The 72089-nt window shown below is 43.4% G+C and overlaps 5 protein-coding genes across 5 annotated transcripts; 1 reads left to right on the top strand and 4 right to left on the bottom strand.

Annotated features, from left to right (window-relative positions):
* Positions 1-23024: 23024 nt before the first annotated feature.
* Positions 23025-24776, bottom strand: LOC127781200 (STOREKEEPER protein-like). Its single transcript, XM_052308121.1, has one exon. The coding sequence runs from the start codon at positions 24643-24645 to the stop codon at positions 23281-23283; it is 1365 nt and encodes a 454-aa protein (XP_052164081.1). The 5' UTR covers positions 24646-24776; the 3' UTR covers positions 23025-23280.
* Positions 24777-28211: 3435 nt separating this feature from the next.
* Positions 28212-29552, bottom strand: LOC127782629 (protein HVA22-like). The gene is made up of 5 exons (XM_052309898.1): positions 29381-29552; positions 29215-29241; positions 28989-29111; positions 28712-28892; positions 28212-28558 (listed from the first exon to the last, which is right to left on the bottom strand). The coding sequence occupies exons 1-5, from the start codon at positions 29425-29427 to the stop codon at positions 28535-28537; spliced, it is 402 nt and encodes a 133-aa protein (XP_052165858.1). The 5' UTR covers positions 29428-29552; the 3' UTR covers positions 28212-28534.
* Positions 29553-30699: 1147 nt separating this feature from the next.
* On the top strand, positions 30700-39078 carry LOC127782347 (IAA-alanine resistance protein 1). Its single transcript, XM_052309517.1, has 11 exons — positions 30700-31643; positions 31755-31838; positions 31934-31983; positions 32615-32666; positions 33420-33524; positions 33820-34079; positions 35448-35600; positions 35729-35836; positions 36704-36805; positions 36883-36927; positions 37586-39078. Exons 1-11 carry the CDS (start codon positions 31268-31270, stop codon positions 37736-37738), a joined length of 1488 nt encoding a protein of 495 aa, XP_052165477.1. The 5' UTR covers positions 30700-31267; the 3' UTR covers positions 37739-39078.
* A 2527-nt stretch (positions 39079-41605) lies between these two features.
* LOC127781587 (putative clathrin assembly protein At1g25240) lies at positions 41606-43304 on the bottom strand. The gene has a single exon (XM_052308566.1). The coding sequence runs from the start codon at positions 42944-42946 to the stop codon at positions 41756-41758; it is 1191 nt and encodes a 396-aa protein (XP_052164526.1). The 5' UTR covers positions 42947-43304; the 3' UTR covers positions 41606-41755.
* Positions 43305-51657: 8353 nt separating this feature from the next.
* LOC127781267 (zinc finger protein SHOOT GRAVITROPISM 5-like) lies at positions 51658-55201 on the bottom strand. Its single transcript, XM_052308202.1, has 3 exons — positions 54608-55201; positions 54067-54469; positions 51658-53217 (listed from the first exon to the last, which is right to left on the bottom strand). Exons 1-3 carry the CDS (start codon positions 54741-54743, stop codon positions 52143-52145), a joined length of 1614 nt encoding a protein of 537 aa, XP_052164162.1. The 5' UTR covers positions 54744-55201; the 3' UTR covers positions 51658-52142.
* Positions 55202-72089: the final 16888 nt, after the last annotated feature.

Here is a 72089-nt window from a genome sequence, read left to right as displayed (position 1 = left end):
TTGCTCTAAACAGTTGCTAAAATTTAATTTTTAAAATTGATTTTTAATATTTTTAATGTTTTTCAACCGTGCTGGTTTTTAAGTCGATAAGAACACGTATATAAAGTTTCCCAAATAAATTATATTTTTATGAATGACTTGTAATTTGTCATGGGCAATAAATGTCATCTCCTAGATCAGCTCCAGTTGATAAAAGAAAAGTATTGGTACCACTATCCTGCCGTCGCGGATGAGCTCTGCATATGAATCGAAGCCTCCAGATTCGTACCAATCGATCTCCTGATGTTGATTCACAGGCCGGTGCGTGTTGATTCACAGGCCGCGCGCACTCCTGGATGACGGATCGAGCGACAAGTCTTGACCGGCACATGCAGTCATGCACCGGCATCGGCAGCCAGCCAGGGGACGAGCGGAATCACGATGCACACTCACACCGTCACACGGCATGCGTGGCATAGGCCATAGCGTCACCTCGCCCCGCACCGCACGGCGTCGGACGCCCGTCCACACGGCGAAGGAAAAAGCGCCCAAAAGCGTCCAAAGTCACGGCGAAAACACCACCCCCAACCCAAAGTCAGAAAATCCGGGCGGCGCGCCAGCGCCACTGCTCGCCCACCCACTGAACCCCCGACCAATTCTTTAACCCACCAAACCATCGTCGCTGCTGCTACTATAAGAGCATGCTATATAAGCCAGCTATAAACATATTTTAAAGAGTTAAAGAGTCTTAGTAGGTACAATAACATGCTATAAGTCAGCTATAAACATATTTTAAAGAGTTAAAAAAGAGAGTCTTAGTAGGTACAAAGCATGCTATAAGCCAGCTATCAACATATTTTAAAGAGTTAAAAGAAAGAGAGAGAAGAGCAGCGGGTTATATATCTGTAGCCAGCTACAGCACGGACTTAAAGACATAATGTGTGTATGACAGGTGTGTCCAGGTATTAATAGTATAGTAAACAACTATTGTATGAATTAGCTATTACATTAGCTATAGATAATTTAGAGTTAGTAGTGGAATATACTATTAAACTTGCTCTAATCCACTAGTAATACTGCTACTACTGAACCCGGTCAGGATTAGTACGCGGATCCAGCGGCTGGTGCCTGGTTGGGGAGGGAGGCACGCGACGCAGCGGCACACTGGCACCCTCGCCCACTGCCCGCCACCATGTGTGCATGCGTGCGCGCGCGCGCGCGGTCGCGGGGGGTTGGCCTTGGCGCGCGCTCAAGGGGCCACGCGCTGTCCTAGTCCGCGGTCCGTGCCGTGCGATGCGAAGACATTGCGATTCCGGTGGAGTCCGCGCCGTGCGAAGACGTTGCGACCGGGCGGTCGGTTGATCGGAGGAACGTGGATGGCTGGAAACGACGGGTAAACCGACTGGCGTTTTCACCTGCGCCGCACGTGCGCCGGGACCACTCGTCGCCTCCCGTCGTCGCGCGTGAAAGGGAGACGGGAGGTGGGCCAGACCGCGTATTCGTCGATCAGTCAGCAGCACCTCAAGTAGGAATGTAGTGTGTCGGGACGAGCGAGAATATACGGCGACGATATATACTCCTTTCATTTCATAAAAAATCAACTAGAATAAGCGGTAGCACTATTCCGAGCGCTAGAGCGCGGAATATTGTTCCGAGCACCGCACATCGCGCCCAGAGTCCGCGAAAACTATTGTTCGGTTACCCACATTCGATCTATGTAGATTAGTTCTATTTGAATTCGGGGTAAATCAATTACAGATCCGTAAAATCGGTGGACAGTTGAAAATAATCGTTGTGATTAGTTTATCTCTGTTTCCAATCGAGGTAGTTACGATATGGTGTGCAACAAACTTAGACCAAATCTTATAGTAATCGAATTACTGTCGATGTAAATGAAAATTGATGGTGCATGTTCCTGTAGTAATTGAATTAACGGCAACCATGCTTGGTGAAATCTTGTAGTAATCGAGGCACTGTTGATATAAATGAAAATTGATGGTGCATATGCTTGTAGTAGTTGGATTATGAACAACATTGGTTAATCAAATCTTGTAGTATTCGTATTACTGTCGATGGAAATGAAAATTGATGGTGCATTAACATGTAGTAATTGTATTATTGCCAGCCTTGGTTGATGATTTCTTATAGTGAGTGCATCAAGCAAAAAAGGAAAAATAAATAAGGAGGGAGTTACTGGGGCCTAATTAGTTTACCCCAAATAATACGTGAATAAATTTTTTACTTATACATTGAATCACTCCATCCTAAATGACGGAACAAAACATAAAGATTTTACATGCACATCATAGTAAAAGCACAAGAAAAAAAACTTTACACACAAACACAGCAATACACGCCATCGTCAGTTCCTCGTGACGGCTGAATGGAGTTTCTGTCCTGCTAGAGAGTGCAAGAAGACAAAGCGGCGGAGATGCAGGCTGGAGCTGAGGCAGCACCAAATCTGGCCGCTGTGACCTCGGTAGGAGCCGGATTCGGCGACGAAGCCAAAAATGGAGGTCGCCGTTGTTGTTGTCACCGCCTCACTATTATAAATTGGGCAACGACAGAGGTGATGAAACAAATCACAGTTTCTTGCTGATATTACCAAATCGATTGACCATCACAAACAGGATCTCCGCCATATAAGGGAAAATAGAGAAGCACGCCAAGATGAGTGCTCAATCCTATGGAAGCCAGACTGCATAGAATCAAGAAGGATAAAGAATTTAATTAATCATAGATTGTATAAAATTCTTGCAAGAAATCAAGAATCTCATTAGGAATTGCTGAGAGAACTCATCGTCCCCACGACGTCCACCTCGTTCGCCATGGGCCAGACGTTTCTTCAGCATCAATCTGAAGCAGATGCTACGGCAGCGAGGCCTGAAGCAGTGCCTTTGCCTCAAGCGCCGCCGGCCACCGCTCGCCGGACACCGCCATCAACCGCCACGGTGTCGTCGTACTCCTCTATGGTGCGTCGCCGATATGTGGGCTGGCATGGTGGATCGATTCAGATCCGGAAAAAATGGAAAAAATGAAGTGGGGGCGAGAGTGGCAGGTTGGGTACGGGAAAAATAGAATATATACCAAAAATAGAGAAGTTGTTTTTATCAGAGTAAATCATTTACTCCGATAATGGTGGGAGCATGATACAGGACGTGGGGTGGAATCGAAAGGGAAGTTGTTTTTATTATCGAAGTAAATTGTTTACTTCGATAACGGTAGGAGTGAGATGATGGGACGTGGGGTGGGATCGTAACCAGATATATTGTTTTTATCGAAATAAATCGTTTACTCCGATAACGGTGGGAGCGGGATGATGGAACATGGGGTGAGGTGGGCCTGGCTAGTACAATAAATTTAAGATACCTCTGTCCTATCCTAGATTGGTTTTTCTTGACGAAGGTGTGTGCACGTGTTTATTCATGGGTAAGTGTTCGCACATGAATATTAGCCTGTGAAAGAAATAAAATCCTTAGATTATTTACAAATATTTTATTAGCGTCTGCACATGTATATTAGCGTCTACACTTAATATGACTACTCCCTCCGTGCACAAATATTTTACTTTTAGCAACTCTCATACAAGTTAGTAATTGAGATAAATTACTAATATATTGTACTCTTGATTAATATTATTGGTTATATTTCTTAGACTTTTGAAAATATGAGTAGCCAAATTGGCTATAATCTATAGAAACAAAATCTTTGTAGGATGGAGGGAGTATAACTTTCAAAAATAATTATTTTATTTTTCTTGCTAAAATATGGCTATGTATTTTTTACTTGATTTCAATCATTTGAGATTAATATACTATTTAAAAAACTCATTGAGATCGGCAATATAGGTGTCAGGAGTGTTAAATCCGGTACCTATAGATTTTTTCCCACCTCCATGAGCTGAAAACGCAAAAAAACCAACACTTTTAAGTAACTATAGGTGCCGGTTATTGAGAAAAACTGGCACCTATACTATAAGTTCCTTTTTTTTTTCAAAAATACACCTCTAATGATATATTATAGGTGTCTTTTTTTTAAAATAATGGGCACCAGTAAAATCGAGTCGAGCCACACGTGTTTCGAGCCGCCCTTATCTCATCCACCACACCCACCCATCCTCCATCTCTCTCAGTCCCTCACTCTCTCTCTATCTCTCTCTCTCACCTCTCTCTCTCGACCCCTCTCTCTCCACCATGTCCACGGCGACGGCGGCGGCGCCCTCCCCTCTTTTAGGTCCAGTGGGCTACAAGGCGATGGCGGCACCCTCCCCTTTGCCAGATCCGGCAGGAGGGGAGGCGGCAGGTTACAAAGTGACGGCGGCCTGGCGGTGGTGGTGGCTTCCTCCCTTACGTTAGATCCGGCGGGAGGGGAGGCGGCGGGCTACAAGGCGACGGTGGCGCCCTCCCCTCCACCAGATCCAGCGGGAGGGAAGGTGGCTGGGTACAAGGCGACAACAGGAGGGGAGAAGGAGGCTCATCCCTCCTCTCCGTATGGTGACGACGATAGGGTTGGAGAAGGACGTTGGCTGCCATCGTGTTCTTGATGTTTTTTATGTTAATCTTCTTGATGTTTATGTGTTCATGGATGTTCTTGGTGTTCATGCGTTCATGTGTTATTTGATCTTGTCGAGATGAAGTGCGGCTGCTCGATGGATCGGCTCGACGCTTGAATCGAGCCGATGCATAGCCTTTTTTTTTTTCTAGAACCCCTAAACCGGTACCTTTGAGAACACCTCAAAGGTGCCGACTAATAGGTGCCAGTTGGAAAAATCAGCACCTATAGCTGTTTCTGTAGTAGTGATAATTTCAATATTGGATTTAGAATTAATAATGAATAACTGAGAAAAATCTATTTGTTTGAAATGTGTAGCATGCAACGACTGTACTGTACTTGTTCACCCTATAAAGTGATGCAACGTGGGTCCTTCATATTTTCGAGGCCACTTAAAGTTTTTTTTTCGCTTATAAGCTTCACGACACTATTTTTAGACTAGCCCTGTTTGATTCAGCTTAGGATTATTATAATCTGGATTTATTAGAAATAAACTGAAACAAACAAATAGCTTATTAATCTAGTAATCCACTCTAAAAGTGCTTTTTTAGATTATTGGATGGCTAACACCTAACAAACAGCTTATAATCTAGGAAAACAAACAGCTTACAGCTTATTTTATACCGGCTTATTACAATTCAGTTTATAGTAATCTGACACAATAATATAGATTACAATAATCTTAAGCTGAAACAAACAGGTCTTAGCGTTTCATGTTTCTCTTGGTCTCTGTCATATGCACACACCGCTCTCTATCTGTCTTATTAACAGCGATCTAGACGGTGTGGCACCAACATCAGGCATTCTGGATGGAACTGTTGATAATAAAGAAAACATACTATGTGAAAATGTTTAGTCTTTGTGGAAGAAAAATATGGAACTCAGTCATAAAACATGATTTATTGGACTCAGGCACCCATTTTTTCTACTTATGCTAGTGTTGTACTCATCATGCTAGTGTTTTATTCTAAGGTGTCATAGACCAGAATTTACAATTTAGGAGAACAATGAAGACTTTGCTAATCTAGAAGGTCTAACATGGCAGGTGAGAAGCTCGCTCTAGCTAATAATTCTTCTCAGGCCTGTTTAATTGCATGTTCTATGTGCTTTGTGCTCCATTTGATAATTCAGTCGATCTATGAATGCAGTAGTAAAAGTATGCATGGTATCATGTGTTACCTGTAATATTTGCATAGTGAAAGCTAGATTTTTGATATTTTAGCCCTTTTGAGAAACATATCTTATAAATAGATCCCCTGTAAAACTTTTTTTGAACGGAAAACAGCACAAGAGTGCCTTTTCATTGAATAGAGCAGGAGAAAATACAACCCCTAGAGGTAAAAAGAAAAATTGATCCACGTATTCTATACACTATACAGAGTGTGGAACGAACTCACGTAAACGCTTGGTCCCTACCAGAGCCCAAAGCCTAACCTCCTATTATATATATGGATTTCTATCTGTACACCAGGGACGTTAGCGCCAAGTACGTTGGCACCAAGGGTGAGGTTTCGGCGCTAATCAGTTTGGCGCCAACCTCTCCCATATAGGTTCGCTCGAAGTTCTATTGATTTGCTGTTAAATTTTTTTTTAAAAAAACAACTAACAAATCAATATATCATAAGTCATTACTCCCTCTATCCCATAAAAATCAACCTAGTATCGGATGTGACACATTCTATTACAATGAATCTGAACATACCTTACTAGAATACATCACATCCAGTCCTAGATTCGTTTTTATGGGACGGAGGGAGTACATCTGATCTATTTTTTTTTTATACAGGAAACATTGGCAGCATCAAAATCATGGTAATTGTTGGCACTACCAATCATGTGTTAGTAGAGTAAACATTGAAAATAAATGTGTTTGGATTGATACCTATTAGGAGCAAAATAATATATTAATTATGGTGAAGAAAGTTATAGAATTGTGCCAAATTGAGCATGGACATTATCAACCATGTGGCTTCAAACCATACCACCACATTTACCATTTAAACTACCAAAAAAAAATAGATACGACACATTTTGGTATTGATCCAGACATACCCACAATCTTAATTTGGGAGGAGGATGTGGATCCCTTCCTTCTCCTCTCACCTAAATCCAATTGATTTCTTGTCAAATTTTTTTGGAAGGTGGTTCATAAATCATGTGTCACAATTCAATTTCCATGTTTTATTAAAAATTCATCAGCAAATCAGTAAGATTTATAAATAGGGGGAGAGAGGACCCACATCCTCCCTCTGAATTAAGTTCTTATAAATAGAAACAAACCAATGGAAGTGAATTAAGAGACAAATTGATTTGTCAATTTTTCCAAACTTTGGTAGCAGATCAATAGAATTTGTAGAAAGTTGCTTTAGGTGGGAGAGGTTGGCCCCCAAAAAGACTGGGGCTGATGTTCGGTGGTGGCGCCGAGACATCCCACCTTAGCGCTAATGTCCCTAGTGCTAAGCTAGGAGTCCATATCTGTAACAAGTTTTTAACGGTATATTTACATGTTCTCTAAAAAGATTACAATATTAAAAATCTTAAAAAGTGAGTAAAAACAACTTTAATTTTCATAACTGTAGAGATATATAAGTTATATTTCAATTTAGTGCGATTTTTTTTAAATTCTGAAATTTAAAAATTAATGCTATGAAGACGTAAGTGGCTCGGACTCTCTTTTAATTATTTCTGCATCTTCGAATAATTGACACGTACACTAACACTAGGTATTAGTGCTATTCAACTTTGCTCGTTTTTTTTTTCTCGACAAATTTATAAACACCTGGCAATATGTTAAATTATCAAAATGTGTGTAGCACCATAAATAGAACTATACAACTTTCATTCATCATGATAAAATTATTCAAAATCAATTTATGGTTAAAGTGTGAATGTTGTAGTCAACAACATCAGTTATTCGAGGCGTATCCATCGTCCCACCATGATAGATAGCCGTGGATCATATTATTCGATGAACTTAACTCTCGTAAAGGTGAACCTAGCAAAGTATACAATATACCCGTTCGTTACTCCTACTTAATTAGATACGAGTAACATGTCTCGATCAACCCAAATCCTCCACGGAGAGCATACCTCCCACCAAAATTCGGATCAGGTGCAGTCACGGACTTAAGCAGTACTAGTTCTCATCCACAGATGCAGATCGGACGGTTCAGACTAGTGAGTCGCACTGCTCACTGTACTGTAGCGGAGTACTGTAGCGCAGAGCACTGTTCATACGTCTGCTGTAGCACTCGATTTGAACCGTCGATCACAGAAATGAACGGATGAAATTGCCTATAGTTCTTAACACCGGTGGAGAAATGCTTGGACTACAAATCTCCCGGTTCAAATAACCGGGACTAAATATCAATTTTTAGTCCCGGTTGGTAACACTAATCAAGATTAAAAATGGAGCCATCTTTAGTCCCAGTTGATATTACCAACCGGGACTAAAAATCTTTTTCTCTCTTTTTCATTGTTTTTAATATTGAATATTGATTTCACCCCATCCCTAAATCATACCAAGAAATTCCAAATCCAAATCATCACATATCACAGAACATCTCCAAATCCTTAAATAGATCATCTCCAAATACATCACAAACTCTTAAAGAAAATTACATCACAAGTTCTAAAAAATACATCACAGATTCACATCGCACATAAATCAAATACATCACAGGATAAATCATAAATTGTAAAAAAAGAAAAGCTGGTCGGCCACTGTCTCCTCCCCTCCGCGCCGGCCGGCCGCCCCCGCGCCGGCCGCCGCCCAACCGGCCCGCCCTCCTCCTCATGCTGCTCCGCCTTCTTCGCTGTGAAGGAAAAAAAGGAAAGAGAAGGCTTGGAGTTAGAGGTAAGAAAAGAGATAAGGAGTTAGAGAGGAAAAAAGAGATAGAGGAAGGAGTTTGTTGTATGGACGGGAAAAGAGGATAAGTACTAGGGATTATATAGTACGCTTTAATTTTTATTCCTAGTTAGTAACACCAACCGGGACTAAAAACCTTTTTTTAGTCCCGGTTGGTGTTACTAACCGGGACTAAAGATCCTAGGGCCATGACACGCACTAGTACAGATCCTTCTATCTGTGACGAGCTCTAATATGCTTAGAAATAGCGGGCCGTCACAAGGAAGTCATCTCAATCGGGCCAAAAAGTGTCCGATTGAGATATAGTCGCACAGACATATTTGATGGGCATAAAACTTAAACCCGTCACGAATGACACCTATCAGTGACTGGCAGTAGTTTAGGCCCGATTAAGATAACATTCCATATCTCAAACGGGCTTAAAGATGTGGCCCGTCACACATGACCATCATCTGTGACGGGCGCCAACTTTAGGCCCGATTGAGATAACATTCCATATCTTAAACGGGCCTCAAATTGTGGCCCGTCACAGATGACCATCATCCGTGACGTGCACCAACTTGAGGCCCGTTTGAGATAGCAACTAGGCCCGTCACAGATGACTCATCAGTGACGGGCTATATACTTAATCTCTATCGGGCATTAACTAAAGCCCGTCACCGATGACTATTTTTTCATTTTTCATATGAAATGTTTATATTTGTAAGTTGAACTATAGCAAAATAATTAAATGCAGTATAATAATTCATTTTACGAGTCAAAATAATTTTACGGGTAGTAAATGATTTCAAATGGAAAAAATGTCAACAATAAAGTTGTATAACTTATCAAGATTTACAACTTTTAGTTTAGTCATTTTTCTATATAAAATTTTTTTAATAGTTTGAATTTGAATTTGAAAATATAACAACTTCAAACAACATTTTCAAATACTAAATGATTTCAATTGAAAAAGTCATCAACAACAAAGTTGAATAACTCATCAAGATCTAAAACTTTTACTTTTGTTATTTCTTCATCCCATGAAATGTTAGTAATATTATTCACAAATTTTACATATATGTGTTATAGTTTATAAAACCAGATAAGAGATATGTCAATTTTGTGAACAATGTTACTATCACTTTGTCGTATGAAGAAATGACCAAAATAAAAGTTTTAGATCTTGATGAGTTATTCAACTTTGTTGTTGATGACTTTTTCAGTTGATATCATTTAGTGTTTGAAAATGTTGTTTGAAGTTGTCATATTTTCAAATTCAAATTCAAACGGTTCAAAAAATGTTATATAGAAAAATGACCAAAATAAAAGTTATAGATCTTGATAAGTTATACAACTTTGTTGTTTATGACTTTTTCAGTTGAAGCCGTTCACTGATCTAAAATTCTATTTGAACTTTTCAAACTTTGAATTTCAAATTTCAAATTGTTTAAATAGAGCCATATGGAGAAATGTCCAAAATAAAAATTTTGCACCTCGATGAGTTCTACAACTTTGGTTTTGGTGACTTTTCCATTTGAAATCATTTAATAACCCCAATTTGACATCCTGGCCTAGGGCTTAATAAGATTAATAGAATATTCGTACCAACAAGTTACAACTACTTTTTCGGAAGCCAATCTCTAAAGAACTTTGATGTTAAACGTGTTTGGCTTGGAGTAATTTTGGGATAGGTGACCGATCGGGAAGTTTGAATTTCAAGTGAGGACAAAAAAAAAAGACTGGCCTAGGAGGCCTAAGACTAGCCAAAAAATAAAATTTAGTTTTTTTGGATTATACTCATATGTGACGGGCATTAACTTAAGCCCGATTGAGATGAGGGTCATCTGTGACGTCACAGATAAGGGTCATTTGTGACGGGCGCTAGTTGTGGCCCGATTGAGATAGGTCATCCGTGACGGGCTATAGTTTGACTGGTCGTTTGGGTCAAAGCTATCGGTGACGGGCTTTAATTAGGGCCCGATTGAGATAGATTCATCTGTGACGGCCGTTTGCCCGATTGAGATAACTCTTCACATCTGTGACTTCTAGCCTGTGACGGACGCCGTGCCCAATTGAGATGGGGTTTACCGTCCGATTGACATGATGATATCCCTTCTAGTGACGGCTTGACATGGAATCAACATGGACTAAAGTTACTTTAGTCCCGGTTAGTGTTACCAACCGGGACTGAAGATGATTTTTAGTCCCGGTTGATAATAATAATCGGCACTAAAGATCAACTAGTCTTGTTCCTCTTATAAACCGGGACATCCCGGTTTTTAATGGAACCGGAACTATTGTGGATTTGGGTCGACCGACCAAAGATGATTTCTCTAGTAGTGTAAGTTACAGTCACAGCTATAACTGCACCTTATCTGAATCCCTCCAACCATATCGCCGTCACCGGAAAGCCATCCTTGTCTGCCCTCCGCCGCGGTCGCTCTCTCCCGTACGTACACACTCTCGATAGAGCAAGCCTAATTAATCATCATCTCTCAAACTCGATCACACTGTGATCAATCTGTGATGATGAGTACTCTACCCTCTTCGTCCTGATCGATCCGGCCAGCCATGATGCCCAAAGAAAACACACGGCAGGAAATCTCCCCCGCGCGCCCCCATCCACCGGAGCTTGTGACGCACGTTCCCCTGCGCTTCCCGGCCACGCGCGCGCTGCTCGCTCCCCGTCGGCGGTCGGCCTGTCGCCGTCGCGCCTCCTCGGATGCCGGAAAGGCCAGAGTGCGTCAGCTGGGTCGTCGTAGCTGATCGAGCTAGGACGCGGGCACGTGAAGAGGCAGATTGTCTAACGGCTGTGCTAGCTACTACCTACGTACGTACGTACTCCTACTCTCTTGGCGCCGCCCCGGCCGTCGTCTGAGGCTCTCAGCCCATGCAGGACTGGAGTCCACGTAGCTCCCTCCATATATCTGGCGACAGAGCCGTTGGGGGTAGATAGATAGTTTACGCGACTTGAAGGCACCAAGAGGCAAGAGGCGCCATGGATGGATATGGACCGCCAAATCTATGTAGGGCTAGCTGACGATCGACAATGCCGGCCGTTGCGTTTTCTTGGATCTCTTTCGCAGATATTCGACAGATCTCTGCAAGATTTTTTTTCGTTTGCAGATGCATTCTACAATCGAGAGCACTTAGCTAGCTAGCTATGCAAGTCGGACATAAAGATCTACACGCGTACGGATCGGTCGACTGGATGATGTCGAATTGTCGATCGGCAATTTTAGAACCAAAGCAGTCGATCGTTTACTTTGCTGTATTGAGTTTCTAATCAATCCCAACTTGTTCGTGACTTTCGTTCTAGTGTAATGCATTGTATACATGATAAGGTCAACGCATGGACGTGACACGTGTGTGCATATAGTTAGTATGCACGTACACTTGCAAATTAAAGTACGATATACTAACAGTTCCTGTCTTGGTGTCGTCGTCCGATCGATTGAACATGCTCCCGGCCGGCCTAGTCGCGGCGGCTGGATATTTGTTTCGAAATTATTAGAAAGCTTTCGCAAGTTTTTTTTTTCTCTAAATTTTTTCAGATTTGTGACAATCGGATCGCCTTGAGATTTATGTACGAAAGAAAAAAATTACTAGAAAGAAATTTTTCATACATGTCATATAGTTTAATATAAGTTTTATCGTAGTTACAATACAATTATAATGCGAGATGTGCTTCTATGCTCTTCAAAGAAAAAATTGCACAATTTTTAAAGAAGATGAGAGGTTCAGATTAGAAGTACTTCAATAGCCTAAACCGTTTTAACAAGGGCATTTTTGTCTTTGGAGAAAATTACCCTGTATCACCGCCCCTCTCTCCCGCCGTTCTTCTCCACCTCCGGCGCCATCACTCAACCATTTTGTCAAAATCGCCATGGCGGCGCTACCCCCGAACAAAATTGTCGTAGACGCCAGTATCTACTCTGGTCCTCTCGATGAAGCTGCTTGCCCGTGATTATGTCATCGTGGTTAGGACTGCACTGCAGCCTGATCCCAACAATGAGCAGATCCATTATCATCTCTGATTTGGTTGCTTTAATCAATAGCATCACGATTAAGTAATTCAGCCAGTTCTCTCAGGTTTGATGCAGAGGCTACAGATAAAAAAAACAGATCGGCTTATAACTTTTGATGCTATTTCAAGTGATGAACGATTTGTGTTTGTGTTGCGATGCAAATGCAATGGTGATCGCGGTTGTTGTTTAGTGGCTTTCAGTCTGTGACGGCGGCGAGCAGAACAAGTTGCCGGTGAGCTTTGGTGTGGCTTCCGGACTTTTAGGATCGGAGATTAACTCCCTCTCAAGGACGAAATTGCCCTTTCTGAATGATATTTATGCTATCCTTTCATCTTCTTTAAAAATTGTGCAATTTTTTCTTTGAAGAGCATAGAAGCACATCTCTTATAATGCAATTACAGTGTAGTTATAATGCAGTTATAGTGTAGTTACAATGTACTTATACTTCAACTAGTGACATCTGAAAGTTTTTTACTCAAAAAACTTACAATAATTTTTAGATACTCCCCTTCAATTATACTATAGTTACATATGTAAGTACACTCGGATGGAAGTGATTTTTTTGTTGTCTAAGTGAACATACACCATTTCATACATGCCAATTAAAAAGTCATAAAAAATTGAAACAAATAGTAAGATAGATTTTGATGTTTCACTCTATAAATACAAATTAAAATTCGATTTATACAAATTAAAACAAAAATAACAAATCTCAATTGTGAATATTACACATTTTTAATGTTGTTTTTGTTTTTATATGAATTTGAACTTGAATGTTTGTGAAGTGATATATCACATATTGACCTATATATTGCTATTACTTTTTAATTTTTGATGACTTTTTTGTTGACATGTTAAAGGATTTCCCCCACTGGGTTGCTTCAAGAACTGAATGCATTGCTGTTCTTCCTTCGCAGAATTACTCTCTCTCTCTCTCTCTCTCTCTCTCTCTCTCCTTCATGAAACAGAGGTTCCATCCAGCTAATGAGGTTTGATTTCATTATTGACATGGGGCCTCAGTAGTTTAAATAAGATAAAAAAGAATCTCATAATTCTCATTGGGAGTGCAGACCGATGCAAGGCTAAAGTTACTCTAATTTCGATTCGTATTCTATATGAGCATTACTGAATCTTATCTGCACATCTGAATATCTTACAAATCACCGCCACATCTGGTCTCCAACTTAGCAGCCAATCAACCTCCCCCAGTCCAGTAAACCCAGCCACTGAGAAAAGTCACCTAGAGGGATCCAAGAAGCTTACCACCAGCTTAATTCCAAACAACAAAACAATATACTAGTCGCAGTAGCAGTATCAAGCCATAAAAGGTGATCCTTGGAACACCACGGCCACTTAATTAAGTGATTAATTATCACCAAAGTAATCACTAAACTTTGCTACTCCGGCCGCTATCATGCATGCAACTAAGCAAGCTACTCGACGGCGACACACGATCGAGCATTCCGATCCAGTGGTTTATATGATACCAAAGCTAAAAATTAAGTTAACTACTGGCAATAATCACCCCACCGGCCGCGCCCCGATCGACCGAAGCAAGCAGCAGCAGCTTGCGATTTTTTTACGCGCGATTCGCTGCAAAGCCAGGGGCGATCAGCTCGAGCGCGGTCGCGCAGCTAGCTAGCGCGCGAGGAGCGGGTTGGCGCATGAAGCAGCGAAACGGCCAGGCAGGCAGCTCGGCCGCGCGGCCGCGTCGCGCGTCGTGCGCCGTGCCCCCGCCTCCTGGCGAGGGCCAAGGGTCGCGTCGCGTCGCGTGCGCGCGCGGCGGGCGCCGGCGAGATGGCATAGCACCTCCCCCGGAAGCGGGCAAAAATGCTGTTACAGTGTCAACCGCACGCTGTACCGGCGGTTCAGCGTGCGTGCTCCCCCGTGGATAAAAACGCCTGTGGAAAATCCGTGAATCTGCCGAGAAATTGTTTTCATTAAATACTCGGGTGGACGTCCATCTGTTTCTTGCATGTCATTTAAATGGTTATGAAAAAATTTCAAAAAAATGACACAATAGGTTAATATGTAATATATAACTTCATAAACATACAAGTTCAAATTCGACTTCTGCAAGTTATAACGAAAATAGCTGTGAATATACGTATACTAGTTAGATGTTTAATTTGTTATTTTTGTTATAATTTGTATAAGTCGAATTTTAACATGCATGTTTGTGACATGATATATTACAAATTAACCTATCTTGTAAATTTTTTTTAAATTTTTTTCCTAATTATTTAAGTGGCATACAAAAAATAGATGGATATCTACCCGATAAATTAGAATCCATCTCCGAATCTGCCTGCGTTTGGTATTGCCGTGTTTCACTGTTGCTGCCAGGCTATGTTTACCACCGAAAGCGACGCAAAAATCGAAGGAGGAATTGGCTACTTACGTGGTTAGTATTGCTGTAGAGCATTTTTACCGTCCAAGATTTTATATTTTACACATAAAATTTTAATACCTTGAGATACTAAATTTTATACTTCTTTCGTCCTTAAATATAAGAGATTTTGGTTAGATTTGACATATCATATTACAACGAATTTAGACAAGCTTCATGTCCAGATTTGTTATACTAGGATATATCACATCCAACCAAAATCATTATATTTAGGGACGGAGAGAGTATTAGATGTATCAAATTTTACACTAGAAAGTATCTCGAGGTAATAAATGTTGGATGATAAAATTACTCGTTATCGTATTTCAAATTATCGAGTTTCGTTTTCTGAAAAATGCTACTCCCTCTGTCCCAAAAGAAGCCAATCTAAATAAGGATGAGACACCTCACAGTACAACAAATCATGAAATCATGATATGCTATGAGATGTCCTATCCTCGTTTAAGTTGACTTTTTCTTTGGACGGAGGGAGTACAGTGCAAGAAGAAATCAGCTGAAAATATACATGATTAGTTGGCCAAATGCACGCATTGTCAAAACCAAAATGAACGGCAATGCATGCACCCAACATTACCAAGAGAGAATATTCAGGCATGTCGAGTAGTCAGATGAAAAAAGTTTTTACCCATAGACACCGAACATGGTATATATTTGAGCCGTTTGGTGTGCCAGCCCATGAGCTTATCTTCTAGTACCGGCAACGCATGACAACAATAACATTTTTTCTGCACGTTGTTGCGCGTCGTGGCGGCTGACCATCCGCTAAAATCCTTTCCTTCTCTGACAGATATAGCTGGCTATCTGTGCTGTTGCTGCTGCTATCTTTTTCTTTGATTTTAGCTGCCGTGTTGCATGTCACTAGGAGGATGGTAGTGTCTCTCGCCTGTGAACGGCGTACGCTGCGCGATCTGTCTCCGGCTTCGCATAACCAAGTGTGGCATGTAGTTTGGTCCATGATGTTGTGTGGACCAGGTGGCCTGAAAATTGTTGATTCGCCTTCTTGGCCCGAGTGCTCTTGGCATGGAGCCAAGATTCAGGCTGTCTCTTTGCTTGTCCCCTTCGTCAACTGTAGATGCCCTCCTGCCAAAAAAGTGGAGTACAAAAACTGTAAAGATTCTAACAACCGATCTCTTGTTACAAAGGAAAAGAAAAGAAACTCTTGATGATATCCTCTTTCTTTTGTAGGGCCAAGAGAGCGAATGGAAGACAAAATTCTGGTGTATATATAGCCCCATTGCTTGAACAGAGTATTTCAGATAGAGCTAGACGAAGTGAAAATGAATGTGCATTTAGACTGAGAATGCTAGAGTTTCTGACATAATAGAATCATTATTTAATCATACCTATTAATTTTGACTCTTTTATGTTTTTTTCTTAAAAAAAGGTTTATTAATTAGTGTTGGGAGATAGTTAGGATCCAAGAGACCAAGAGGTAGAGTACTGGCTGAACTAGCATTAGTAGCCGGATTGCATTCTTTACATATCATTCAGATCAGGGAAAGTAATGTATAATAGTATAGCACATATAATTTGCAGTGGATTACCGATTCACCCCCATTGTTTTATGCTAGATCCCGGCTCTTAAAAATGAGAAGTTTCAAAAAAAAAAAAAACTGTGGACGAACACTATCATTGTTTTTAGTCTCTGGGAGTAAATGTCAGAACCCAAAGTCAGATAGCAGATATTTTTCTGTATTCTGAAGTTGTGTGTCGTGATGAATTATTTGCCGGAGTCAATCGTGGTACTCTCTTCGATTTTCTATGTGTGATATCATTGACTTTTGTACTTATGTTTGACCATTCGTATTATTAAAAAACATTACGTAATTATCATTGTTTTTAAATTTGTTTTATCATTAAAGATATTTTAAGCGTGACTTTTTTCCTATTTACATACTTTTTTAAAATATAAATGAATAGTCAAATGTATATCCAAAAGTCACTAGCGTCAATCATTAAAAACTGACAGGAGTAGTATATTTCAACTTTTGAAGAGATCTGCCAATGGTTGCAAATGATTTAAATTGTTTGTCAGATATACTTAGATTATACAAAATTTGACTTTTGCAAGCTTGATATTCTGTAGTTATCTGCCCTTGCGTAATGTCCCCCTTTTAATTGGGATATCAATTTACTATGCATTCCTCCTATATCATAACGTTTGACAGTAACTTTACAATAGAGAAATTATCTGTACTTATGTACTATAATGACATGCTACAGAAAACTACTACTCTTGAACTGGAAAGACACGGACTGTTTGTGCACAATACGAATATCGGTGACGAAATTTTGAGGAACCTAATTTCTGTTCTTGTTTTGAAACAGTCCCTGATCTGACTTTCTTGTACGGTTCCGTGCATTCAATTGTTTTCTCATCTGAAAATTTTGCTGATGCGCACCTAATGTTGAATGCTATTGTTTTCAGCTTAGGTATTTGATGACTGAAGCAGCGCTATAATAAGACCCTTGTAAATAACAAATGGAAAAAAAAGAATGGCATTAGGTGTTAGAAAAAAAGGGGATAATGTTTCTTTTATCAAGCTCAAGACTGATACATGATCGGGGAAGAACTAATAATGAAGTTTCAGCGATCGCCATCCATATCTTTCCTAGAGGTTCCTGTTGATTGATTGATCTGCTTCAAGACGATACTTTTGTGATTTATTATGTAAAGGATACTTCGAGAGCTAATACTAATAATGTTTGGTATCAACCTGCTCATGCATTTTAAGATCTTAGCTATAAATTATAACTTAACAAGTGGAGAGATGCTCTGTCAGTTAGCCGAAATGGAGGCCTGAAAGGGCAGGAGACGAGCTGCACAATCAGCCGCGTCCATCCTTTAGAGGCCAATGCCACATTGCCATTCCACTGGTTTCGTGCAAAATCATGCAGCCTGCCAAATTGCTCACAAAAATGTAGGGAATTTCTACTGCTACACTGTGAGAGAATGACATGTGATAGCTAGAATTAATCATTTATTCTCCCCAGGTAGTAGTTGCTTGTCGAACTGTTAAACTGATCCCTGAAACTGTAGGAAATGCTGATGGATTTGATTTGTTGGTACTTGACTTTGATGATTCAGAAATTTAGTCTTTTCTTCTGAAAGCGCAGAGCCTTTGTTCTCCATGCAGTTGTACAGAGCAAGCTGAAATGGAGAACATCTCTGATAGTTCTTCAGTTTCCAGAAAATGCATTTCTGAGTTTATACATGGGCTTAGTTTAGTTCCCAACTTTTTCTTCAAACTTCCAACTTTTTCATCACATCAAAACTTTTCTACACACACAAACTTTCAACTTTCCGTCACATCGTTCCAATTTCAATCAAACTTCCAGCTTTGGCATGAACTAAACACACCCAGGTCAGGTAACCAATTGATTCGTCATAGTAGAAAAAAAATATATTGGCAAATCTTGTCAACAATTGTGTGACGAAGAACATCGCTATAGATATAGATGATCCGTGGAGAGCAGTTTCTTTCTCTTACCGAAAAGAAGCCTTGGAAGGCCAAAATGTTGATCGATTAGCCACATACATTCCAGCATTTGAGAAATCTAATCAAACACTTATTTACCGCACAAAGCAGAAGACTGTTGGTAGTTAAAGTTTGATCCTTTCCAAAACCACCGCAACTCAATTTTGCAACTATCAAACACCGTGTCTGCTTTGTGCAGTGCCAGTAGATTCACCAATTAGATTCCATCCAGGATTCTCATGCTGACACATGGTGCTAGCTTGGACGGTTGGACCTTCTTCTCATTATAGTACTCCCTCCGTCCAAAAAAAACAAATCATGGGTTTCCGTGTCCAACTTTAACTGTCTATCTTATATGAAATTTTTTTATAATTCATATTTTCATTATTGTTAGATGATAAAACATGACTAATATTTTATGCGTGACTTGTTTTTTAAATTTTTTTTATATTTTTTCTAAAAAGACGTTTGTCCTTTTTGTGACGGAGGGAGTACGGTCCAAGACGTAGTGAGCCTTTTTTAATTGAGTACACACAGTTTGATCAATTGATTAAACAAGTTGATTAGACAGGCGATTTACAGTGTGTGCCCCAGTTTGTTAATCTCACCGGAAAGGAGGCTTGAAAGGGCAAGATGCTGATCATCGACTAGCCGCGTTACGTCCTTGCATGTCGCTGGAATCTAAGAGCAGGCACAATAGCATAAAAGATGAGAGAGAAGAGCAGTGAGCTACAGATATGTAGCCAACTACAGCGCGGACTCAAAGACACAACGTGTATGACAGGTGGGACCATATAGTAAGCAAATATTGTATGAATTAGCTATTAGATTGGCTATAGATGAATTGGAGCTAGTAGTTATCTGTACTATTAAACTCGCTCTAATCGAGATCCAATCGAGCTGTCGAAATTCGGGACAATCCATTATCCATCCGGATAGCATGCATCGATGCTCGAACGTCTAGAAACGTTCTCGATCACACTTCATCTGTCGAAATGTTTTAACTTAATTGCTGGACCATTAAGCATTTCATGACGTCTTACTGCGCAACCCGTCTTTATTCCTGCTTTGGGTTTTTATTCCTGTTTGTTGAAATATAACATCCGGTTCAGTTAAAAATAAAAATCATGTCAGGAACGTGTTTGCTCATTTGCTACCTCTACATTGCAGTCATATAAGGCTTCCTCGGTTTTGTAACTACCAAAATATTTGTAGTGCTAAAACCTATACAAGTTTTAGCACCGCTAGTGTTTTGATATGGTACCATACTAAATTGCTATGTTCGGATTGATGTCAATTAGGAGCTAAATTCTATATTATGGTGAAGAAAGCTCCATAATGATATCAAATTAAATATGGACATTACCAACAATTTAGCTTCAAATCAAACCAGCGCATTTATTATTAAAACTAAACAAAAATTGAAAGAGCACATTTTAACATCAATCCAAAATTACTCATATACTAACTTCAGAAGTTCCTATGAGATGCCAACTCAATATCAGATGATCAGAGGTTTTAATTACCCTCTTGCTTGGACAAAACACCTTCTGATTGTGCAGTTAATGTTCACTTCATGTTACTTCCTCCGTTTTACAATGTAAGTCATTCTAGCATTTTCCACATTTATATTGATGCTAATGAATCTAGATAGATATAGCATCAATATGAATATGGGAAATGTTAGAATGACTTGCATTGTGAAACGGAGAGAGTATTATGCAGCACTTGCTGGACCACTTAAGGACTCCAGGTCCGGCAAATCTGGTTCCTTTTGCTTGTGTATTCGCATCAACTGGTACCATATGTCCATATGTTCTAGGATTGGGCAGGATGAGTCCAATCCTAAAGTTTTTGGGCCAGGCTGAGACTGGAAATTCTGCAGAGCCTGATAGTAGATGATTAAGTTCAGTTGAGGTCCCTCAATTGTCGTTGAGTCTGAAATTGGTCCCTAATTCACAATACCAGATATGATGTGTTTCTCAACTTCTAAAACCTGTACAAATAAAGTCCTAAATGGTTTGGATAGTAATTTCGGCTGATGTGACGCCCACGTGGCTGGTTTGACTTGATCCTCGTCCTACGTGGCACTGGAAACAAAATATAAAAATTAAAAACAAAAACAAAAAATGTGATACCCATATATCAATCAGATAAAAGATAAAAAAAAATAGTGGGTCCCACCTCCTCTCTATCTCCACGGATGGTGGCGCCTCCTCCCTTCTTCCTCCCGGCCATCCCTCCTCCCTCCTCGAGCTCCCTCGTTGGCGAGCTACCGCCACCATCGACCATAGCAGCCGAGCATGGAGGCCGAGCACCACTGCACCAACAGCATGGAGGCCTACCGCCAGTGGAAATTCCCCTCGCTTCTTTTGCTATGGCCATCGCCACCACCGTGCCACTCGTTGCGCCGTTGAGGAAGAGGAAGGCAAGGTGGCTATGGGCATCAGCGAGAAGCTCAAGGAAGGAGGAGGGAAGGTTGACGAGCCCCCTGTGCCGCTCGGCCTCCATGTGAGGTTCGCCATTGCCATCGAGCTTAATCTCAATCCCGCTGGCCTCTAGACTCCTCTGATGTCGTCGGGCACCACCGCATCTGGGGTGAGGAGATGGGAGAGAGGAGGACGCACCACCGTGTGGAGATAGAGAGGAGGGCGGTATCCACATTTTTTATTTTAAGTTTTAATTTTTTATATTTTACTTCCAGTGCCACGTCACTACCACATAGGACGAAGACCAAATCAAACTAGCCATGTCAGCCGAAACTGCCATCCAAACCGTTTTGGTACCTTAGGCTGTGCTTAGTTCACACTGAAGTTTGGAAGTTTGGTTGAAATTGGTATGATGTGATAGAAAAGTTATATGTGTATGAAAGGTTTGATGTGATGGAAAGTTAGAAGTTTGGAAAAAAAAAAAACTTTGGAACTAAACAGGGCCTTAGCCTTATTTTTAGTAGTTTTAAAAGTTGAGGGACGTGTCGTATCTAGTATTGTAGTTTGAGGACGAATTTCAATCTCGGCAACAAATTGAAAGACCTAAAGTAAACTTATTCCGTAATAGATTGCTGACACGACAGAGAACGCAACTTGTGCGACTGGCAAAATCCACCAAACGTAAAAACGCATCAAGGGCCGTTTTGAATTTGATGCCAAACGCGTCCTACCAATTTTTCTTTTCAAATAGTAAATATGATAGTTTGGTTTGATCCTAAAGTAGTTGGTAATATTCATGTTTGATTTGGTACTCACAATTCTAAAACATAACAATATTGACAATAAAACTTTACCCTACCAATAATTTGGTGGCACTACTGAAATATTAGTACAATATAGAACACAAACCAGGCCCGCACTTTCCTTATCGACATGCACGCGCAATTCTCGAAGATCAATACATCTCGCAGCATCTTCAGGAAAACAGCTTTCAAATTTCAACCATCTCAAGCAACAGGTTAAAAGGACATCCTTTCTGATTGCACAAAACTCTGGATTTATGATAGTAACCACAAAAAACAAATCCTGTTGAACAAGCTAACATGATAACATCAATCAGCATTCGATAATTTCAAGATGAAATGCAACCCGATTTCATTATTTAAACTGCTCAAACAAAATGCTAACATTCAGCTAGTGCGAGCGTTTAAATACGAACTGAGCACACAAACATATAAGGAACACATCGCATAGTAAGTAGATGGTGTTATTGTAACATGCCCTGAGAGCCTACTAAGCATCTCATGACCATGCATATCTACATCAAATTGGTGTTAGGCAAGGTTCACTCAACAGCTTCAATGATAAACACGTCTGATTGGGCTATTTGACTACTGGCAGACTGGCAGACTTTTGTTATCTGACAGACACAAGGGCAAACGATGTTTCATATTCAAGCATGGAATACATGAATAGTCTAGCTTGAGCTGACATTGTCATGCTTTTGATCACCAAAATAAAGTCCTGTTGTATGACCACATCATGTTAAAAGACCAAGGATGAGGAGCTACTAACCCAAGTAGGTTGAATGCCTCGTAAAACATATAGAAGCAATGGAAGTAATATAAAACTAGATCTCCTTCTTAGAAGGGGCCAAATAATGCACAGGAGAGCAACAAGTTCCATGTCATGAGTGCTAGCCCATTGGATGCCCATAAGTAGCTTGAGCCACAGGCAACACAATCAATGCAACTTCACGCAGATAAAAATGAATGCTACAGTAAGTGCCATTAGCAAAGACAACAAAAATGGGTACCCTTTACAGTACCACTAGTTCTTCAGTAAAGCTCATGACTCCTAGATTCTATGAGTATTGGACAACTTCCCACATAACACAAACACTTACATGACTCTCGAATATCACTATCCAGATTGCTTATCCAACTATAATCACAGTTATTGGTCCGAGTGCTCATAATATACCACTATCATCCCTATATAACTACACACATTCCTTTAGGTATGAAATTTCAATGTCTTCCTAGCGTCTGATGATTGCATATCTAGAAAGAAGCATCATCAAACCAAGAATTAAGCTAACAAGCCATAGGCCTATAAAACTGACACTGACAGTCATGAGGGTTGACTCACAGATAACTTCAGCAAATGCTGTATTTCAGTTCTTTCTGCAGGAACTAAGCAAGCATTAAGACATATTCTGCATTAGTTTAAATGCAAACTTCCCCACTTAACAATGTAACTTAAAAGAAAAATGAAATAAGCATCTACACCAAAATGTAAGCATTCATAGTAAAGATATAATAGATAGCTCATAAGCTAGCACCTAAGCAACATAACGCATAAGCTTCGACATGCCTAATTTTGATTGAGGCAAGTATGTCCTTGTCCACAAAAGTTAACATAACCAAAGATCTATATCCATAACATCAGAATGAGACTACTCCAGGCACCAGCAACAGTGATCACCTTTTTAAGCGGCATTCTCACCAGACAATGCCCTCCAAAACCCAAAAGTATGTCAATTGCAACCTACTCAAAGATCAGAGCCCTCCAGCGCATCAAGCACCATCTTGATCGTCTCCTTCATCAGGTCCATCCGACGCAGCTGCTGCCTTATCTCTGAGAGCCTAAACCTGTTCAGCTTCTCCTCCATTGCCCGTGCCCTTGAACCATCAAGCACACCAAAGGCCTTCCTGAACGCAGTCCCACTTGGGTGCTCCTTGGACAGCTCCTCGACAGCCTCCCAAAGGTAAGGATACATGTCCTTCCCCTTGTCAGCAACATCACCCTTCCCACTGCCATTGCCATGGACACTCCTACCCCCAGTCACAGCATTCCCATTCCCATTTGCTACAACAATGGCCTTCAGCCTCCTGTTCCTGTGATCACGGTCGTCCCACCCACTCTCCATGTCCTCATCACTATCATCTCTGCTCCCTTGCTCCTCATCACTCTGTACCACCTCAGCATTCTCATACACACGACCACCACCACCTCCACCTCCACCTCCACTACCAGCGCCAGCACCACCACTCTTTGTACCCCAAACTTTCTTGCTAAGTTCGTAAACCTCACGGTCATGCTCAGTTGGCAAGTCCGGATCCCGCCCGCTCTTGGTAACACGGGTCAAGATCAAATTGTACTTGTGTTTGAGCCGCCGGACCTTATCACTGAGCTGGGTAGTGGATGCCTTAACACTAAGCTGCCCGCGAATCATATTGTGTAGCTTGCCTGTGTCCTGAGAGGACCCCGGGAGCGCGCCGTTCTTGGCGCGGTAGGAGATGAGGGCACGCAGTATGGTGACCTCATCTTGGGGGTTCCAAACCCTGGGCGGACGCTTGTGCTGCTCCGGCGAGTGCTGGGTGGGGGAGCTGCGGGGGCGCTTGGAGCGCCTCTGGGACTGGGAGGATGCCGCGGCCGGGCGGCGGGACGCGTCCATGGGACGCGAGCTGATGGGCTTGACGCCGGTGGCCTCGACGCGGGAGGAGCGGCGGGAGCGAGGGGGCGGCGTGGCGTTGCCCTCGTCGTCGCCGTCGTCGAACGCCGGGGCCGCCGCGGCCTCAGCGGCCTCGGCGGTGGCGGCGGCGGAGTTGTCGGAGTCGGAGTGGAGGCGAGGGGAGCGCTCGCGGCTGCGCCTCGGGGAGGCGAGGCGGGCGTCGGCGTCGGCGCCGGCGTCGGAGTCGGACGCGGCCACGAAGTCGACGGCGGCGGAGGCCGGGGTGGAGGAGAGCACGGCGGCGTTGTGGGGAGGGGTCTTGGATCGGGAGCGGGACGGGGAGGCGCTCCGGGAGGGGGAGCGCGACCTCGACGGGGAGCGGCGGCGGCCCGCCCCGCCCGCCTCGCCGTCGGACGCCTCGGAGGCCGAGCCCGACGCGGCGGCCGGGCGCTTCGGGGCCATGGCGAGTGGGTGGGGGCTTGGAGGATTAGGGTTTTGAGGTTTTAACGCTTTGTGCGTTTCTTTCCCCTCGATGAGATCGATTTCTCGCCGCTCTCCTCTCTACCCCCCTCTCTCCTCTATCACGCGGCCCGCGGGGATGCGGTTGCGGCCTTGCGGGAGCAGCCAAGACGGCGACACCGAGAGAGAGAGAGAGACCCAACCCAAACCCAGTGACACGCGCGACGCGCAGCGCGCAACATCGCAACGCCACGCAGCGGCGTGTGTGTTCCGTGCGGTCGCTGAACAACCTGATTAGCCGAGCGGCCGAGTAGCTGTAAGAGCAAGTTTAAAATAGTATAGCCAACTAATAGGTCCAATTTATTTATAGTCAATTTAATAGCTTATTTATACAATAGTTACATACTACACTATTAATAACTGGTCCCACCTGTCATACACACTGTGTCTTAGAGTCCGTGCTACAGCTGGCTACAAATCTATAGCCCGCTGCTCTTCTCTCTCGTTATTTATCTTCTTAAAATGTGTTTGCAGCTGGTTTATAGCCTGCTATTGTACCTGCTCTAAGCACTAAGCAGTTTCGGAGTCAGCGACGCCGCTAAGCTCGAACAATTATAAAAATAAACTTTAATAATTGATCATTTTCTTTAGGATATAATCCCTCCGTCACAAAATAAACCACGCATTCTAATACAACTCTGGTTGGATTCATTATATTATGATGTGCTATATTATAATACGAGGTTAATTTATTTTAAAATGGATGAGTAAATGGTTATCAGTAAAGGAGATGACAGCGGTGGAGCCTAGGCGGTCGCTCAATCTTGTTAGGAGGTGGCTTTGCTGCTGGTTGAAAGTTAGGCTTGGTTGTCTTTTAAACTAATAAGGTGAAAACTACCTTATGAACCAAAATTACACATGTAAAATAAAAAAAAATAGTGTTTCTAAAAGGTGTGTTTTAGTGATAAGCCCATGATATTGTCGAGCTTAGATAAAATGGAGTGTGCCAGTCACCGAGACATTTTTTATATATATTTAACAATGAAAATATTAGCGGTGAAGTCTTGGGTAACCACCTAATAACAAACTCGAGATTTGGCTTTGCCGCTAGTATGCTGCTGCTAAGGTTAAAGTATAGTCTTTTGGGGATAACTAAGTATGATGGATGAATGGTAATACAAAAGGTTGCGATTGATAATAATTTATACTCCCTCCGTTTCAAAATGTTTGACACCATTGATTTTTTAGCACATATTTGACCGTTCGTTTTATTCAAAAAAAATCTATGAAATATATAAAATTATATGTGTACATGAAAGTATATTTAACAATGATTCAAATGATATGAAATGAATAAATAATTACTTAAAACTTTTTAATAAGATGAATAATCAAACACGTACTAAAAAGTCAACGGTGTCAAACATTTTGAAACGGAGGAGTATATAGCTAATGAATTAAGCTATTTGTTTGAGTCTCGGAGTTATGATTACAATAGATTTAATTATGGGCTTAGAAGTACTTGTGTGGATAGACTAATATGAGCACGAAACATAAATATTTGGCGGTCATACGGTGCTATGTTTAAAACAAATGAGTTTTCACACCGGATTAGTTATGACATTAATTTAAGATATCTTTAATGAAAGAACAACTAAAATGTGATATTTGTTAAACTGCTCAACATAGCTCATCAAATAGAAAAGTAAATTATACACATAGTTAGGCTCGTAAGAAATTCAAACTCGTCTTGACAAAGTTTGCGAGCTTGATCTTGTGCCTGGACTCGTTAAGAGCTCGATTTCTCTATACTTTGTACTATTTACCAACACACATGTAGTCAGCCTGTAACGGGAAAAGATCGGTGGTGACAAACAAGACACCAATCCTGGTTCTGACTTGTCTCGTATCTCACTTGATCAGATAGGCTACATAACCATACGGTATGTACCCTATCTGACATTACTTTTAAGTGATAGAGTACCTGCTAAAAATACTCTTAATTATTCTACGTTCGTGCATATCCTTATACCTATCACTTAATTATTCTATGTCCGTGCATATCTTTATATCGATCGATACACTACATAAGCCCCTCACACACACGCACCACACCACTCTTCAAAAGGGAAACGTAGTCGGGGTGGAATACATGATTGCTTAATTTGTTTGGTTCTTCCACTCGCAGAATGGTAGTACCAGATACTGTTACATTTCTTTGATTTCTCTTCTTTTCTTTTGCTTTGCGAGGACCACTTGTTTGGTTCAACGACGTGTAATCAGATACAGAGAAAGACAAGCTAATAATAAACTCACCTTAATTAAAGATTGATTCCTTCTCGCCGGCAATGCGGCAAACGCTTTGGCGCTCTATTGGAGCCATAGGCAGGTGGGCACCACCACAACAGGTCCTTCTCGAACAGCAAAACGACGAGATGTTCACCGTCGACGTCACAAGAACAATGATAAAAACTACTCCTCCGTTCTTATTTACACTTATTTTGGAACTGTATTTATTTTGAACGTATTTTGGGGCTGTATTTATTTTGGAACGCCGGAAGTATGGGGTTTGAAAAAACGAGAATATTAGAAAAGAATCTAATGGTTAGAGACCCACTCAACAATGTAATTTTAGAAATAGCAGTGCCAGATGCAACACAGGGAATAACCAAGTCTATTACAATAGTGGAGTGGTTTTGAGGTGGAAGATGAAAGGATACAAGGGCTAGAAGGTTCTAGTAGCTTCTAGACTAGTAGAGAAGAAGGGAGATAGAGGAGAGATTGACAAAGAGGCCAGCTAGCCTTCAGGTCGCCGCCGCCGCCGCCGTTCGCTGCCTTGGCCAAATGAATCTGTTCGTTCCCTCTCATATATTTTTCAGTTTGGGCTTGCTTGGGCTTCTTGGCGATGGGCTGCGTGGTGCAGCCAGCAGCCCATGTGCAGCCCACCCGAGTCACTGACACTACTATCAAATAATTAGAAGATGTGAGGTTTCAAACTTAGGTTGTCTCGCTCACCACGGTGAGCCTTCGAACTCAGATCTCTAGCCCACCTATACATTTGTCGACAAATTTTCTCCTAAAAATTTGACAGATGTAATTAAAGTACAATCGTAGTGTAATTACATTGTAACTTGCATGCAACTACAGTGTAACTTGTATATAAGTTTCACGTAATTTTGAATCATTAAATCTATTACAAGATTTGTTTTGGTGAGGAAGAAAAAAAATCACAGCACACACATATGTGTAAGGATTTGTTCCCACAACTTCTATTTTACCGAAATAACATATCACAAATAACATATCACAGAGAGATTTTTGAAAGTTACATACAAGTTACACTATTGTTACAGTGTAGTTATATGCAAGTTTCTATAGTTACAGTGTAATTATATGCAAGTTACATTGTAATTAGACTACGATTATACTGTAATTATATCTGTAAAATTTTTGAAGAAAATTTGTTTCAAAAATTTGTCGATAAATATTAGCAAAATCGCGGCACAGTTATGGCGAGAACGATGAGCTTGATTTGCGGATACCTGTCGTACTTGGATTGCTATTGGGCTGTAATCTAGGTACGTGGAAGTACCATGTAAATATTATTTCTTCGAAATCGATTATCGGTTGATCAGGATTATCAATGCAGTGAACACTCAGCACTGTAACGCTGTTAAGTGCCTCAACTCAAAACAGACCAGTACACATTCCCCCTACAGCAGAAACTACAGTAGTAGCTAATCTTTCACAGTTCAGATTTCAGATATAGTACATATGGGGTACTCCCAAATGTTTCTCGACAGAATACCATGGCGTTTCTATCATACATCAGCAATTAATCTAGAGCAGCCAAGCTTCCGGTTCGCTCAGATCATCTCCCCTGATGTCCCCATCAGTGCCCATGATCGTGCTCAGCCTGCATGTATATTTTCCATCAGGGAATCAGACTTCGTCAGAACAGCACACCACACATGACTCTTTGCTTAATTTTCATATTTAGATCTCTGCTTGTCTACACATCAAGAGAACACGCAAAAATTATACTGTCACAGAGATAATCAGTAATTACCTTGGCAATGTGCACCTTGTGATCTTCGCCGGCGGTGACGGTGGCGGCGGCGCCGCCCCTGGCGCGGTACTTCCTGAGCTGCTCCCTGACGAGCTTCTCGTAGATGAAGGAGGCGCCCTTGAACTGCGGGAGCACCAGCCACGCCACGAACAGCACCTTCACCGGATACCACACCGGAATCCTGCACGATCAAGGATCACCAGCGAAGTACAGACCAGTTCGTGTTCAGTTCAGTTGAGTCATCAGCACCTAATTGATTTGTTAGGTGTTTAATTACCAGTAGAGGACAGGCTCGGCGACCATCTCCAGGAGGGTGATGAAGGAGTAGAGGATCCAGTAGGCCAGCCACTGCTCGTCGTCAACCTTGGTCGGGCTCTCCATCGCGCAGATGGACGCGTACCTGCACTCAGTCGATTACCAGTACGCACAAGAACAGTGCACATGAACCAAACTATAATTACTAACGATGAGATATCCGTAGATAAAATCGTGGCTGTACTTACAGCGGATAGAGAAGCGTGATGCTTGGCCTGCAAACAGGGAGAGATCATATAAACCAGTCAGACATCTCACTTGCTCAACAGCTCAAGCCTAAAGATGAAGAACGAACTAACGGTGTAAAGCAAATCACAAAAATGAAACTGAAAGTGCAGATTAATTCAGAGATACCCAGCAATTGAGTTGAGGTGGGTGATGATCGCCCATGTCTTGCCCATCTCTCTCCTCTCCCGATCGATCGATGGAATCAGCACCAATTGGATGTCTTCTCTGAAGCCTGTGGCTTGTTTCTGAGCTGAAAAGAAGACGAGACCTCAGGGAGAAGCAAGGTGCTACTACTCTGGATCCACCAACATCAACTCGACACCGCGAGAGATACGCTGCTTTTATACAGGCGTGTACTAGCTAGGTGGCAGTGGCATCTGGTGCCAAGCTTGTACGTGGCGTCCATGGATTTCTTTGCTCGCAGATCAACGTGACAGTGACTGTAGTCTGTAGTGCGAAAGAGTCGAGAGTTAAAGCGACCGGATTGCTTTACGGTTCTCGGAGGGGCTTGACTTGTGGTCTCTGGCAGGCACCATTGGGGCTGGGTGCCACGTGGAGGGCCCTGCCGACACGTGTGCTGAGGGAGGGCGGCACTCGTGTCAGCACATGGGAACCCCAGTACCGACGGAAGAAGCTCCCCTACCTTATCCATCGACCATGCGCCGGGATTGAGAGAAGGAAGTTCTGAGCTTATGAGTGTTGTGACTTTTGTCCATTCTTTCGTTTCGCCCAGTCCATTCGAGGCAAAGCACCTGGCGATCGAACAACGTACTAGAATGTCCTGTGCTTGGAGAGTTCAGTGATTCACAGTGATCAAGCCTGAACATGTCTACTACTCCTCTAGAATGGCAACATGAGTCCTGGATCTGTTTACTTCGAGGATTACTTGATCGGTTCCACGTACCAGTCAAGGCTTTTATCGGTTTCTCATCACATGATACCGCCTATCACAGACAGGAAGCTCCATAATTCATGGGCGGCGTCGGTGAAGCGGTGCCATGTCTCCTGGTTACGAAGAACAGAGGATGGGGCTAATCAGCTAATCTCAGTTCGTCAGCAGCTACGGTACGTGTTCGAGAGAGCCCGGCCGGCTGCACCTTTCGCTAAGGCCGTGTGTTTAGATCACGTCAAAATTAAAAGTTTTGTTGAAATTGAAACGATGTAATAAAAAAGTTAAAAGTTTATATGTATAGAAAAATTTTGATGTGATGGAAAAGTTTGGAACTAAATCTTAGTCAGAATGACACGAAAGGATCGAATGTTGCTCGGAGAACTTTTGCTCCGGAAGTCCAAAAGATCGACCGGCCATCCGCACTACCCACCGCTGTCGCTGGAACTTTGTTGCTTATAAGTATATTTAGTACTCGAATGCATCCCGGGCGTCCTCGCCATGATCGACCAGTCTCTGAACTTTATAGCTTTTCCTGAACTCTATAGAAATGAACATGGATTTTGTGCCTTGCGTTGCTCGTTTCACTGCCTCACTGACGCCCTCTTGCAACATCTCGCTTCCCTGATGACCTCCATCAACTGCAATCCTGCAACCCTGCATCATTCTCCAATCAACCGTCCACTTCAGTCATACTCCGTAGTCCGTACAATCTCACCATCAAACCAAACCAGATATCTCCTCTGAATTTCGCGTGATCTCCTCGTCTCGTCTGCTATGCTACAGAGTGCTCCAAGAACACTCACTTTGTTCTCCACTGACACAAAAGCGTACGGCAGAAGCTTCCGACTCGATCGACTCGAGGATCATCCGAGCCGCGATCCGAAAATTTTCAGCAGAGGCAGTTAACGCTGGTTAATTATTATTTTTTCAGTATTTTTTTTGGAGTTAATTGAGGGGCGGTAATATATAATTAGGGGAGAGGAGAGAGAGATGGACGTGGTAACATTCGGTGTGGTAGTGGGTATACTCGTCCTCCTCTTCGTGCTCGTCCTCGTCGTCACCATCGAGGGCGTCTGCAAGCGCCGCTCCTCCTCCTGATTCCGCCGCTGTCGCTAGCCCTAATGCGCGGGGGCCTCCTCGTCCTGCTCCTCCTCACCGCGGCCGTCGCCGGCGGCGGCGGCCACGAGGGCTCCTCCTCCTGCCCCTTCCACGCCCACGACGAGCCCCACGATGATCACCACCACGGCCACGGCCACGGCCACAGCTGCGGCGGCGGCGGGGACGACTCCCACCACGTGCACCATCATCACCATGGGCATGGGCATGGCCATGACGGCGGGATCCAGCGGCGGCTTCTCCCCGAGGAGCTCGCGGAGGAGGCGGATCTCGAGTTCGACTCCTTCGGCGACCACCACCACCACCACCATCACCATGAACACCACCACCACGACCACCACCATGGCCACGGCGACTTCCAGGCCGAGTTATCACCCTTGGGTTAGGCCTTTTTTTTGGGGGTTTAACTGTTCAATTTGGGTTGTTCTGGGCGAAATGTCGTTTTATGCTTGATTCGCTCTCGCGTGATTGAGAAATTTGGGGATTGGGTAGGTATGTGGCTGAGTGCCATGGGATGCTCGCTTCTGGTCAGCATGGCGTCGCTCGTCTGCCTCGTCCTGCTCCCAGTAATCTTCTGTGAGTGTCCCCCAATTGGATGCTTGCAATTTTTTTGCTGATGATATTCGTGTGCTCAGTGCTCACGTTCTGTTTCTCTGATTTGCGTTTTACAGTCCAGGGGAAGCCGTCCAAGACCATGGTGGATTGCCTTGCCATCTTCGGGGTAAGTGTGGAGTTTCTAGTTATCAAAAAGTTTTTATTAGAACAAAACCCAAACTAGCAAATAGATCATTGACTGCAATTTAATCGAGTCTGAATGTTCTACTATGGTACCAGAATCAGCATAGTATGCCAATGGGCAATGCATATTGGAATTACAGTGCAGCTTGAGCTAGGTAATTTAGGTGGCTGTTGAATTTCAATTTTAGACAAATAAATGGCCACATCTGTACCAACTGAATGTCACATCCTATTTGTTATATTACATTGTGACTTTCTAGTTTGGGCATCAAGAAATTTAGTCAATGTTCTTCGCGATTTGTTTACTTGAAAGCCAGGGAAATGGTCCTACATTTTGTGCTTTTGAAATGTAGCAACTCAAAGTCTGTTGAGATGTTATTTCAGAAAACAAAACCATATGTATTTCTTGTTATTCTTGAACTTTGGAAAGTAATACCAAAGTTTCTTATTAATATATTTTTCCTTGGGGAATCCCATCTGCATTTCTGTATTCCTGAAGATTCAATGACATAACTCTGTGGGCAGTAATCATGTTAAGTTGTTAACAGCAATAGTCAATGTTACAACTTATGTATGTGTTTTTTTTTCTTGTTTGGGCTGTGATGATTCTGTAGGCAGGTGCGATGCTTGGGGATTCATTTCTTCATCAACTGCCACATGCCTTTGGTATATTCCTCAATAAACTGTTCATGCTTTTTTCCCCATCCAGTAAACTTTACATAACACCTGGTTTGGAGTATGAGTAACACAAAACCCGAAGTTATGGATATTGCTTCAATAAACCTAGGTTTTGGGGCAAAAGTTTCACAAAATCCTCAGTTTCTTTACATCTAGAACGATGTCAAAACCCCAAATGTCATCAGTTGCACTGTTGTTTCACTTTGAAATTGAAATTTGTGCAGAAGTACTATCAAATGATTCTCATTCCAATGTTACTTACGTTGCCAATTAAGCTGCCTGAATTGCATGTTGCTGAATTTTCAGGGAAATTTTGAATCATATGTTATATTGTCATGATGCACCAGAGAATCTTGATGAGCATCCAAATACTGTTTTTCTCCTGAACCATTGCTTCCTTTTCTTTTATGAACTTCAGAAAAACACTTAATAACACCTTTTGTTTCTATTTTGCCATCAAGGTTCCTCCTAATACTTATTGAGCACAATAGTATTATACTATTCCCTGTTTGGGACGTGGGGATTTTTGAAGTATTCCTGTGGGATTCACACTGCTTCCTTGGAAACTATAATAAAAGTCGCCGTGTTTGAAACAAGCTAAATATTGTATCTTTAGAGTTCCCTCTTTTATCTCTTGTTCACACAGTTATAAGTCTGTTGCCTTAGTATAGTGGCAAACTGTCATTGTGCCTTATTGGTACTCCTGGTTGTAACCTTTGTTGTTTTTCTGTTCCTAAACAGGTGGAGGGCATTCTCATACACATGATCATCAGAATCATAATCATTCTCATGAGCATTCACATGCACACTCTCTGGAAGATCTTTCTATTGGTTTATCTGTTCTATGTGAGTATACCCTGCATGTCTACACCAAATTCTGGTTTCTTTAGAAGATCTTTGGTACTAGTATTTGCTATTGCTCAAACTCAGATTTTTTTTTTTTTTTTGTTATTGATTGCCAGCTATACGTACTCAATATTTCTTGGATATTGATTGCTTCCTTTTACTGAACACATATAACTGAAAGGCCATTGAAATTTCAAAATAGTTATCCCTTGTTAACCAATATTTTTTTATTTATTTCATGCTATTAAATTCTAATATTGCTGTAACCCTGGAAACTTCCAATTCTTTGATGCAGTTGGCATTGTGTTGTTCTTTATTGTTGAGAAGATTGTGAGATATGTGGAAGACAATTCTCAGAAAGGGGCTCATGGCATGGGCCACCATCATCACCATCATAAACGACACGACAGGAGCGACAAGGCCAAGTTGAATCACGCAGAAAAGGATCATGAGGATAAAGGCGTAAATCAAGCAGAAAAGGAACCTTCGCATGATGGTGCAATTGAGAAAACAGATGGTGTAACTCGTGCTGATTCAAAATCTGCAATCCGTAAGGTACATTGAAGTATGGCTGATACAAACCTATGAAGCTATTTAATATATTTTCCAGAAGTCTTTGCTATCTTTTCTGGTTGTAATTGCAAAACTATTCATAGTGTTCATTTTATTTTTGGAAAATAAAAAGGCAATGGTAGTTGGCATGATTTAGGCACAAGAAATGCTATGGATAGGAAAGGTTCCTAAATAATTGAGGAGGGACCTTTTGCTTAGCTGTTCAGGGTCTGAAGCTTGTGTTAGAGAAATTATCTGCAACAACTGTGGCAAACAATATGTTTATGCAAGGTGGACTGAACAGTGAACACCAGCACCCAAATGAATACTTACAAAGCATGAAACACAACAAACAGCCAAAATGTGAAAGCCACCTGTTGTTGCCACACTTCCTAAATAGTTAGAAGGTTAACCATTACTTCTGGATTAACAGAAACTTAGGGCTGTTTGGATGAGAGGGATTACTCTAGTAAATTTTATGATTTAGTTCAAATTCGTATTAAATCATGATGATTTAAATCCAAAGCTCTATATTCAAGCAGACCACTAATGAATTGAAATGTGCAATTAATTTCTGAAAGGATACTGTGTAATAAAAAAAGAGAGTTGTTTTGGAAAACTGTTGAAGGCACACATATTGTGGTTGTAGTACTGTTTCTTTTGTTCTCTCAAGATATCTACTCTAATGTCCTTGTTAATATCCCACAGTTTTGTTCTTTGGTGCTATACATACTTACATGCCTGAAGTTAACTGTATTCATGAACTTTGTTGTTTTTTCTATTTTGGGGCATCACCATTTCTTTTTGTGATGCTGTTTTCCATAACCAGACTGTCATCTTTACCTGCAGAAAGTTACAGTGAACAAATGCCAATACATGATTCTAATTCTAATTTATATTCATTTTGGTGGATATCCGATGATCTCACAATAGTTTATTTCTTCTCCGCACTTCTGTCACTGTCCCACTATACTAGGTATTTGTCACCAAGTTCTTATAGTGCATTTCCATTTTGAGAAAAATGGAAGTAATGTGCATCAGTATATCACAACTTGTTTCGGAGAATTATTGCCAGTTAGGCCGGACGCTTCAGTTTGCCTCAGGTTTAGATGTTCTGGTAAAGGAAAATGTGGGGTGGTAGCTTGTAATTGGAATTTTAGTAGCTTTCTCGTGTAATAGTTTGCTAGCTTTTTTAAAGAGAACAGTGGGACCAAGATGGTCCAACTGGACATATGTATATATTAGAAATAAAGAAAACAGATAGTTTGCATGCTTGACCGTTTTGTGAAGTTCATTTTGTTTTATTTATGCAAATAGGCATTGTATGATCGCATGCCAGCTTATGGACTTAATGTCTTCTCTGATGAACAGAGGGGCTTATCTTCTGGTTCCAATTCCGCTGATAGAGAGCCTGTCAATTCTGAAAGTGACCCTGCCCCTAACAAAGCATTATCAAGTGAAGATTCCTCTGTTTCCAATTCGAATATGGTGTTCGGCTACCTCAACCTTTTCTCAGATGGTGTTGTAAGTCTATGATCTGAGTACTATTGCATTGCAGCCAAACTATGTTTTTTCTTGCACAATTTTCTTCAGTAGGTTGTATTTTGATGAGAAATTCCGATAAGGCAATAACAATTATATGAATAATGCAGCATAACTTTACTGATGGGATGGCCCTAGGGAGTGCTTTTCTGCTACATGGTTCTGTTGGAGGATGGTCGAGAACTCTATTTCTGCTTGCACATGAACTTCCTCAAGAGGTTACTTTCCTCCCCTTAGGTTAACTGAAATTTCAGATACAGTATTTACAATTCTGTTGACCTCATTAATCCTCATATTACTTTGTCGCAATATTACATGGTATTAGTATAAATGTGACTTAAGCCTTTTATTTCATACATCAGTTCATGCTACAACTAACACGACATTCTGACCAGGACCAGTAAATTCTAATACTCCAGCCAGTCAAAAATATTTCACGTTTAGAACAAGATTTCGTCAAACAAATGCTATACATAGATTTACCTCAAAAAGTACTATCATTATGTCATAAACTTATTAGATTTTATAAATTTATTCTAGTATGACTGAATCTTTGTCTTAATGTCGAATGATTTTGACCAGAGGGGGTATCTTAACTAAGCTTTCTTATATCTATGGCCAACAAAAACTCAGAGCTCTGATTATAGAAAAAAGATGAATATTTTGTGCGGTGTAACATGAAAATTGCACCCAATAAATATATAAAAGATAACCTCTATCTGCTTGCTATTGACTCAACATTTTGTCCATGCAAATGATCACAACACAATGCAGGTCACAGTTTATATGTAAGAAATCAACTAGAAATGCTAGTATGTCACACTGAAATCAGTTTCTTGAGCTAATGTATTTATCTAGCTTGTTATCTCATGCTCAGAATAAATGGGAAATGGACCCAAGTGTTGTATGGTCTGTTGAAACCAGAAGTGTGACTAGTTTTCTTCCTCATGCCTCTTTTGTTTATGTACAGGATACTTTGTTCCATTCATCCATCCATCCATTGTTTCATTGGCGAAACGCTGTTATTGGCTCATACATAGCATGTTCCTACTAGCTTGGTTTTCTGATATACTTTTTTTTTTCAGGTCGGAGATTTTGGTATCCTGGTGCGCTCAGGATTCACTGTAACTAAAGCCCTATTTTTCAATTTTCTCTCTGCGTTGGTTGCTCTTGCTGGAACAGCACTGGTGAGTTTTTGTTTTATCCTCTCCGAAAAGGAACATTGCTGTTCTGAATTGAATGCTTATTGTACCCGCATGTGCAGGCATTGTCTTTGGGAAAAGATCCAGGGCATTCTTCTTTGATTGAGGTATGTTGTTTCTGTTTAAGTGGCTTTTATGTTCTAAACACCACCAAAGCCATCAGCATCCATCCATATTATCTGATAGAAATATACCCGTTTTTACTTTCTTTTGAAGGCAATCCGATTTTCTACACAACACGAAACTAGTCTGTGATTTGCTTCGTATTCTAAGCCAGCATGGCAATCATAAGTTCCTAATTGTTAGCTTATTTCATTCTCTGCTAGTCCACAATTTCCATGTTAATATTGGTCCTATGCAAGTCACTGTTGATGGCCTAAAGTAAAATCTTGCTCGCACCAATAAGCAATAAGCACTTTAGGTTTCCACCTTGTTGCTCGACTGCACTGACTTATCATGATGACACTTTGAATGTAACTGAGGATGATGAGAGCGAGACATCGAATGAATAGTTTGGGCATTGGATGGAATTGCATCAGTTGGATTTAAACTGTTGGCATTTTTGCTAAATCACAAACTGATTAGTTGTTTGAAGTACACAGATACCTTTAACTAGTTACTTCCATCTATTGGAGGGAAGTACCAAAAGCTTAATTTCCATCTATATTTATTGGATTGTTAAAATTGCATTATCTGTTTCCCTTGAGTATTGTCAATATTGTTCATTAGAGCTGATCCTGTACCCGGTAAATGATGCTTATACAGGGATTCACTGCTGGTGGCTTTATTTATATTGCTGTTGCTGGAGTCCTCCCAGAGATGAATGATCAGAAAACAACCGTCAAAAGCTCGATGATTCAGTTGGTTTCCCTGACAATGGGAATGCTGGTTGCCCTCGGCATATCTCTAGTAGAATGATGACTGAATTTCTGGTTGCAGCTTTAGGGCCTATTGTACTTAAGCCAAGCGGGTAATTCTTGAACAGCTCCAGCCTGTAAGATCAATTCTTCTCGATAGTTTCACCGACTGTGTTACAGAAATTTTGACAATTTTCAAAAAAAAAAAAAAGAGAGAAAATTTTACGACTAATCTTAGGTTGATTTGAGTCTTTATTACCATCGCACTAGGTGTTTTCATCTCAAACATTACCGGACCTTGAATCTTGTGATTATAGCTATATCAAGGTTTACATCAACATTAGTGCACTTGTTAAATGGAACTAGTCTGCAATGAGATTCCATTGAATTGTGTTGCACCCGTTTGAAAAGCAGATGTCCTTTGCTTTGGCATGAAGACATTGGAAACTTCTTAAAATATGGTTCTGTTTGCTTAAGCGCAATTCATGCCGACAAGCTGATTAGCTGAGCTCCGTCTTCTCCGTTTTCTCAGATTTCAGAGAAGCTAAACTGTAAGTGAAGCCCTTTTTTTTAATATAGGGAAGATGATTATATCTTCGGTTTCTGCTCCACGGATGCACTCAGCCACAGAGTAAGGTAAGGCATTCGAGACAATGTTTAATCAGGTAGCTCGGCACAGTGGCACCATCTCTAAAGATTTCATTGTTCTCCAAGTTCGAATGATGGCAAGAATAACAAGCATCACTACTCACTAGTAGATATGAGTACCTCTTACAATAAAACACATCCCTGTTGGCATCAACGGTAGATGTGAGTATGTGACCCATGACAGAATTAGTGGTAAGCACTGAATGGAACCATGGAAGTGCTGCGTTCATGGGCGTCTCAGGCTCTGAGTCTGCCATCTTGATTCCAGACATCGCCTTTCTAGTTTTCCTAGTTTCTGCACTGCTCCAATAGTAACTTCCCACATGGAACTGATCACTGATGAAGCAGACCGTTCGGTAAATCGACGGTGGTCACCCACCGGCGTCACCGGCAGGCTCGACCGGGAGATATGCCGATGGTCCTCCTCCCCCACCGGTTGATCTACCTCAGGTACAGTGCTGTCTCCCAACACATAAATGTTGTGCAGGGGTAGAGAGCCCATGGCAGAGAACGGATATGAAGGATCTCCAATAATTGCGTGTGTCGTCAGGGGGGAGGGGGGCAACAGCAACATGGTGGTCACGTTCTCGTGGATCCAAAACTCAAATATAGGTATAGACGCCAAAAGAACAATGAAATGTGTCCTTCAACCTTACTCTATTTTAGCCTCACTTTTTTTTTAAGTGCTTAGAGCATCTTTAAGAGAGTTATCAAAATTGGCTCTCATATATTCATATAAAGATCAGTCTCTCCATAATACTCTCTCCATCTCTTTCTTCACACTCCAACTGACTCCATCCCACTCTCCATGTTCTAATGGACATATTTATAAGGGTTATGATTTAATCCAAATAAGTTGTAACAATAATGGATTGTAGATGCTTTGATGAAGTCTGAGTTCCACTCGAGACACTGAAGGTTGTTGTTGGCCCGATCTTTCGGTGAGTTGTAGATAACTACGATTTGGGAGAAACATTGACGACCCGACTACAACCGTACGAGATATTGTTGTGTTACGCCTTAGCGATCGATACACCTCTCCGTGGGTTGTTGATCTTGCCGGTGCAGATCAACCTTATTCCTGCAACCAAATCGAAGAAACAAGTAAGAACAAGATAAAAGCAATCTGAATTGCAGATGAGAATTGAATATAAATGATAAGTTGGGGTTCCGTAACAAGTAAACCGGCGACCTAACCGATCACGGGATTACACGGCAAAGTAGCAAAGCTAAACTTTAATCTAAACAAAACCCAAGAAACCCTGAAGGGGTACCTACCTATTTATAGGGGTGGGAGGACGACCAAGAGGTGCCAAGAGTCGTTCTCCATCTGGTTGGGGCGCACCCCACATGGGCCCCACTTGGGCCGGGGTTCCAAACAAAGTTACAAGCCCAGAGGCCCAAGACAGATGACGCAACACCTTGCTTATGTGGTTGCGGCCAAATGACATGGAATTTGGTGATGAGGCTGGATCCGTTGGAAAGAGGGCTCCGAGAGCTTTCCATCAAGTACTCACGGGCCGAAAACGGAGGTCGTATGCAGATTTGGCGGCCGTTTGAAGTTAGCAGTGTAGCGGGTGGCCGAATCGGATTCCAGCACTTGGAGGACTTGATCTTGATATCTTCTTGTTCATCCATGATGTGTGCAATGGTTGTATCCATATTAGACATGATCACATCATGCTTGGATGGAGAGCTTGGATGAGTGGCCAAATTTGGCCAACAAGTGCGCTTGAATGACAATCCATTGAAGATAGCGCTTATCCATCTTTACTACTACTTCCGTTTCAGGTTATAAGACGTTTTGACTTTGGTCAAAGTTAAACTACTTCAAGTTTGACTAAGTTTAAAGTTAAACCACCACTAGCTCCGTCTTTGGTACTACCACCACTAGCTCTAGCCACATTTCTAGTAACTATATCTATTCACATGATAATTTCATAAATCTTAGTTACTTTTTTTTGGCAATTAGATCTCCGTCCAACTATCATCCTCTTTTCATGTAAAAATAACTCGTCACTCCTTAAACATACCACCCACCCCTATTCCAAACTTGTCACTGCTCGATTTGTGGCATATAAATACACAACGCGCTTTTCGAGCGTTGCCTAAAACCACCTCAATACTGGTGGCCTATTGCCCTCCTTTAATTTGTCTTGCGTTGTCTCCAATTCATCCAATTCCACACCACTCTTCTTGACACCTCTATATTTGACAAGAGCCATTGTATCCCTAGGGGTGGACAGAAAAAGACCGAGATTGAAAAATTCAGTCCTAGGCAGTGAAAGATCGAATTTTATTGGGTCAATTCGCTTAGTCTCCTCGGCTAACCCAAAAATCCAAATTAACAAAAAAAAAAGTCCAAATGCAACCTACAATCCACTAAGTTCAATAGGATTGATCTCTAATTTTCACATCCCTACTCCTTCTAAGCATACAACCCAATAAGAGTCTTTACTCAGACGTGCTTGCGAATTTTTTTCGTGATTTTTGTGTTGAAATTTTCTATGATTTCTTTGCATGTATGAAACTATTGTTGATTTAATTTGGTTAGGATTGAGACCGAGACTGAAATTGTCGGTCCTAACATATTTACGTTGAAATTCGATCTTCGCTTTTCAATGACCAAACTGATCGAAAGACCGAAGCCTAAGATCGAAAGTTTCAGTATGACCGAATGCCACTGTTGCTGATTGGGAAACTTCCTTGGCCATCTACATGCCTATCTTAACCCCCCCCCCCCCCCCACCCCCGAGCACGGCATAAATCTAGCCATATGTTCTTTGCACAGCTTTTGCTCGTTCGACAGTAAAGAAATAACTAAAGAGGAAGTACACTACATTAATCGATAGCTCTCATGAAGTGGATAGGCACTGGAGCCTCAAAATCTTAGATAATAGATATGACGCTGCAAGTTGTTTGTAGGACTAGCGGTAAGCACAAGATAAACAGTGGTTATGAGCGCGTTGAGAGGTGACTGCCAATTTTGTTACACGATCCGATGGAGAGAACGGTAGCTGGTGCGGTGTGAGATCAAATTGTGCTGTTTCATTTGACAATAGAAAAGAAAATTGTTGACAAGGAAGATGAAATTTGAATAGTTAAATCCGGCGTATCACCATCACCGCCCCCCATCTTTTGCACCATCGATCGACAAAGCATGAATTGCAAAGTAACATCCTTAGAGAATTGTTGGGGATCTGGTAAGTGGTAAATTTTTTATGTATATATAAGTTCTCTACAGCTCAACTCACTCCTCATTCCTCACTGGTTTTGAAACTAAAAGAAAACGATCATCCATTTTCCCTGGAGATCAACACACATCTGTATTTACAAGCAAAACAAAAACTCGGAAGTACTCAAGTATTCCACATACACTGCGATTTCTTTTCTGGAAAAAAAAAAACTTTGACGGCGTCGGTCAGACCGTCTAAACTAGCAAGTTCCCGCTCCCCGTCACAGCTTCCCACGGCGCGCCAAGGAACGGGTTCACGTAGTGACCAAAATGCCCTTGCCTCGCGCCGGCGACGTCGTCGTCTTCGTCGTCGTCGTCGAACACCACCCACTCTCTCGTCACCACCGTCCTCGACGCCACGCCGGTGTCCTCCACGGCGACCAACGCCTTCTCCTCGCTCACCTTCTCCTTCCCGCGGTCCTCGACCACGTGGCTCATGATGAGCTTCTCGAGGTCCCTGATGTCGTCGTCGGGGACGCGCTCCACCGCCGGGAACTCGGCGGCGTTGAGCACGCCGAGGCTCCGGCAAAGCTCGAAGTACGAAGTGAGCTGCGCGCTCTGCTCCGAGGCCTTCCGCAGCACACGCATCCCCTGCAGCCCCCTCCGCCGCCGCGCGGCGGCCATGGTCTCCCCCGGCCGCGGCCGCGGCGTCGTCGGCGCCGATCCGAGGACGCCGACGAGGAAGCGGGCGATGCCGGTGCATATCTGGCTGTACACCTCGAAGATCTCGATGACGACGCAGTCCATCGCCTCCAGGATGAGGCCCTGCTCCATGCCGTCCCCGTATGGCCGGATTTGCATGAGCAGGTCGAGCAGGTGCTGCAGCCTCGACACGCCGTCGAGGCGCGCGTCCTCGTCGTCGGCGTCGTCGTCGTTGTTGTTGTCCATGTCCTGGGCGGCGAAGAGGGAGCGGGTGTCCAGGAAGTGGAAGTAGGCGCGCACGAAGGCGGAGAAGCCCGACGTCTTGGTCGGCGACGACGAGCGGTCGCGGAAGTCGGCGAGGTCGAAGGGGACGCGGCCGAGGCGCGCCGCGCGCGGGGCGAGGTCGGACCGCAGCAGCAGGCCGTGCGCGAGCATGAGCGCCTTGAGCGCCACCGCCCAGCACCGCGTCCGCCCCGCCCGCCGCGCGAGCGCCCACATGAGCGGCTGCAGCACCGCGGGCGACGCGCGCGCCAGCGCGAACACCCGCGCCGCGCTCCTGTAGTCCACCGACCGCTCGTCGTGGCTCGTCGCCCGGATCACCGCCGCCTCCAGCTCCGCGTTCCTCAGCGCCGCCGCCGCCGCCGGGGAGGCCGGCCGCAGCGCCGCCACGCGCGTCAGGTACAGGCTCCTCCTGTCCTTCGCCGCCGCCGCCGCCCGCCGCCACCATTGCCGCGCGGTCGTCATCGCCTCGCCACCACCACCACCACCAAGCTCGATGCTCCTCGTCCGTTCGAAAATGCCAACGAATCCGAACACCAATAATAAACAGAGGGAAACAAGAAACGACGCGGCGACGTGTTAGGCAGTAAGGGAGAGACGCCAAATGGTCGGCACGGGAGGAGGAGGAGGAGGAGGAGGCGAGAGAAATGGCCAGATGGCACGGTGGTGGACGAAGGCCAGGTCAAGCCTTTTCTAATTGTGAATCGCGTGGAGGAGGAGGAGAGGAGAGGAGCTCATATCTCCGTGCTGTTTCGTGCACCCTACTGCTTGAAAGGATGAAGGATCCATCACCCGTGAAGCATTCTTTATTTGTCTTTGTTCTGATCTTCTGGAGAGGAGGCAGCTAAGTTAGTTGTACAAGCCATGAATATTCCTGTACTGTCATTGACCTTGATCGTCATGAAAAGGGCTTAATTATTAGCTGGGTTATCTCTTTTTTTTATTAGGATATCTTCAGTGCCGGTGGCCGGTGCTCTGGAGTGTTTATTAAAAAAAAAAGAAGCAGGATATACAATATAAAATGTGATAATCTTCCCTTACAAAAATAGAGTGATAATATCGAAGCATCCGTGATGAAGCACCGATACTTATGAGCTATGAGTTATGAGTTATGACATGTTTAAGCTTGTTGTCGATAAAATTCTATCTTGATAATTGATAATAGGAGCTTGAATTTCTTGATCCTGTTTGTGTGTTATCTCCTGTGGGGATGTCGGTCGGGCCAGGAAAGATTTTTTAAATAGGTTTGGGTTCTTCTTAGAATAATAACCCTACGTCTTGTCGGTATATATATGCCTATTATTTTGTTGATATATGTATAACACGAGTATAAAAGTGTATATGTGTTTACGCTATACCTATTTACTAGTCTCATTAGGTCTGACGAGGTGGTGGTTTTATCACTTGTATGTATGGAAGCTCGACTCTAGTGGCTCTTGACGAATTAAGGCTGGATATTAGCAGCTTCATGGGTGTCTAGCTTGAGTCAATTGTTATTCTGTTGGGTTTGGGTGGATCGGATCACGAGAAGAGGAGAAGACAAGGTGACGAGAAGAATTAGAATCGATTTTGAGGTGGCAGTGCAGCCTGCTAGCTTGTAGTGGCTAGCGGTGGTGGTGTGACGCACTTAGGGCCTATTTGGGGAGCTTCCAGTTGCTGCACCATCTCATAGAATTAGAATCTCCCCCCCCCCCCCCCCCCTCCAAACAGTCCAGCTTTCAGTCTAGATTCTGAGAAAATGTAGTTGTAGAATTTAGAAAATGAACTAGAAACCAAAAACTGGGAAACCCAGCTTTTTCAGATTTTCAGAAGCTAGTTACCAACCAGCTGCTTCTCAGAATTTTAAGCTCTCCTAAACACACCTTTAAACTTATGGCAGTTTGTGAGACCTCACCATGGCCTGCGCTGAATGATGATGGGAATGGGGAAATGGATTGAGCAGGAAAAACACCCATCACTGCGCTATACATTGTGCATTTACAAAATTACCCTCACAAGAAAAAACATAGAAAGACAAATTTTCCACCTTTAATTTAATAATGCAATCTATTTAAGTGGCAAAGAAAATTAGCCTGCACCTTAGAGCATTTAATACTAGTAGTATATATTGTTGTTAAATTGTATTGTAAAATTCATCTTGATTTCTTGGAGTGACTGAAAATTCACGGGATCTCGATTAGAACATAAGATTCTTTTGATAAATTTCGAAGGAACCAAACCGTTTCTTAAGAAGTTATGAGATGCGTTCCAAATGACACAATCTTGCGCTTGGCAAGTAGGTGATGTTGATAAGGCCACCACGTACCGTGCATTGCAACCGTCACACCAAATTAATTTGATGGCTACATTAAAATTTAACTAATCAATACCACAAGACTTTTGATCTGAAAAATGGGGGAGCTGTGTCAAAACTAATGTTTGACTTTCGAACGTCACATGGTATGTCAGCCGTACGAGCAGATCAGAATTTCAGAGAAAAGAAACGAAAACAAGAGACAATCATTCATCCACTTGAATTATTAGGGAAGAGATCCAGGACATACATGACTTGGAAGGAACGTTCTTGCAGCGAAACAGAGGAAGGCATGCCCACATGATTCGCAATTAATTGCAGCGGGGATCCAACTTGTAATTAATACAGAGAGCATAACACATACTGTAGCAGTGGGTTTATAGATAAAATTAAACATAAACGGGTATAAAAAAAAGGGACTAGCTAAAAAAAACTGTCGAGTGTTTTTTGAGGGGAAAACTTTCAAATCTAACTATAGTATATAATTTTACTAGAACTATACTATAATAATAATAACTTATATATATGTATTAAAATAATATATGCAACTTTATATGTAATTTATATAGAGATAACAATATAGTTATAGTGTAGTTACACTATAGTTACAATGTAATTATAGTGTAACTACAATGTAACTAACATGTAACTGGAATATAACTTAGATATAACTTGAACAAATCTACCATAAACATGTAATGATGGGACTAGCTTGTGAAAAGAGGGTTTAGATCTAATAGCAAAATATCTCAGTACAAATCTTAAAGCAGAATCGACGGCTAAAAAATTTGACAGTTTTCACTCAAGAAAACTGTCGACAGTCCTCTAGCAATTCCCTAAAAAAAATTCAAGTTACAAGGCATTAGGAAACAATCCCTGGTAGAGTAGCGGATGCATTATTTGATTATTTCACCTGTTTGAGTTCATGTTTCAGAAAGGCCATGGCCTTGCCACCAACACTGGTTGGGAGAGCGCGAGGTAGAGGGTGACGACGGTGATAAGTTCTCGGGCAGAGGACGTGAAGAGGACAGAAAGAGGAGGGGTTAAGGACTTAAGGTAATAAAGCTAAGTCAACACAGACCCCACATGTCAGGGATCAACTCTTTTCCCTCTCTCTCTCATCCTTAAACAAGCCGGAAGGCAGGCCACGTGCGGCGTAGATATATAGGGGTGGCCGCGAGTGAAGTGGACAAGGGCGACACAATCCGAGCCTGTCTCTAGCGTCGCTATTAACACCGCAGAAGTGGCGGCCCTCGCTACCAATGGAGAAGAGGCGTCGATCCCCCGCTGGACCAGAGCTCGTGCGCGGCGGCGCAAGAGCCCGAGCCAGCCGCCGCTTTGACCTATAAATAACAGAAGGAGCTTGGGGTTGGACTGGGTGAAGGGGCAAGGAAGGAAGGGAAGGGGTTAGGGTGATGGTTTGGTGGAGCTGCTTCGGCTGCAGCCTGTCGATTGCGGCAGGAGGCAAGGTCCGGCTGCCGGCGCCCTTGCCCGACTAGCCGCAACACTCCGCAAGGTTGGCATGGGGGTTTGAGGCATGGAAGATAAGCCGCCAGTCATTATCGGTTCCGATGATTACCGGAGGCCAAAAGTGAAATTCTTTTCAACCAAAAACAATACGAGCTTCTTTTTAGAAAAGCCTCTGTTGGGCCGTTGTGTACGTCCACGGAATAAGTTCACTTTAGGTCCCTCGATTGTCGGTCAGTCTGATTTTCGTCCCTTGACCGCAAAACCGGGTATGACCTGTCCCCCAACTTATGAAAACCGGGCAAAGGAGTTCCCTCGGCAGTATGGAGGATGGTTTTGGCCGACGTGGCGCCTACGTGGCTCCTTTGACTAGGTCTTTGTCCCACGTGGCACTTACGTGACATTGATGTGGCGCTTATGTGATAATTTTATAAGAAAAAATAATAAAAATCGTGGGACCTATATGTCAGCTACAAAAAAATAATTAAAAAGGTGGGGCCCATGTAGTCCCGCTGTCAGCCTCCCTCCTCTCTCTCCCCTACAAAGGCGGAGCGGCGGAGGGAGCGGAGCGGCGGGACCGAGCGAGGAGCGGCTGAGCATGGCGGACGGCGGAGGGCGCGGAGCGGCTGAGTGTGGCAGACGGCGGAGGGCGCGGAGCGGCTGAGTGTGGCGGGCGGAGCGGGCGGCGGCCGACCTCACCCTCGTGCCTCTTCCGGCGGTCATGGCGGCGGCGGCGGGTGGAGAAAGAGGAGTTGCGGAGGCGGCAGGAGAGAAGAGCGGCACGGCGGCAGGAGAGAGGAGCGGCAGCCGGCGGGAAAGAGGAGCGGTGGCCGACGGGCGAGAGGAGCGCCGCGCGGCCGGCCTCCCTTCCTCTCCCAGTCTCCGTCTGTCGGCCGCCGCCCACCACGCTCAGCCGCTCCGCGCCCTCCGTCGTCCGCCATGCTCAGCTGCTCGGTCCCGCCGCTCCGTGCCCTCCGCCTAAGTCTACTAATGGGCTAAAATCCACCCCCACAACCAACCCAATCCACCTCTTGTGAAAGCACTCTAACAAACCAGCCCGCTCCATATCCAAACCAATCCAACCCACAGGAGATTTAAAACCAATCCAACCCAACCCATTGTAGCCAAGTGGGTTGAATCCATTTGAAACCCATGGAATCTAGCATGGACTCATTGCAGGAAGCAGGCAGCTGCGTCGCCGACTTCTGAGGAGCAGGGCCGTTGCTTGCCGATCTCAATTCCGAAGAACGAGAATGCTGACGATGATGGAACAGAGGTAAGCTGCTTAGCCTGCTCGGTAATCCTCATTTCCTTCTCGATTTGTTGTTATTTTTCATTAGAACCAGTCACTAATGATTTTACGTGTTTTTTTGCAGTTGTCATGCCTCATCTGTTTGATAGGCTCGGTAAGTTTCCAAAATCTTCAGCAAAAATGATCTTTTCGTGCTTGATCATCTGTTTAATTATTTACTAACTAGCTACTCATGTTGTTGCTTGTGGTTAAAAACTGATGCTGATTACTTTTATCTCTGCATATTCAAAATGGGTTGGGTTTCGTCAAGCTGCAGCCTCACAACAATATAGGCTTCCACTGAAGCCCTAGAAGACCAAGATATATTAGCTCTTCAATCCTTCATGCCTGCCTTTCTGAAGATTTCAGCAGAAAGAGAAAAAGCTGATCACTTTCGTGAGATTTTTAGATACATGGATACTTGAAATCAAAACTCCCCTGCAGTTCATCTGCTCATGGCTACTGATCTGATGATCTCTTGTGCTCTTCTCCTCTTAAAATTGATGCAGGCTGCTTGATTTATTACTAGCTTACTACACCATTTCTCTCTACGTCATGATTCGCAATGTGAAACAACGGACGAAGCAAGAGTTAGGCAGGTTGCGGGCGGGCGGCGGCATTGCCGCAGTCAATGCAATATCAAAGAAACATATATAGACTGGATCGAACCCATTCTAGAATCCATGGATCGAATCCAATCTGAACCCGAAAATTTATACCCAAAACCAAACCAATCCAATCCATTTCCACCTGTGGACCAATCCGCCCCAACCCATTAACCTCCTCAGCCCATTTCCATCTAACCAAAGACAATCCAAACTTAAAATCAATCCATTTTATCCACTTCAACCCAACCCATTAGCAGGCTTACCTCCGCCGCTCGCCACGCTCCGTGGCTCCGCCTTTGTAAGGGAGAGAGGGGGATAGAGAGAAGGGAGGCTGACAGGTGGGACCACTTGGGCCCTACCTTTTTTTAATTATTTTTTAGCTAACATATGGGTCCCACGATTTTATTATTTTTTCGGATAAAATTGCCACGTAAACGCCACGTCAATGCCACGTGGGACGAAGACTTAGTCAAAGGAGCCACGTACGGGCCAAGTCGGCCAAAACCACCCTCCATACTGCCGAGGGACCTCTTTGCCCGGTTTTCATAAGTTGGGGGACGGGTCGTACCCGGTTTTGCGGTCAAGGGACGAAAATCAGTCTGACTGACAAATAGAGGGACCTACAGTGAACTTAATCCTACGTCCACACGGTTCAGTTCCAGCCATTTGAAGGCCTAACAGGCAACTTCAGGGATTTGAGCCTTGAGGCGCCCAATCGTGTGGCGATACACAGATGCCGCCGCCGCCGCCGCCGCCGTTGTGGACGCAGAATCAAAACGGGCTGGGCCAAGGCCGGCCCAAATATGCACGCGGCTGCATCTCGCGATGATAGTCAAGACTGACGCCTCGAGTTCTTCTTACACACAGTTTAGGTTAGCCGCCAACCTCTCGTTCGATCCCCGCCGCCGGCCGGCCGGCCGGCCAGCCATTCGTTCCAACTCTCTCTCACGTGCCGCCGCGCGACGACGCCCCGCGTCAACCATGTGAGCTGCTACGGCGCCTTCAACAGCCAAAGCCTTTTCAGGTTCGTATTCCATGATTCCATCCTTGCCTGCTATGATTATTTTCAAAACCAAACAGTTGCCATGGATTATAGATCTTAATTTGTGGACAGCATTACGTAAGACACTGCATGCCGTTTTATTGAGAGCTAAAGAGAGTACGTACAGAAGGATTAACACCCTTCAACTTCCTTAATTATGTTATGCCATTTGATTTGGACCTGTTCATAAGTAGTCTAGGGCCTGCTTTAGTGAAAATAAAGTGAAGCAAGAAATTAGAGAAGGAATTTTTTTTCCCAATCTAAGATACTAATGCAATGTTTGATTCAATTGTTCAGTAAGTGCTCCTCTCTTGTTCAATGTTCATAATAAAGGCGATAGCCAGGAAGAAATTAAGAAAGATTCGTTTGCGCTACCAGCTGTGTGTACGTAGCATCACAAGCTTTAAACCTTTAGAATGTCTTATTCGAAAAACAAACCTCTAGAATTCATGAAGCACTATGCCAAGAAATGCGTATACTTGAATCAATAAAAAAATGTACTGGAATACTACTTTGTTCCAGTAGTAAAACAAGGCGCGTTCTTTCCCTCTTACCCTATCGGGCATGTCTCCCAAGCTCCTAAACAAAAAGCATTTCTTCATCAGCATTCGAGACAACTTCTCTGAACCAACTTTTCAACTTTCTAATATTTAAATTTTTGTTTATGCCCTCGAACAATTGTCATAAACCTACGTTCATCCATAATTCATCCTCGTATATCAGAACTTAGGACACACACCCAGCCGGATACCAGCTGCTAGCTGAAACCCAGCGGAGAATTGGCAAAGCGTGGATTTCCAAATTGAGTGAAAGCAACTCATGACCTGAATCACCTGACAAGCTATCGATCTCCCAGCTGCAAAGGACCAGCTAGCCGGCCAGAGCATTTCTCAACAAGGAAAAAATTTAAGTATCTGAGACACGATGCATGCATGGACCAACAGATAACACTACTGATGAAAAGGATCCAAAGCCTCATCTCTTCGGTTCTTCCTCCTCTTCCTCCTTGACCGACCTAAATGTTCTGTGCTCTCCTGGCACCGACTGGACGTCGACGCTGCAGAGTTAGGTCGAACGCCAGCGACCGTGTGAAAAGGAAGAACCGATGGATCGAGACGGCGTTGCTCCTGGGAGAGGAAGGACAACGATGACGACGTGATGCACTGCATCAGTTGGGGTTTCTGATCAAACTGATATGGCAATGCGTTTCGCTGAAAACTGTCAGGCGAAATGATATCATCTAACCTTGCTCGTTGGCCTCCCTAGCTAATGGCTAATTAAGCTAGCTACCTTCTTGCTAACAAGATGTTGATAGTTAATTTCAACTTGCTTGTGAAGTGAGAATTGATGTGATCTTAAAATATTTAGATTAATGCATTACCTCCTGTTTTCTTTGAAAGCCTAATTAGTTACATACGATTGGATGCGCTCGCGACCTAGCTTCTTCTCAGTTTATGTCATATCACTTTCTCTCACTTAATTTGTCTCACCCTTCCCCAGTTAACTATTTTAAATTCAACCTTTTCGACATAAGCTTGCTTAGTCGATACGCTGAAACTGGGCCAAGTTAAATACCAGCGTAACAATTTGCCAGATTAAATTAGAACGTTTAGATCGGTATTAGAATGTGATCTTGAGCTTTACAACGTAGCAGCCGATATAGTAATGTGTATAAAGCATATTGGTCAGTGCAGTTGTTCAGTGGACATCACGTGAAACATCCCCACACAAACATCCTCTCATGCGTTCATCAAATCCTCATCATCCTCCCCTTCCCCCAGCACACATAGGGCTCTTGCTGCTACTAGCTAGTACTATCATTTTGTACAAAAGAAATCGCATGCATTCATGAAAAAGTCTTTACTCAATTCATTTCACCAGATCAATTCAATCCCTTGTTGTACTAGTAGTACCAGTAGAGTACTGTAGTAACCCCTCTTCCTCTCTCTCTCTCTCTCCCACACACACATGCAGCCACAGACACGGGCAGTAATACTTTCTGCATATCTTTCAGTGCTATGAGACGGTACAGAGCAAGACAGACAAATGGAGAGAGAGAAGCGGACGACCGCGAAAGTGAGTGGGCGAGCTGTGGCACTGAAAACCATGCGTCCACTTCTGTTTCCTTGCCCATTATTATCTACAGAAACATATCATCATTTCTGTTCGGAGAGAGAGGGGTGTGTGATGAAGCAGGAAGGGGTCGTGTGTGTGCGTGCTGTTTTGGACTACTAGTGCCATTGCTGAGCAGCAGCAGTGAGCTTGGGGTTTTGAAATTTTATCTCTTGTGAGCGACCCCTTCCCCTTTCCTCATCCCCAATCTCCTCGGTGCCCACCAGTTTCACTGTCCCCTTAGATTCTTCCACTATGGCTGGCTAATGCATGCCCGGCCCCCAGTAACATAAAACCGTTCCGGGTTGCAGCCATTTTGGCTACTCATCACTGTAACATGTCAAAGCAATATTGTCACCTTGTCTTCCCTTCAATTCGGTGCTCCCGACTCTAACTATATATACTCTCTGTTTATTGATATGAAATACTAGTACCTATGAATGCAGGCGTGCTTTTATCAGCTGAGCTTACTGACAAAACATGCTTTCTCGGTTTCTCCATGCTGCAGAGAAATGCTCCTGATCGAGCGAACAAAATGTTAATGTGAGAAAATCCAACAGCAAGCAAACAAACGAAAGATTCCATGCACGTCGCAATTAGCGTAGTAGTAGACCCCTTTTAGCTTTTTCCTGCCCAGCCAATCTGCCATGCGAGAGAACACAACCACTAGGCACTGGAGCTAGTGATCTCATCACTGCATCTAATTACAATACATCGCCATTGCATGGTGCATGCACATGAGCACATACCACCACCAGCTAGCTCATTGGTAAAACAAAAGGAGAGCAATCTGGCACAAAAGAAAAGAAAAAAAAAAGAGTGTTTTTTCTTCCAGTGATTTTTGCGAGCTAGTTGAGGTCCATTGCCATCGTCCTAGAATGGCTCCTTGGCATGCCATCGTCAGCGTTGAGGCGGCGGCGGTGCAAGTTGCCGTCGTTGTCGACCTCGGCGTCGCCGCCCTCGGTGACGACGGACGAGACGTAGCTGGCGACGTCGGAGCTGATCATGGCGGCCGCTCTCGCCCGGAACTTGTGGCGGCAGCTGTAGCAGGTGATCTGCAGCTGCGTGGCGTCGACCTGGCGTATGGCGTGGTCGCGGAGCGCGTGCGCGCGGCTGAGCTCCACCTGCGCCTGGTGCCGCATCCGCCGCGCGGTCGCCAGCTCCTGGTCGGCGAGCTCCGCCTGCCGCTTCGCCTGCGCGCGCGCCTCGTCCGCGGCCGCCTTCTCGGCCATCGCCAGACGCAGCTGCTCGTGGGCGGCCTCCTTCAGCCTCGTCGCCGAGGCCGACAACACCTCGCCGCTGCTGCTGCTGCTGTTGTTGTTGCCATCATCGCGTGCGCCGCCGAACCCGATCGAGAGCTGCAGCCGCATTGCGTCGGCGACCGGCTGCCGCGACGGAAGAGCAGCAGCAGGCGAATGCGGCGAAGAGGAAGCGTAGTACCCAACGGCGGTGGCAACTGGAGTACCACCGAGGCTGCCGCCTGCGCAGGTGGTGGTGGTGCGCGGTGGCATGAGCTGCAGCTCCAGGCTGTGGGTAGTGTGGCATCCTCCTCGCCGGCCACCACACGGCGTCGGTGGCGACAGCGCCGGGTCAGTGAACCGGTGGTGGAACGCCGCGATGCTACCGCCAGCAGGAGCCGGCGCCGCAGCACGGGGACTCGCCATTGCCGGACCACCACCACCAGTAGCAGGCCAGGCCACCGGGCTCACCACCAGGTCGCTCGACGGGCTGGCGCTGGACGCCGTCCGCGACAACGAAGCCGGCACCGCAAAAAGCTGCTGCTGCTGCTGCTGCTGAGACGACGATGCCGCCGCCGGCGCACCAACCACGACGCCACCGCCGCGTCCCGGGGACGATGACGCCTCGGCGGCGCGTGGCCTGCCGGCGCTGCACGCGTCCTGGTGCTCGATGAAGCTCTCCACCCTGCGCATCACATCCACACGCCGCATCTCGTTAGCGCCACTCATAAACAACCCCCACGCGGCACCAAACAAGCGAGGTGGTACTAATAACCGGCAACATAAACAGCCAGAAAGAAAAGTCTCTAGCTATAGCTTAGCTTTGGATTACACTAGTATTCTATGCGCATGGGTGAGATACTGAGGCGGACGGAGAAGAAGCCAAGGAGGCGATCAGGGGGGTTTTGTCAGGCGTGAAATTTTGGGCCCTGCAACCAGCTGCTAGCAATAGCATAGCCTGGGTTTCGTGGCCGTGGCATTGCATTAAATGGAGCCCCTGCAAAGGCAAAACACAAGCCAAGCTAACATCAAAGCAATGGCCAGTGCCGTAGTATATGTATGATGTATACGCTACGCCCACACGGACGGCCAGGCCACAGCCACACACATCGATTGATAGCCAGGGCGTCATCGGGAATTGTGCCTGCAGAGCTCGCGCTACATTGCCACATCTCTCAGCTAGGCTAGCTACCTCTCTCTCTCTTTCCTGTTGATGCCACAATACTACTCCCCTCCTGGGAGTAAATACTCGTACCAGAGGATGGCATGAATGAATATTAGATATGCTACTGCTCATAAAGGGTGTTGCTGATGAGGCCTACAATGGCAAAGCGACCCCGCAAAAATTCTCCAGAAAAAAATCATCACGCCTTTCTCGCCCGCATTTGACAAAGATTATTGCAAAGGAGAAGATTGTATAGTACTATCTAGGTGTGTAAAAGATTTGGAGCGATATGTAATTGGCATGTTAATGTGAGAATATGAGATTAATGGATGCATGGAGATGCGGCGGCGGCGGTGGCGGTGGCCGTACCTGGAGAAGACGCGGCCGCAGTCGCAGGTGTGGCCGCGGGTGCCGCAGGTCTTGAGGTGAGCCTTGTAGTCGGAGTGGACGGCGTAGGCCTTGGAGCAGCGGGAGCACGCCCACTGGCGGTGGCCGCTGTGCTTGCGGCGGAAGTGCTTCTTGATGCCGACGAGGTCGCCGAGCGCGTGGGAGGGGTCGTGGTGGAGGCACGTCGGCTCCGGGCACACGAACACCCGCTTCCGCGCCGCCTCGCCGGCCTCCCGCTTCAGCAGCTTCCACGGCACCTTGTGCCGCCGCCGGTGCATCTGCAGGTTCTGGTCGCGCTGGAACCCCTGGTTGCAGATCTCGCACACGTACCGGTCAGACTCCAGCAGCGTCCTCGGCGACAGCGACACCACCTCCGCGTCCGGGTCTGCTCCCGCCGGCCGGCGACGCGCGCCATTGCCCACAGATGTGCTCGTTAGCTACCTCCTCAAGACAAACACCGACCGGCGCAAGAACGCGCGTACGTAGCCGGTGTAATTGGATGTGTGTATAGAGCTCCACTTACCAGGTGTCCCGGCTGGCCGCCGCTTCTTCTTCGCGGCGGCACCGGCGGTGGCGATCTGCAGCGACCGGAACGGCTCCGTCGCCGCACCGGACACATCCTGCGGCGGCACGGCCGTCGGCGCGCAAGAACTCAGCATGATGTCCGCCTCCGCGCGCGCACCGCCGGTGACCACTCCCACCTCTTCCCTTACAACCAAGAATTCCCCTTCCTCCTCCAACCTAGCCAATCTCTCCAGCTCTGATCACACAACTCCACAAGAACGGATCAATGGAACCGAGCCGGATATCTATCTCTATATAAGCCACAACAGTGAGAGATCACGGGGCCACAGGCTTCTAGCTAAGGCGAGCTCGAGGAAGCCGGAGAAGAGAATAAACAAACGAAAAGGGGAGGAGGAGATGCAGTGAGTGAGTACAGCTAGGAATCGAGAGGGAGGAGGAGGAGGATGAGGAGCAAAGGTGTTTGGAGCAGTGTTGTTTTTTTTGGCTTTGCTGCTACACAGACAACACCAAAGGGGGGAGATGAGAGAGGAGAGGAGAGGAGAGGGGAGGCAGCTTTCTACCAGCTTTAGGTTTTAGCAGCTTTCTTTTAGGATTGTATCATGTAGGGGGTGTGTGGGGGAGGGAGGGGGGATGGCCGGAGTTGGTAGGTGTTTTATTGGGTCTTCTTCCCTGTCCTAAAACCGGTGGCTTCGCAAAAACGTTGCAATTGCAGCATGGATATACTCTGGGTCCGGCTACGGCTGGGTTCCAAATAAAAGAGGTTTTTGGAAGAGAGTACATATATTAGATACTTCCTCCGTTTTATATTATAAGTCGTTTTGACTTATTTTTAAGTCATAATATTTTTAAGTTTGATAAAGTTTCTAAAAAAATAAAAACATTTTTAACATAGAACAAGCATTTTATTAAATTATATAAAATGTTAGTTTTAATGAAATTAATTATGTTTCTTAGATTTTTTATAAATTTGGTCAAACTTCAAAATAATTTATAATATGAAATAATATGAAATGGAGGTAGTGTGTATATATATGAGAGTGCACTAACTAAAATACAACGTGCAATATAAATAACCTTTTTATATATAAAGGAATATATTTATGTGCAATATAAATATATATGTGCGTGCTAAAGACCATAGTTTATTTTTTAAAATAGAAAAGGGGTACATTTGCTTGGAGGGCATGCCACATATGCTGTGCAAAAAAATATATATTTTCCATTTATTTATTCTTATTTCTGTGTTATTGGAATTATCAAATCAAAATATTCGATGCAAATACGACATCAATACCTAAAATATAAGGTATATAATTTTTTTGCACCGTCTGCAATGTATAACTTTAACCATTAATTTCATTCAAATACGAACCTATTAATGATGGGAGGTGCTCTATCGTGAAACGACGTTTGAGCTCATTTCCCTTTTTTTTTAAGAAAAAATGTGGGTGTGGCTTGCTTTTTTTTTCCTTTCAAAACATAGTATAGGCATGAGCGGCGCACACACCTTACCATTGAAGACTAGTCATGTATATCTTGAGATTGATAGCGTTACCACATGTCTCACTATCAATGAATACGTCACCCACAAGGCCACAACTCAAAGAGTAATTAGCCGTAAATTTGAGTACATACGTCAAATTTAAAGCTTGAACTTGATGGACATGCTTTATCGTCACAAGGAATCTAATCAGCTGAGCTAAGCTTAATTCGCAACTTGCATTAGTTCCGTTGGCTCACAGGAGTACTAGAAAAGAGTGGAAGATTGGAGTACAATAGGGCATTTAGGTTTTCATACTGTAGTGCAGTAGTAGTAATTATTAAGTAATTTCATCCAATCAATTTCCTGTATAAAACAATGTGATTATTGGATTTCATGCTTGTGTAAGCACGTTATTACACGCCCTCATCAGTCACTTGCTGATAAAAGGTACTAAAAACAAGCACTTGAATTTAAGCATGCATTTTCATTTTTATTGAATCATGGAACTACCTGCCGACAAAAACTATATGCATGACGCTTAATTACACAAAAGTACAAAATTTCTACCACAACTCTCTGACCATGTGCTAACAAACACTGCAAAAAACTTAAAGCCGGTTCTGATCACAATCAAATCTTTCATGACTGGAAAAAACATGAGCTTTAGCATGCATTATCAGCAAAGGGAAAAGAGCACAGAACCTTCAGGTTACAAAAGCCACCAATACAGTATACAGGGAAGAGGAGCAACAGTTCAGCATCAATCTGAACACTGCTGGTTACCAGGGCTTCATCATGTGTTTGCCAAAAGAAACATAAATTCACCATATTTAAGACACGACGCAGCTCGCGATCGTTAACGTTGAGGACTACGACTCATTGACCCTTCTCTACAGTTTGCTGTCTCTCACTAGGGTGTATGTAGCTGCAGTGTACTGCAGAGAGGCACCTGCACGCAGCTTACCCCATGTGTGGCAGCCGGCCGGCCGGCCGGCCGGCCAGCATCGTCGTCCTCGGCGCTGCAGCTCCCTCAGGTGGGGGAATGGCTCTGCATATCCATCACGTCCCGACGAGCTAGCGCGAGCTCGCTTGCTCTATTTGATCCGATTCTTTTTTCATGTCAAGACAACGCTATAGCTTCTCCTTTAATATATATCCAGACGCCATGGCGACGATGCAGGCTGCATGCAGAGCTAGAAGGGAGAGACAGAACAGAGCTGAAGGCGAATGATCAGATTGATAAACAATTAATTCGTCCGCGATACTGCTCGAGATGGGGATAGATAGATCGATGATTAATCTGTCTATTCTGGATTAAATTGCTGTTGTAGTGTCCCACTGTTTTGTTTATTGAACTTCCTTCGGATCTCTGCCTCGTGATTGGCTTTTGCTCGTCTTAAACATACGCTTTTGTCATGTTTCCGAGCCGAGCGGATTCGAGGTAGCCGATGGGAATGATTGGCTTGGACACTAGCTTACAGGATCAGATTATTAGTGTTTATTTATTATCAGTTAGAATAAGGTACACATACGTACTATGCATAACCACTGATATGCTAGTACAGCTTCGATCTCTAAGCTGCAAGCCTCCAAATGGAAGGATTTATTTTCGGCGAGCTGGTTCTTGCTGTACCTGCTGCTGCATATTACTTGTAGCATATATATATTTATATATATTGCTTTGTGTGATAGGCACAACACATGTAGGTACAGACGTACGTGCTCTTTGGCATTATAGCTAGTTAGGATTCTAATGACAAGGTCTTCATTAGATGGACCAGTGTACTGGATAGCTGTCTTCTTTTGCCCATCTGACCATCTCTTGTCAGTACATCTTACATAGTATATATTTATCCTCAGATCTATTCTGTATATCAGTTTGCAAAGGTATTAGTTGAATTCTAATTAGATGCTTTCTGCGGTCACGATCATGTGTTAAACAAGTTCTGAAAAAATAAATTATTTTGAACAAGTCAAACCTCAAAATCAATGTCTGTTCAGATATTTGCCTAAAAAATTACTTCCATAGTGTTATAGTTTATTGGGTTTAAATGTTTTGCAATAGAAATTTACTATCAATTGGGAAGCACCAAATTAAGGTGTGGTGCAGTCGTATGCACATGATTCTACCCACGCATATGCAGGTGCAATTTAAACAGAATTTTAGTAAGGCCAGGGATTTGATGTTGGTCTTTTTTTTTGAGCGTGTGATAGGGTGCACTCGAATGTTTATGCATGTGGTATATGTTTTTTCGTGCAATCAAAACGCGACAGCTGTTAAAAATGCAATTTCAGGACTGTACGTATCCATGTCCAACACGACATGAATGCAGCTGCACGTGCTTGTAATTTTGCAATAATATAGATGCAGGGAGCACTGAATATGCATGTCCGTACTGCAAAAATGTCGTCGATTAGCATGAATTCACCGATGCAAGTGGCTAGCTAGAGACTCAAGTTAATGAAAGGGCCAGATAATTATGAGATCGGTGTAGAAACTACAGACAAGACACAGTGCTCATCAGTCATCTGGCCGGACCCCGGACCTCGTGTGACTGATGAACGATATATGTGTGTGTATACTGTGTACTCCATTGTGTAATGTCTCGTCATCATCTGAGCTCTGAAGCCACAATCAACAACTGCATGAACACATATGCATGCAGATATCGATTGATACAGTAGCTAGGCTAGTGGATAAACTGTACCATAACATTTTGCAGGACAAAATCCTGCTCATATATAGGTTCATGGCAAATAGAGCAAGCATGCCAAACCAAAGGGAGAGAAAAGTGGACACAAAACAGAGAAAAAAAAAAGTAGCAAATTGCATGTACATTTGAATACCACCTGTACTAGATTGATGTCCCTGCATACAAGTCGATCATGCACAACCATGCTTGTAAATCTTGACTGGGACCTTGGCTGTGTCAAAATCAGAAAGAGAGAGTTTGACTGCCTCCTTTTCAGATCCTATAGTAGCCCTTTTGCATGAGAGGGTATATAGAAGTACACTAGCTAGTTGAAAGGCAAAATTAACAACTCTAACTACTGTTGACAACATAATGGGATACAGCAAAGCCAGTTAGATTGCTGTCTAGAGGTTTGGACATGGGGACAAATGTTGAATTGTTAGGCTAAGGAATTTTGTGGGGTACCCATGCTCCAAGACTGTAGGTATCGGAACGTACAGAAGCACAGAAACTTTGGAGAGGATCAATACAAGGAAGAACAAACAAGGAGGGGATCAAGCCATGATCTTCGTCCAGCGCTGCAAAACATCCCCCTTGAGTGTGACCAAATCAATGCCCCCATTGGGCCTCAATGATTAAAATGTAGCTGCAGTAGTTCACAAGGTCCCAGATTAGTCACATGGCCGGGTCAGTGTATATATATGTATAACCATATACTTATTTGTTTTCATATATTTCCTCCTTTTTTAATAACAAATTCAAAATTAACTCTTTTGTTCGAGCTTTAATTTACCAATAATATCTTTTACATTACTGTGTTCTGGATGTGAATTCATATTTGTTAGATTCATGATGCATCTTAGCTCCATATATAACAGCGTAGAATTTCAAGTATTAATTTGCATTTTATATAAAAATTACTATATAAAAGTTCGTACAACTCAGTCAATGTTATGTAACACGCTAAGGCCCTATTCTTTTCTCCAATAAAAGTTGGATAAACTTTTGGGTACTCATGGCACACTTTTCAAACTGTTAAACGGTGAGTTTCGTGCAAAAACTTTCTCTATGAAAGTTGTTCTAAAATATAAAATTAATCATTTTTCAAGTTTGTAATAATTAAAACTCAATTAATCACGCATTATTACCACCTCGTTTTGTGTGAAACACTTAATCTTTATCTCCATCTTCATGAGATTCAAACACCACCTAAAGCTATCGTTGTACATCAAAATATAGCCATGGATCGATCTTGCAGGACTAAACAATCATATCTTATTATTGCCATTTACAAAAAAAGAAAAGCTTAATTTCTCTCTGCTTACTTAGCTTATTAGTTAACAGCATGGATGAAATCCTTGAGGTGGCACATGTCTAAATCCACATCTCAACAGAAACTGGTCCAGCAAATTAAAGCCAATTGGACTAGGTGCACTGGATTTTGGTTGTGTGGGCAAGAAAAACAAAAATTAATGGGGGGCCCCTCCTGTAAATTGATGGATCGACCAGACACAACAACACACAACACAAGGGAGAGGGGAGGCCAGGGCACTGTGTGCATTGTGTTTGGTAATGCCAAAAGGAATGTGAGGGCCCATATCCGGGGTAGAAGGGGCTAACTCAATTATTCTCCCCAGCTTCTCTGTTCCAAACACACACACAAGCACAAAGTTGTTCGCTTCAGACCAAAGAAATCAGCTTCGATGGAACATCGAACATCTATTCCGCGGTTGCTTTCCTGTTAAATCTCTGAATCGTTCTCGCAAACATACATGGCATGCTGCATGCATGATTGTGTTGTCTGCTTTGCGTTTGTTAATCAGCGCGGTCGATCAAGTACTAGCATATGTGAACTTGAGACCGTACGTACTTTATCTATATAATATATAGAGCTAACAGCAGTCTAGCTATATTGTACTGTCGACTTGTATATTAGTACCTCCAGCTTTAATTCGTGCTGCAGATCTCCCAGGTTTCAGTTGTTTGAAATATCTGGGAAACTACAGTCGACTTTATATATCACAACCTATAAATTTCTACACAAATCGAAAACAATAGAGTACATGTAGAAATTTGGAATAAAAAATGAAAATAAAAAATAGTCCATGTAGAAATACATTTTAGAAAAAATAATAATCTGAAATTCGGTTTAAAAATAATTAATATTGAGATATATAGAGTACATGTAGAAATAAAATTTAGGGAAGATATGAAATTTGGATTAAAATTTAAAAATAATTAATGTTGAGAAAAGAAACCATGTATAAATACAATTTATAAACATCTACAATTCATATTAAGAATAAATAACAATATTTTCATAAATAATAATAGTAATAGAAAGAGTCAAGTAGAAATACCCAAAATTCAGACTAAAAATAAATATTATGGAAAAATATTTCATGCAGGACTAAAATTAGGAAATATTTTTTATTTTGGATTGAAAACAAATAATATTAAGAGAAAGAGTATACGTAAAAATACAATATCAAAATATCTTAAATTAGGTTAAGAATAAAATAGTAATGAGAAAAGAGTTGGGAGCTATTCAGGAAAGATCCACATGTGAAATTGAATTCTCGCAGGCGGACCTATTAAGAAACATCTAGCACATTCCCTCTATTTTTCCCTTCTCTCTCCATCTCCATCCTAAAATTTTATCTACTTCCTTACAAAAAAAAAATCTCCTGTCTCTAAGTATCTCAATCTCTTAGTCTTCTCTTCCCCTTTCATATCCCCTCCTCGACGGCCAGTGACACGGGAGATGATGATGACAAGGAGAGGCGTAGGTAGGTGACGACGAGAGTGGAGGCCACAGGAGGAGAGAGCTAGTGGCGAACCAGGATTTAGAGATTGGGGGTGCCATCTACGAGACATGGGAACTCACTTACGGTTCGGTGAACAATGATTTGTATCATTGATGCGTGGCAACTCGACATCATGCATGTTACAGCGATTAGCTACAAGAGAGAACGAGAACACATAGATCATGATTCGCCAATTTAAAATTCAGTAATATTTTTAATATATGGATGATTGAACAATTTGTTCCATGATTTTAATTGGACTCTTGCAATCACTTCTGAAATGATGAATCAGTTAGCTAGTGAGTCATTTTAGAAATCCTGTATAGCTAGGCAATTGTCATATAGAGTTAGTCTCATATGCAACTAATCGTGTAATTAATGGCTAGATTATACGGGCTAATCACCCTTGGGAAAAGGAAGGGGAGAGGGGAGGTCGCATAGGGGTTGTTGGGTGGGGGGGGGGGGTGCTGGCCCTCCCCGGCTCCCATGGTAGCTTCGCCACTGGAGCGAGCTGTAGGCGCACAATGACAGGAGCGGTGGCGACAAGAGCCAGCACCGCAACAGGTGGATCCACCACCGCCAGCCCCGAAAAGGGCAGATCTAGCGACAGTGGAGTCGTCGGATCTGGTGTGCTGTCCTTGGGGACAGTCGGCCTCCCTTGACCCTCCCCCTCACTCGTGGATTATGCAGTGGCAGCAGTGGAGGCTCCTTGATTGGCTGATTTGGCATCGGTGGCCTCGTATCGGTTGGATCTAGTGGCGGTGCAAGGACGTCCACACAACAGTGCGGTAGATTGGAGCTAGCTAGAGTTTCAATTTTGGAAAATTTGTTTGTGATTTTTACTCGCAGGCGGACGTCTTAACTGAATGCTCGTGGAAATCCCATTTCGTATAGTGGGTTCTTTGATCGATTAGGAAAATGTCCATATTTACAAACACCCGAGGGGCGGCGGGCCACCCACCCATATGACAATAAATCATGTCTGTAGTAGTGAATGTTGATGACAATGGATATTATTATTTGAAATGGGTTATAAACGATCACAAATATAAGATACAAGGCAAAATTTGCTACAGGACATTCAAAGTTTGTGACCTTTGTTGTGAAACACCCAAAAAACACGTAACTTCTCGTGGACACCGCAAAAATATGGTAATTAGCTGCTGGGCACTCGCCGCATATTTTATTATTTTCGGTGAAAACGGAGAGAGAAAGAATGATGAAAGTACTAAATTGCCCCCATGCTGATAGGCTTGTAAAGCCTAATCTCCCTAGTTCGCGATCTGGCCGATCCCTAATTCCTAATCACTCTACATGCGGGGGCAGGTGGAACGGCAATCACAGGGTTGGTAGATTGCCGCCAGAGACGCGCACGGTCAGAGCTCGTTGCTCACCGTCGATGGCCGGTGCCAAATTTTGCTGTCAGCCAGCGACGCGCGGCTGAGTTACTCCAGCATATTTGAGGCTGTTCGCATGCCACGTGCGGTGATGGAGGCCAGGCTCCAACCATCAGCCCCCTAAATCCGTGAGTTCGAAAGGCAATGTCTCGCCCATAGATTCCTTTCATGGCTCGTTCGTCGCGGCCGCGGTGTAAGATCGAGATGTCGACTAGAGGGGGGATGAATAGGCAATTTAAAACTAAATGACACCTAATTAAAACTAACCTAAGTTGCTAGGCTTGGTGAGGGTCAACTCTAACTAAGCAACTAAGTTATGTTTTGCAAACCTAGGGTGATAGTGGCTCAATTATATCTCTAGGAAAGTAAATCACACTCCTATGTCAATGTTTAGCAATCCTAGGGTGATATGATCTCAAGTATGTCTCTAGAAATGTAAATTGCACAAATGTAAATGCGACAATCAAATGAGACAAGGATACAATAGATTTTTCACCGAGGTTCGGAAACTCGCCGGTTTCCTACTCCCCATTGAGGCGAGCCCAACTCCACCGCTCAACCACGAAGACACCGCACGCCCCCTTCGTCAAGGGGTGGGCAAGGCGGGAGCCGGCCCACGGAGAGGACTACCCAAGCCTCGATCACTCGGGTAGTTCTTCCTTCACTCCGAAGGTGGTGAACTCGAAACCACTCACAAACCGGCGCCGGGCCTCCTCCACAATCTTCTCGGAGAGGTCACCGGGCAACTCCTCCACAAGCCGTCTAGGAGGCGGCAACCTCCAAGAGTAACAAGCAATGACTCGGCGTGGAGATGATCAATCAATTGCCACACTAGCTCTACAAATGGAAGCAATGCACTTGACTCTTGGCTAATTAACCCTCTAACACACTAGATGGATGAACACAAAGCTCAAGTGGGTGTGAGAGAGGTGCAAGGGGTGTATGCAATTGAATTAGGTGCCAAGAGCGACCCCTTGCTGTTGGTGGGGGAGTATTTATACTCCCACCCACCAAAACTAGCCGTTGGGGGCGAAATCCCCCAACTCTGTGCTACTCTGCAACGGCTAGAAAACTAGCCGTTGTAGCCCTGTCAGAGGGCCCCATCGGCCTGGCCGGTCAGACTAACGTTGAGTGGCTGGTCAGACCGGCCACGGCTCGGTCAGACCGCTGTCAGCTCGGTCTGACCGAATACGGCTTCATTGGCTCTGTATCGGCCACCTCGAGCAGCACCATCCCGGCCACCAGAGGGCCAGTCTGACCGCGCAAGTGCCGCCGGTCAGACCGGCCTTATGCGCCGGTCAGACCGCTGTCTTGCTGCCGGTCAGACCGCTACTATGTGGCCAGTCTGACTGCCCCTGGTCAGGCCGAACACAGTGAAACTGTGTGATGTGAAAATGTGTGTGTGTGTGGTGAAAAGTGAGCACAAGTCTAAATGCATAATGACCTAATGTGGCAATTAAAATCATCTCATTGCTAGGTCATTAACCCCTTTGATAGTACGGCGAAACTAAAAATAAACTAGCAAATTTGATCGCCCTTCACCTCGATCAATTTTAAAACTAAAGCACTAGTTTTACCGTTTTCTTTTCTTCGCTTCGCGCCATCAAATTTTAATTCATAGATAATCATCCATGCGCACACATGTCGTGGACCTAACTTAAAATATATCTCAATAGCAACGGTTAGTCCACAATTAGCGCTTGTCATTAATTACCAAAATTAACAACAGATGCCTAGATGCTTCACGCGGCGATTCGATAACCTACCGACCGAGCTGCTCGGCGTCATCTTTGAGCTACTCGGCGTTATCTTCGAGCAGTTTGCCCGAACTGCCTCACCGACCACACCTACTTCGCGGCCGTCTGCCGCCCATGAACTGCCTCGTTGACCACGCCAGCTTCATGGCAGTTTGCTGACCATGGCGCACCGCTGCGGCCCTCATCAATGCCCCACAGCACGGGCTCCCATAACTGCTCCTCCTATCCCACAACACGCTGTCCTTCTTAAACTTCTACTTCAGCGCCACCCACCACCCCACCGTCCCTTGGTGCGTCTGCGACACACACCTGTGCGGCACCCACAACGACGCCTGGGTTGCTGTCACCGTGGACTTGTGGCAAGGATTTGCGGCCGTCAACCTCTTTACCAGCATGAGGGTCAGACAAACGGTCCCATGGGCAAACTTGACTTTTATGAACGTTTATCTCTCCGTTTCCACTGGAAATAATAAAAAATAATGCGGCGAGTGTCCAAAAGCTAATTACCATATTTTTGCGGTGTCTACGAGAAGATACGCATTCTTTGGATGTCTCACAGCAAAACCACAAACTTTGAGTGTTATGTAGCAAATTTTGCCAAGATACAACATGCCATCTTTAGTAGGTAAAAGAATATCATGAGCGATAATAAGATACATGCCATCTTTTATTTAAATGTATGTTGTGGGATGGATAGGTAGTTGGGACTAAGATATAAAGAAATTTGAATATGAGTTGATTGATATGACCACCAGTACACAAAAGTTCCTATATTGCGGGAGAAGGAACAATGCGTGAAATCTCTTATATTACGGAACGAAGGTCGTGAATGCAGACTTGGATGAGGGTGAGAGGAGAGGGAGAGGAGATCGAGTGGATCATGATGCTGGAGGAGAGGACTTCATTATTTTTAATGCACTTCGGAGAGTTTACATGCAGTGCTCCATAAGGTCCGCATGTGAAAACATACCCTACTTAGACATGCGGTTCTCACAAGGATCTACTTAATGTAAATATTATAATTTTCATTCATGGACCGTTGATGTACGTCTATTAACACTACTGGAGAAACCATCTTTCGTGGGTTGGGCAAAAACTACAATAGTCCTGGTTTAAATAAGAACCGGGACCAAACATCATTTTTTTTGTCCTGGTTTAAAACTCAAACTATCTTTACTCCTGGTTGGTGTAAACAACTTGGACTAAAAAAGATCTTTAGTCCCGGTTTATTCATTGTTTGGACGTGGCGAACCTCCCAATATCTTTAGTCTCGGTTGTTTACACAAACCGGGAGTAAAGATTAAAAAATCACGCGGGGGACGGAGTGGGCGAAAAGCGTGCATTGGAGGGAGGGATAAAAAATTTCACGGGGGAGAGAGAGAGAGCCAGATTCTTCCCTTCTCCTCATCCTTATCTTCTTCAGTCCTTCTCCTCATCCTAGTATCTTACATTCTCTTCCTCACATCCTCCATCTTCTCCTTCCCCTCCTCCTCCTCCTCCTCCTCCTCCTCCCCTTCCCCCCTCCCTCTACCCTCTCCCTCGTGGCCGGAGGCGGTGGCGGCGCCCGGCGCGGCGGGCGGTGGCGCGACCGTCGCGGAGGGCGGCGGCGCCCGGCGCCGGAGCGACCATCATGAAGGGCGGCAGCAGGCGGCTGGCCGCGCGGAGGGCAGCGGCAAGCGGCATGCGGCAGCGCCTGGATGGCTGTGATGATTTTGGATTGGCTGGTGTTGTAAATTTAGGGATGATTTTGTAATGTAAATTTGAGGATGATTTTGTTGTTGATTTTGTGAATGTGGATGATTTTGTGAGTGTTTGAAATCAATATTCTAGCCAAAAAAAAGGAAAAAAACTTTACTCCCGGTTGGTGTTAATCGGACTAAATATGCATCTTTACTCATGGGTATTTCAACCGGGACTAAAGATAGCGATCTTTAGTCTCAGATTTTCCCTCCCGGTTTGTAACCGGGAGTAAAGAGGGTTTCTCCAGTAGTGTAACCATATTATTTTCACATGTGGCTGTCTTAATGCACGATTATATTGAAGCATGGCGTTTAAAAAATGCCAGGTGTTTTAAAAAATATTTTTTTATAGAGACAGATACGCTTGTGCGCATACGACTAGCTTGTTTGTAGACTCATATATTTTTAGCACGACAGAGCATGCCTGTACGCTGCACAGGCCCGTGCAGTGTCATGGTGATGTAGCTCGCTGAAATCCTGCATGATCAGGTACACCGTTCGCATGCATGCTGCATACACAGAGATACACAGATCCATCGATCCGTATGTAAGGCTGAGCTCCACTGTGGCATGCATGCACCGATCGGCGGTGAGCTGAGATGATCAGCTGCTGCACAGTAACAAGCTATAGCCACCCGGTCTGCTGCGCGCGTCTCCAGTGCGCTCGACCGGCCAGACATATTCGTTGTGCATGTCAGCATGCATCCATGCTGCGCTGCTGCTGCCTCTCTCTCAGCTCTCGGCCGGCCGGTCGATCAATCAACAGCTCGGTTCCAAATTTGGACTGATATGATCCAGTAACTTCGATTCTACTGTTAATTTTAGTTCAGGTAAATCTAGTTATGTTCAAATCCAGCGATCTGTTCAAATCGATCTCAAAATATTTCCGTCTGAACTTTTTGGTCCGGAATGGACAAGCTGATCGAGCCAGCTAAGCTAATATCTCTGACATGCAAGATCTATCCAAAATCTTACACGGATTGATAAGGGCGGATCCAACGTGGGTGCTGGGAAACTCGAGTCCCCCCTACTTCGCTGGATCACTATTGTTAGAAGAGGAGATGAAAGGAGAATAAAGACAGAATGAAAAATAGGGGGACCGAAGAAGGGAGAAGTCAATGAGTCCCCCTTAAATCTTATTATGGATCCACCCCTAATATGTAGGGGGGTAAAACGTATGGAACACTCCGCGATCGATCGATCCGATCGATCTCACGATCTTGGGCGGGCGTTTTGCCCCCTGGTGATGAACTGTTTGATGATCTGTTGGGTTGCTAGATTAGCCTAGTTTTGGTGGGCCCGGGACCTCACATGCAGATGTGCAAGCCCTGTCCGTCCTTCTTGCGTCATCCTCTCACCAAACTTGCGACATGCATGCAGTACTGGCTTAGTTTCATCGGGCAAGTTGGTTTCGTCGTCGAGTCGTACGTAATATGCAAGCATTGATGCATAATTGCATGAGTGTTTGTTCGTACTCAAAGAAAGGACATGCTGCACGAGCATCCGTCCAATGCATATATTTTGTTCCAGGACGAAGAGATTCAGATGTCGCCATGTCGGTTAATCGAATCATGGGGGAAGAGCACGTACTGCATACTTAGTAGTATGTAGGTCCTAGATATTCCTACCATATGAGCTTTGCTATTGTGTATGTTTCGTACTTGTATGGATGGTCCTATGATAGGGCCAGGGGGGTGGATCTACCGTGATAGGATTAGGGTTAGACAACCTACTCGACGACACTCCTCCCTCCGTTTCATATTATAAAACTTTCTAGCATTACCCATATTCATATGGATGTTAATGAATTTAGACACGTATATATATGCTTAGATTCATTAACATCTATATGAATGTTGGCAATGCTAGAAAGTCTTACATTCTGAAATGGAGGAAGTAGCTATTTATCACTTGAGTGACTTTTAAGTAAAATCGCACAAATGTAATTACATATATATAATTGTAATGTAATTATACTATAATTACAGTGTAAGTATGGTTCGTTTAATTATTGTATAATTACATTTAATTATATCTAATCGTCATTTTTTTTAATAATGAAACCAACCCGTACTGCCTCAATGTGAATTTAGTAAACAATGAAATCAGGTCCAATTTGACAGCTTCATTTTTAACAATTCTTTTTTAGAAACACAATACAAACGCAAACACTCACAATGCACGCACACTCATCCCTGTGAACACACACGTACCCTAGCAGCACATTCGGTAGACTAGGCCGATATATCTTGAGATTAATAAAGTCACCACAGGCGCTTCATTGGTATACGTCGCCTACCACTGAAAGAATAATTAGCTGTAAATTGGAAACCTGCGTTAAGCCTAGAACTTAAACCCGGGTGAGTTGGTACCACCGCAAGGAACCTAACTAGTTGAGGTACTCACTTTGCGGTAACAAATCTAATCTAATGAAAAATCATTGCTCAAAAAAACGTGTGATCAGATATATAGCAAATTTGTTGCAACATTGGTAAGTACTTTATGACGCTAGCTAGCTGATCAATTTTCTAGATTTGTTACTTGCAAATTGACACTACTACATATTCCATTTTCACATATGGTCAAAACTCAAAACGTATTTTCGCAAGTGGCTAGGTACCCCACCTGTCCCTAGGTGTCTTCAGAAATGCGCATTTTCCCATATGGGCGCCCCCAACCACTTGCGAAGATCAATTATCGCAAGCGGGTCACTTAATCTGACCTCCTGGGAAAACAACACATTATCACAGGCAGCTAAGTTAATGTGCTTTCGCAGGTGGCCAGATATATTCTGTATAGTAGTGTGAGGTCTACCACGTTTAGATTTATAGTACTAGGATGTATTACATCTAGGTTTAATTTTAGATGGAGGAGGATATACACATCCCATATATAGTCCTAGAATGTATTACATCTAGGTTCAATTTTGGATGGAGGAGGATATACACAAGATATAACCCATATCTCTAGTATTATACAAATTGAAGATGTTTTTGCCGGTATTTTGGTACGTCATCCGTGTATGAGTCAGTTTTTAAGTTCGCTTGCTTTTGGAAATACATATCTGTATTTGCATCGATTTTTAAGATCGTTCACTTTTGGTAATACAGAAGGAATCATATATATAAGAAATATGTTTAAAAGAACTCCCATGCTAACTTGAGATGATCGGACTCCTAACTGTAGCTCATGATTTTCTAAAAATATATATATATCCAAGCGAACTCTCACAGTGAATTTCATCTTAACTAAACCATATAACAATAATAAGATTAAAATAGACTTTACCCGTTACAATGCACGGGCATTTTTTCTAGTATTACTATAAATCTGGGCATGGCACACGTTTAGATTTATAGTACTATATGTGCTATATCTTGTACTAGATTTGTTTATTTTGTAATAGAGGGATAAGTATGGTCCTCTATTGCTATAGGCCCACACACCCTCTCAAGGATCCATTTTGATAAAAGGGAAGTGTTTTGCGATAATTAAACGAGCTAGGGTATGCGAGTTGTGAAAGATCGAAAGCTTGTGGGATATACATGTAATTTTAAGTTAGTTAGGATTTGGAAATAAACTGCAATAAAAAGAACACCAAAATCCGGCTAATTCCATCAGTTTAGTTACTCCTGATCGCCTCGTTTATAAATTTTATTCTACATATTTATAAATTTTAAACTTGATCTACTTATAAATATGTAGAATAAATTTTATTCAGATTTTTGACACTTGGACTATTAATAACTTCTCAAATGCTTAGTTTAGAAAGTAGACAATAATATTCATAAATATATCTTGAAAAGTGCTATCATAACATCATAAACATATTAGATTTTATAAATTTATTTTAATATAAAACTTATTGATGATGTTTTAAAAGATCAACCAAATCTTATACTAAGAGCAGGTACAATAGCAGACTATAAACCAGTTATAAATATATTTTAAGGAGATAAAAGATGAGAGAGAAAAGCAGTGGGCTACAGATTTCTAGTCAGCTACACTACGGACACTAAAACGCAATGTGAGTATGACAGGTAGGACCAGATATTAATATGTTTATAGGTAACTATTGCATGAATTGGCTATTGGATTAACTATAGATGATTTAGAATTAGTAGTTGGCTATACTATTAAATTTGCTCTAAGCGTAAGTATTTACGATGGGAGGAAGTACCCGCTTGTTGCGACATAGGAGTACGCAATATAGGCAATAATAACAGCAAACAAGTTAATTGTACCTTATTGATCAACCTACGATGATTCTGAAAATAGGACTCACCATTCAGCTCACATTATTGCAGGCTAGCTAGGTTGCAGTTAGTACAGACAATTGGTCCCTCAGCTCACCGATCGAAAAGCGCGATCACATGCAAAACAACACAAAAAAACAGCTAATTAATCAACCAAATGGGTAGAGCATCTGATTATTTACTCTCTCATTGCCTCACAACTCACAAGCTAGCTAGTCGCATATATACTCTTGCATTATATGCTTTCCACTGGCTGTTCTAGCTACTTTAATTAGTGTTGTTTGTGTGCTTCTTACATCAGCTGCTCGTCCTGTTGCGTTTTGTTTTGTGTTGGTGATGAGTTGGGATAATGATGGCGCAGGGGGAGAGAGAGGATAGGACTGATAGGAGTGCATCAGGAACACATGCAAGCAACCCCTCCTCTCGCGAGAAAAAGGCCAACGAATGTTTGTCTCCGGCCGCTGCCGCCGGCTGGCAATCATATACTCGTCGATCGATAGCCAGCAGCTGCCGCTATTAGGCTATGCACGCGCGCGAGAATCTCACTAATCATTCAGGCTACTAACTCCCATGAGATCCTGGCTTTATTAGGCACGGTGGATCTGCATTGGCCTTCCCCATAAAGATTGAGAGGTAGTTTCATGTACTCTCTAGCTCCATTCTAAAATAAACTAATCTCGTACTGAATGTGACACATCCTATTGGTTTATTTTAGAAAGGAGTAAATAGGAGATTAGGCTTTGATAGGCTTCAATCGATAGCTGCTCAGGTCAGCTCGTGAAGACAAGTCAGCAGGGCTGACGATGCCGTACGTTGATTGCACTGAACTGATGAATTCAGGAGAGGTTTTTTCAGTTGTTGACAGGAAGTAGTACCATGAAAAAGAAAACTGAATTAATTCAGGATGCATTTAATTTTCACAGGCCTCTGCAGGACTGCAACTTGTTCGTGCGTATGGTGATGGTACATAACCCTGATCTCTTTGTTGGCCATGGACGGTGCAGCATTTGGTGATGATTGATCGATAGAGCTACTGCTAGCCTGGTTATATATTCGGGGTAGTTACTAGTTAAAGTTAATTGAGGTGATGCAATGATATGATGACACATATATATGTCGATCGACCTGGAAAGCAGCAGACAAATGGAGCCATCTTTTGCAGCCGGCCGGTCTCGCAGGACCAGCAGATAGCAAACGCAACTATGCTAGCTACGTGCAACTGCATACCTCCCCGTAGTTGCTGCTTGTGTCCACAGAGGCCCAGAGTCCTTATCAGTTATCATTCACTCAAGATATATATATATACATATATATTGCCCGTTCACTGCTTCGTGGTACCTCCTGATAC

The sequence above is a fragment of the Oryza glaberrima genome, chromosome 8, assembly GCF_000147395.1.
Source record: "Oryza glaberrima chromosome 8, OglaRS2, whole genome shotgun sequence".
In the NCBI taxonomy this organism is placed as follows: Eukaryota; Viridiplantae; Streptophyta; class Magnoliopsida; order Poales; family Poaceae; genus Oryza; species Oryza glaberrima.
The sequence above is the reverse complement of the archived record's forward strand: the minus strand, read 5'-3'. Positions and strand labels throughout refer to the sequence as shown.

Coding starts and splice junctions, on each gene's coding strand:
- LOC127781200 (XM_052308121.1), bottom strand. CDS start 24,645: ATGGCCCCGAAGCGCCCGGCCGCCGCGTCGGGCTCGGCCTCCGAGGCG.
- LOC127782629 (XM_052309898.1), bottom strand. CDS start 29,427: ATGGGCAAGACATGGGCGATCATCACCCACCTCAACTCAATTGCTGG. Junction 29,112..29,214: donor ATCACGCTTCTCTATCCGCT/GTAAGTACAGCC, acceptor GACTGAGTGCAG/GTACGCGTCCATCTGCGCGA. Junction 28,559..28,711: donor ACAAGGTGCACATTGCCAAG/GTAATTACTGAT, acceptor ATATACATGCAG/GCTGAGCACGATCATGGGCA.
- LOC127781587 (XM_052308566.1), bottom strand. CDS start 42,946: ATGACGACCGCGCGGCAATGGTGGCGGCGGGCGGCGGCGGCGGCGAAG.
- LOC127781267 (XM_052308202.1), bottom strand. CDS start 54,743: ATGCTGAGTTCTTGCGCGCCGACGGCCGTGCCGCCGCAGGATGTGTCC. Junction 54,470..54,607: donor GCGGCCAGCCGGGACACCTG/GTAAGTGGAGCT, acceptor CGGCGGGAGCAG/ACCCGGACGCGGAGGTGGTG. Junction 53,218..54,066: donor TGCGGCCGCGTCTTCTCCAG/GTACGGCCACCG, acceptor TGTGATGCGCAG/GGTGGAGAGCTTCATCGAGC.
- LOC127782347 (XM_052309517.1), top strand. CDS start 31,268: ATGCGCGGGGGCCTCCTCGTCCTGCTCCTCCTCACCGCGGCCGTCGCC. Junction 31,644..31,754: donor GGCCGAGTTATCACCCTTGG/GTTAGGCCTTTT, acceptor GGGATTGGGTAG/GTATGTGGCTGAGTGCCATG. Junction 31,839..31,933: donor CCTGCTCCCAGTAATCTTCT/GTGAGTGTCCCC, acceptor TGCGTTTTACAG/TCCAGGGGAAGCCGTCCAAG.